The sequence below is a fragment of the Hakea prostrata genome, chromosome 1 (assembly GCF_041222555.1).
Source record: "Hakea prostrata isolate BN-2017 chromosome 1, UWA_Hpros_2, whole genome shotgun sequence".
Taxonomy (NCBI): domain Eukaryota; kingdom Viridiplantae; phylum Streptophyta; class Magnoliopsida; order Proteales; family Proteaceae; genus Hakea; species Hakea prostrata.
Window position 1 is genome coordinate 16,947,057 of NC_142600.1, and position 59,307 is coordinate 17,006,363.

The 59,307-nt window shown below is 37.8% G+C and overlaps 2 protein-coding genes across 7 annotated transcripts; both read right to left on the minus strand.

Moving 5' to 3' along the window:
* Window positions 1-11,565: 11,565 nt before the first annotated feature.
* On the minus strand, window positions 11,566-40,409 carry LOC149027922 (TRAF-like family protein). Of its 4 annotated transcripts, none has more exons than XM_089167114.1 (32): window positions 40,229-40,409; window positions 39,884-39,947; window positions 39,517-39,664; window positions 39,259-39,416; window positions 38,278-38,543; window positions 37,931-38,149; window positions 37,733-37,841; window positions 37,516-37,631; window positions 36,961-37,059; window positions 34,785-34,894; window positions 34,440-34,514; window positions 33,633-33,711; window positions 33,391-33,537; window positions 33,166-33,246; window positions 32,962-33,081; window positions 26,033-26,155; window positions 23,538-23,615; window positions 23,333-23,421; window positions 23,114-23,222; window positions 22,862-22,930; window positions 22,663-22,773; window positions 15,342-15,397; window positions 15,035-15,212; window positions 14,833-14,934; window positions 14,671-14,742; window positions 14,368-14,433; window positions 14,061-14,126; window positions 13,297-13,383; window positions 13,015-13,128; window positions 12,427-12,501; window positions 12,251-12,337; window positions 11,566-12,028 (listed from the first exon to the last, which is right to left on the minus strand). In XM_089167114.1, exons 1-32 carry the CDS (start codon window positions 40,256-40,258, stop codon window positions 11,987-11,989), a joined length of 3,345 nt encoding a protein of 1,114 aa, XP_089023240.1. In that variant the 5' UTR covers window positions 40,259-40,409; the 3' UTR covers window positions 11,566-11,986. The 4 variants fall into 4 exon arrangements, with proteins under 4 accessions (XP_089023240.1, XP_089023237.1, XP_089023232.1 ...); XM_089167111.1 differs by having other exon boundaries at window positions 13,015-13,131; window positions 40,229-40,408; XM_089167106.1 differs by having other exon boundaries at window positions 40,188-40,408.
* An 8,854-nt stretch (window positions 40,410-49,263) lies between these two features.
* On the minus strand, window positions 49,264-56,839 carry LOC149027923 (uncharacterized protein At4g14342-like). 3 transcript variants are annotated; one of them, XM_089167121.1, is made up of 5 exons: window positions 56,313-56,719; window positions 54,585-54,624; window positions 53,089-53,174; window positions 52,840-52,963; window positions 49,265-49,725 (listed from the first exon to the last, which is right to left on the minus strand). In XM_089167121.1, exons 2-5 carry the CDS (start codon window positions 54,588-54,590, stop codon window positions 49,678-49,680), a joined length of 264 nt encoding a protein of 87 aa, XP_089023247.1. In that variant the 5' UTR covers window positions 54,591-54,624; window positions 56,313-56,719; the 3' UTR covers window positions 49,265-49,677. The 3 variants fall into 3 exon arrangements, with proteins under 3 accessions (XP_089023253.1, XP_089023247.1, XP_089023244.1); XM_089167118.1 differs by lacking the exon at window positions 56,313-56,719 and adding an exon at window positions 56,736-56,839 and having other exon boundaries at window positions 49,266-49,725; XM_089167127.1 differs by lacking the exons at window positions 54,585-54,624; window positions 56,313-56,719 and having other exon boundaries at window positions 49,264-49,725; window positions 53,089-53,180.
* Between the last annotated feature and the right edge of the window lie 2,468 nt (window positions 56,840-59,307).

The following is a 59,307-nucleotide window of genomic DNA, read 5'->3' on the forward strand; positions in this document are numbered from 1 at the left end:
CGCCCGCGCGGGGGGGGAGGGCGCGCGGGGGGGGGGGGGGGGCGGCAAACACCAGCCACGGGGGGGGGGGGGCGGCGCGGGGGGGGGGGGGGGGGGGGAGAGAGGAGGGAGGTAGGAAAGGGACCGCGCCCCGGGGGGGGGAAACACTACACTTCTCCTTTTGCTCTCCCCCCCCCCCCCCCCCCCCCCCCCCCCCCCCCCCCCCGGCACACCCCCCACCCCCCCCCAAAAAGGGGAGCGCCCCCCCCCCCCCCCCCCCCGGCGGGGGGGGGGGGGGGGGGGGGGGTTTGTGGGCTTAACTAACACTAGTCCATTTATCTGGGCCCATATTCATTCGGGGTATCTGACCTTTACTATTGTGGGAGTGGTTAAAGGTTAGGGTTTTATTTTATAAATAGCTTCTTGGGTCCCCGTAGCCATCACACGCAATATTTGGGTTTGAGATTGTTTCCACAAACACTCAAACGAAGGATCCTAAAAAGGTGAAAGGCTACGGAAGATTCAAGGGAGAGCAAAGGGAGGATCTACAACAAGAACACACTACAGGTAACGCTTCCGCGATTGTATTCATAACATGCTTTAATTATTATTGAAATAATATAGATCCTGGTGGATCCAACAATTGGCATCCGAGCTATTTTTTTTCTCCTATAATAATTGAAGGTTATGAATTTTTTTTTATTTCTATTGTATAATTAGCTGGGTGTAATGTTGATTTGTTTCAGCACTACAGCACTACAGATCCAAAGGGAAAATCCATGTTTTAATTGAAACCCTAGATTTGCATGTGTTAATTGAAACCTTAATTCATGCATCTGCTGTCTCTTTTCATACGTTCCACAAATACGTTTTTGGTTTGGAGAATCACGCTTCCGTGTAGAGAGATAATGACAAAGAAATTGATTTCTTTATCTTTGTCTTGATGTTCTCACAATGGATTTTTCGTTAAAATGAGAGGCGATTGACATCTCCTCGACGGGATGGGAACGGCCTTCGGGCTTTCTGTTCATCCGATTAAGGATTCCCACTTCAGTGGATTTTTACCCATGAGATGATGCGTGACTGTTTTCACCTTTTTGTTCTGTTGCTAGTTGCTTCTGACATATATGAAAATTGGGTTGCGTGACTGTTAAATGTCGGGTCACTCAATCACCATGCTTGCAAATCTAGAGCAACAAAGCGACCATTGAAGACCCAGAGGGCAGAAAAAGAGAGATTTTAAATTTTCTAAAACCTGTGGAAACACGCACCTCTCACGGAGGAAGGGCCTAAGGCGACTCGTGGGTTGTTACCTAAAAAGGTGGAGTATATTTGACTTTAGAATTTTAAATTTTAAAAGAAACCTTTCATAGGAAATTGGGTTTACAGTTATAAAAAGCTGATGTACCTTCAACTTAGAATTTTAAAATCATAATAATAGTTTCTTTGGAAACGGGTTTATTGTTTACCCTAAAAAGGTGAGAATCATTTAACTTTTGTACAATTAACTTTTGAAATTTAACCTGAAGGGTTTATAGTTTCTTCGGAAACTTTGAAATTTAAAATTTAACTTTTGTGATCGGATAGCAATTATGTACATCAACGATCTCTAGTTGGTTTCGTGTTTTGGTTTCTCCATTAAAGTTTTATTTATTTATTCAGTGTTGATTGTGCATTTCTGCATATTGAAATAATCTCTTTTAAATTACGCAAAAAGGATTATATAATGTCATGATAGAATTATATGGAATCCACCAAAGTGGTAAAATATAATTTTTATCTTGATATTTTGTGATCCATGGTATATATAATTCTGCAGTAAATTTGATGATGTCACCCAAAGGTGTATCATCAAAGTATGATAATGCACATGTTTTAAAGGAATATGATGACTAGAAGTACCAAACCCAAAGGTGGGGCACTTCAAAGTTGAATATTTGGGTAATGCAAATTGTAAGGGGATAGTGATTCTCAACCCAAAGGTTGAAATGTAGGGATCGGTAACCTACTAGAATGATGGATTTTTTCTTTATTTGAGTGTATATTTTGTCATTATTATTAAATGCATGCCTAAGATTGATTTTTGATAATTATATGTCATTTAGTACCATCAAGATGTCTTCCAATTTCTCCGATATTCCAAAACTCAGGAGATAATTTCAAAAGGTGGGAAGAAGATTTAGAGTACTGTGTTTAAGAGAGTGGGATATATGCCTCATGAACTAAGAGTTGAAATTGAAAATCCACAAGAGAAAAAGAAGATCCTTTGGAATAAGACAAACAAAAAGGAGGAATGAAGCACATCGAAAGTACTAGGAACAGTGTAGGGCAAAGAGAAAGGCAAAAGAATACAGATGCCATCGAGGCAAGTTTGACTCTTCTAAGAAAGCGGTGGAGATTTGATTTCTACTCTTACCACTACCAAGTTCACTGGGAAGGTAATGTTAGAGACCATATACTAAGTTTGATATCTTTGGGAAATCGGATCAAAGGCTAGGTATAAATTTCGATGATGATTTTAGGTAAACATCATCTGGATTCACCAACAAGCAGAAGTACTATAATGGCACGATGAAATGGAGCTTGGATCAAGTAGTTACTATAGTAACTCAAGAGGAATAACCTTAAGAAACAAGGTAGAGGGAATCTTGTTTACAAGAAGGGTTTCTCCTGAAATCCCACAAGAAGTTCATCAACCACCAGAAAAAGGATTTCAAGAAAGGAAAGGATTTCAAGAAAGGAAAGGATTTCAACAAAGTGAAGGATTTCAAAGGAGCAAAATTCAGAAAAAGGATCGAGTACATAGGTGTAAGAAACCAGGCCATTTCAAGAAAGATTGTTACAAAAGGAAGGCTTTTCTAGAGAAAGGAAATCGGTATGAATTTTCACTAGTCGTTTTGAATCTTGTTTAATAGATGTCCCTCTAAACTCATGGTGGTTAGACGGTTCTTCAATCAGTCACCATCCTTGAGGGGTTGCTAAGAAGGGAAACCAGCAAGGATGAAGTGAACGTGTTCGTGGGAAATGGAGAACGTGTAGCGGAGAAGCCATTGGAGATATTAGGCTAGTTTTGAATTCTAAAAATTCTATCATATTGAAAAATGTAGTTTGCATTCCCACCATGAGAAGGAATCTTATTGAGCCAAATGGCCAAGACGATTTTTCCATTATTTTTAATGGCAATGGATTTTCTATTTTAAAAGATTCAGTAGTCTATGGTTCGGGTATAATCGATAATATGTATAGACTTGATTGCGAAGAGTCTTGGGTAATGAATGTTGGGATAAAAAGAAGGCTTGACAATGGGAATTCAGCAACTCTTTGGCATAGAAGGTTATGCCACATTGCAAAGAAAAGGATTGAAGACTAGTGAAACAAGGGATACTAGACATTCGACATCGATGAATTGGGAGCGATGATTGCACCAAGGGAAGATGACCATTAGTAGAAAGAAAGAAGCCACTGTAGCACATCGGTGTTAGATCGATCCATCGACATCGTGGTCCATTTCAGTACCCACTCTTAGTGGCAAGCGATACTCTTAACTTTTATAGATGATTGGTCAAGATATGGATTCATTTACCTTCTTTCGAAAAGTCTAGTGCTTTGGACTACTTCAAAATTTTCAAGGCTGAAGTAGAACTTTTTCACTGAAGCAAATAAAAGACGAGACGATAGGGGTGGAGAATATTATGGAAGAAGTGGAGACACGAACAACATCTAGGACCATTTGCCCTTTTCCTTCAAGAACATGGAATAGTTCGTCAATATTCTATGCGGGTTTTCCTCAACAAAATGGTGTTGCGAGAAAGAAGAAATAGAACTCGAAGGACATGGTCGATCTATGATGAGCAATGCTACAGAATCATTATGGGGTGAGGCACTCAAAACCGTGTATGTTTTGAATAGAGTACCAAGTAAAGCAGTATGCAAGACTCCATATGAACTCGGGCTGGAAGAAAACCAAGCTCGACACTTGCGAATTTGGGGCTGTCAAGTGAAGCCAAAATTTATAATGTTCATCGAAGGTGTGGGACCCAAAGACGATGAGCGCCATTTGTTGGGTACCCGAGAAAGATCAAAAGGTTCAGATTCTATTGCCCGGTTGGAAGAAATATTATTGAAACCATCCATGCTGAATTTTTCGAGTCTTGTGGAGATTCTTCTAATCCTCGGAACCTCGTGTTTGATGAGCAAGCCATTGCCGCCAACCCCAACGCAGGACCACCACCTCTTGAAGACATACCTAGTGAATCCCCTTCCAACATGGAAGATAATCCTCTTGATGCAGAAGTTCTTGCTGAAGAAGTGGAAGCGAATGCAGAAGTTCCTATAGCTCAACCACTTCCTGCAACTCAACCACTTAGAAGGTCCTCCAGGACTCGTAAAACTCCATTAAGTTCAGATTATCTGGTATATCTGAATGAATGCGAATATGACATAGGAGGAGAAGAAGACCCAATCAATTTTCAACAGGCAGTTAATCACTGTAAAGCAGACAAATGGTTGGAAGCAATGAAAGAGGAATTGAAATCCATTAGTCATAATGGTGTATGGGATCTTGTAGAACTACCTCAAAATTGTAAAGCTATTGCATGCAAGTGGGTGTTTAAGACCAAGACAGACTCACAGGGCAGGGTGGAGCGTTACAAGGCGAGGTTAGTTGCTAAAGGTTTTACACAGCGAGAAGGAGTTGACTACAATGAAACTTTTTCACCAGTCTCTTCAAAAGATTCATTTAGAGTCATTATGGCTATTATCACCCATTACAATTTGGAGTTGCACCAGATGGATGTGAAAACAGCTTTTTTGAATGGTGACCTTACAGAACAAGTTTTTATGAAGCAACCAGTAGGTTTTGAGGAGAAGGGTAAAGAACATCTAGTCTGCAAGTTGAGGAAGTCTCTCTATGGCTTAAAACAAGCTTCTAGACAGTGGTATCTGAAGTTTGATCAAGTAATTACATCTTTTGGTTTCATAGAGAACCCCATTGATCAATGTATCTACCTAAAAATCAATAGGGGCAAGTTTCATTATTTTGGTGCTATATGTGGATGATATCCTTTTGGCAAGTAATAGCACAAACTTACTTTATGAAACCAAGAAATTTCTCTCAGAGAATTTTGAAATGAAAGACATGGGTGAAGCAAAATATGTCCTTGGTATTGAGATCAGTAGAGACAGGAGTCAAGGACTTCTTGGATTATCTCAACGGGCTTATATTGAAAGGGCTCTTAAGAGGTTTAGTATGTCGAAGTGCTCAGGAGGTGATGCACCCATTAGCAAAGGGGACAAACTAAATAAGGATCAATGTCCAAAGAATGACTTGGAACAGACACAGATGAATGATAAACCATATGCTCGCTGAGGGAGCTTGATGTATGCACAAGTATGTACTCGTCCAGACATTGCTTTTGCAGTCAGCGTACTTGGAAGGTTTCAGTCGAATGCTGGTGTGGCTCACTGGACTGCAGCAAAAAAGGTTATGCGGTATTTGCAGAGAACAAAAGACTTCAAGCTTATTTACAGTGCTAGTGAAAATCTAGAGATAACAGGATTTTCTGACTCAGATTTTGGTGGTTGCACTGATGATCTAAAGTCCACTTCAGGATATATTTTTATGATGGGAGGTGGAGCTGTTTCATGGAGGAGTGCAAAACAAACTATACTAGCATCTTCCACCATGCAAGCAGAGTTTGTGGCACTTTATGAGGCAACCAAACAGGCTATGTGGCTTAGAAATTTGATTACTGAACTCAAGGTAGTTGATTCGATTTCAAGGCCTTTAAAAATGTGGTGTGACAACACTTCTGCTGTGTTCTTCTCAAAGAACAATAAGAGGTCTGGGAACTCCAAGCACATTGACATTAAATATCTACTTGTGAGAGAAAAAGTCATTGCTGAGGAAATTGATATTCAACATATCACTACTGATAAGATGCTGGCAGATCCACTTACTAAGGCTCTTTCAGTGGGAGTTTTTAAGAATCATGTTTCCAGTATGGGTATCTTAGAATCTTTTGATACTTTCATTTAGTGGGAGTTGTTGTTTATTTTTATTCAACATTCTTTGACTTCATTATGAAATTTATTCATTAATAAGATGGTTCTTTTGTTTTCATCTTGTGTTAATGATTAAGGTAAATAATGTAGATTTATATTTGCTACATTTGATGTTCTAATGACAATGGCGGTATTTAGCCAAGGTTCAGATTTATGGTGGTATTTAGCCTAAATCCTGGTCAGATTTTGATTTATGGCGGTATTTAGCCAAGGTTCTGATTTATGGCGGTATTTAGCCTAAATCCTGGTTAGCAATTTTGCCACAGGCGGTTTTGCCAATAGGCGGTTTTGCCACAGGCGGTTATGCCAATGGGCGGTTTTTTGCTAAAGTCAGATATTAATGTTAGATCGATCAATGGCGATTTGCCAAATTATAATATCTGAATATTCTACCTATGAGGTAATTCAAGGTAGGCTGATCATTGATCAGGAAAAGACCCACAAGAGGGAATGCTTTTGTGATCACATAAGGTTTTGCATTCTTTAACTCTTGTATGCACCCCAAGGATTCATATCATCGAGTTGTTAATGACTGTAATGGCAGATAGTTGTGTTCCGTATATTGAGGAGCATCTCCTACTGGCGTTCACATTAATTGTTTGTTGATTGAATCAGGTTTTCTGAGTGATGAAGGATTATGGGCATTATGGCCAAATACTTAGGTAAAGGTACTTGTGTTAGTGTAGCCCAAGTGGGAGATTGTTGGGTTTTGTGGGCTTAACTAACACTAGTCCATTTATCTGGGCCCATATTCATTCAGGGGTATTACCGACCTTTACTATTGTGGGAGTGGTTAAAGGTTAGGGTTTTATTTTATAAATAGCTTCTTGGGTCCCCGTAGCCATCACACGCAATATTTGGGTTTGAGATTGTTTCCACAAACACTCAAACGAAGGATCCTAAAAAGGTGAAAGGCTACGGAAGATTCAAGGGAGAGCAAAGGGAGGATCTACAACAAGAACACACTACGGTAACGCTCCGCGATTGTATTCATAACATGCTTTAATTATTATTGAAATAATATAGCGGGCCAAAAAAAAAAAAAAGGTTTTTCCCCCCAAAAAAATTTTTTTTGTGGGGTTTTTTTTTTTTCCATAAAACATGAAAAATAACTTATTTTTTTCCTCTTGGTCTATGTAGAATGTTAATGGTTCGGACTGTGTGTGCTATAGGAATTAGGAACAGAGAGGGTGTTGGTGTAGCCATGAAAGGTGATGGTGCAGGTGCCGGTGGAGGTGCTGGTGGCCCAGATGAAACCGTCGATGCCGGAGCCGGAGCCGAAGAAGCAGAAACAGGAACTGGAGTTGTTGGAGCAGCCACAGGAGCGAGTCTGGGAGCAGATCCCGGTGCCTGAGCAATTGAAGAACTCAACAACGAACCCAATACCAACACGATAGCCACGAAACTAGAGAAACCCATCTTCGTAAACTTGAAATTGCTCTCTATAAGTAGTGGAACAGAGTATGAATTGGAAGATTTTTTTTTTTTTTTTTTGGTCCTGAATTGGAAGATTGAAGAGAGGAAAATGTTGGGTTTTTTTATCTGCTCTGAATCAGAGAAGAAAAGTTGCAATTGCAGTGAGGGAAAGTGAGAAAAGAAAGGGATATATAAAAGAGATCGAAAGCGATTTTTCCTGGATATTGCCGGAAATCACCGGAAAATCGCGAACGAATCAGCGAAAAATTGCTGAAATCTCGCTTGTCACCGCCACAGTCGGCACCTACCTCTCCGTCACTGCACTCCTCCACCTGAAATCAACGCCAGTCACCATCTCCACCTCAAATCGCTAAATCTCTGCACATGAGAATAAGAGGGAGACCTCTCCACAGCGCACAACGAGAGAGAGAGAGACCGCAGGCGAGCAGAGACAACGAATCTAGTTTTGAGCTTTCTAAATCCAGCTTCTCTCTAACAAGCGACGCTGAAGAGTGAAGATGATGGATTATTTGCCATTGAGGGGAGAAACTAGAAGAACAAGAAGCCCGAACCGATCTCGTCCAAGATTTCATTCCTTGGTCAAGGGTATAATAGTATTTATAAAAATATGAATAACCAAGTAATAACCATTCTAATAGAATAGGACTTATGTATTTTTTATACATAAAGTGGGGTGTCAGTGTATTTAGGCTTTCATTTTGGGGTGCTAGTGCAATTTGCTCAAAAAAAATGACTTAATGTTTTTTTTTTTTCCGGTTGGGTTTGTAACGGGTGAGACATAAGGAAAAGAAATGAAAGAATTTTGTGGGAAAATGTTAAATGTGGGGCGCTTTATATACAAGGAAATTGGGAATGTGAATATTACATATGCTGGCTCAGTAAGAATTGAACCCACAACCTCTCTTCTAAGAGATGAGGTTCTCAACCACTCCACTAACCCTCTATTGGAGATCTTATTTTTTAATTTTTTACATTTTTTCATAAAATTATATATATTTTGTGGAATTTTAAAAAGGCGTGGGTGGAAAAATTAGTATGCCACTTCATTAGATGAGCTTTCCCATCCAAAGCAATCAAACAAATCACACTCTTTAAAAAAAATTATTTTTCCACTCCACCTTTCTTCCAACAAGCAAATGCAGCTTTAAGGGGTAGTTAATAGATAGAGTTTATCTGTGCTTTTACTTGTGCTTTTACTGCCAGCTTGACCTGAAAGGCAAGAAATTATACGGTAATAATAGGTGTCAAACTCTGGTCTTTAAAGTATCTCAAGATACCATTAGATACTAGTCGTATTCATATTTGACTCAACCGATATGATACATGATACATCGAGATACGTCTCTCCATTGAATTACACTAAAATACATTAACCAAAGTGATACAATACTGGGTAGTGCCCTTCACATGGTGGGAACAAGCAGAAAGAATATCACAAGAACAAGCACACAATGGATCAGCACCACCAAGAGGAGGAGGAGAAGAAGGAAACAGTGGGGTTGATGGAGAAATTGAAGGACAAAATCCACGTCGGAGAAGAGAAGCATGAAGGCAAGGAGGGAGAGAAGAAGAAGAAGGAAGGTCATGAGCACGACGGCCATATATAACAGCAGCAGCAGCGACAGCGACTAGATCGATCGATCGTTTCCCTACTTCCCTTATCATGATTTACTGAGGTACACGGTTAGCGTATTAGATCTCTGCCAACTTCCATTTTCTTTTCTCTTTTAATTTTGGGTTCCAAATCGATCGCCAGGTCTCATTTCTTACGGTTTTCTTCTCTTTGTTTGGATTTTCGCAGAGATGTCATCCAGTAATCCTTAAGGTGGTGTGGTGAATAAATAAATTAGAGGGTCATCGTACCGTTCGTTGTGAAGTAGCACTACAGTTTAACCTTTTCTTTTCTTTTTTCCTTTTCTGGGCAATGTATGGAAGACTAAATAAAATAGTGCTCTTTGTGCTTAATTTTCTTCATAATCTATTAATGGAAAAAAGAATTGGCCTCTTCCAAAACTGAAAGACCCCATTATCTCTCTTTCTTAAGTTCTCCAAAGATGTGAAAAGTTCTCCAAAGATGTGAAAACTCAGCGCGGCATTGGACTTGCCCGTTTCTAGAAACTGAAGGAGAAACCATTATTTTAAGTTCTTCAAAGATGTGAAAACCTGTCAGTGGGAGATTCCATCAATCAATCAGTGAAAAGAGAAAGTTATAAACCCCAAAAACAGGAAGGGAAAATTAAATGATTAACCATTTTTTAATTTTTTTTACAAAAATAATCACTCAATATTTCACTTAACAAAATTAAATTAGTTGAAGCTAACTTTAGGTTACAAAATTAGTCAAAATAGTAAATTTTCATTCCTTTGACATTTTTTTTGTTGCCAACCCCGGTTTGCAAGGCTTTGCCCTGACTAATCCGGTGTTCGACCCATGTCACACAACTGGCTGTGGTGGGTGAGTCTCCCAGCGGAGATTTTTTGCATCCACAAAGTTTCGATTCCTTTGACATTTTTAACCCCTAAAATTAACAACATTATAAAGGAAAAATCACTATTTTGTTCAAAAAGAAAAAATCATTAATCGTGGACAACAACAACACCCAACAATGGGTTAGGTGGGAGTGGCGTTGGTAAAATCGACCGTCAACAATATATCGTCGATTTCTCAACGATATATTGTCGACCTATAGCATATATCATTTCTGATGGAAGTTTCGTGTCGCCTACAGGACATGGCAATATATCGCTGACACATTAAACCTTGTTTGTAAGCAGGGCTCAACCAAACGAAACCCGATCTTTTGAAAAAGCAATTTGAAAGGAATAAACGCCAACCCCAATTTTCGATGAAGTCCACATTTGCCACTGACGTTCATCCCTTCATGGGAGCTTTTCCAATCGTTTCTAACCAAAAAGAAGAATTTTGAACTCAGTAACACCCGCGAATAGGCTGATCGGGACATCAGAAACAAACCTGTTATCATGTCGATCCAAGTATAAAGCACCATATACCTTTTGCTAGTCATCTCCTTTCTCATTCGGGTTATAGAAATACTGGTCAGGGCATGGTAAATCGACCTGAGACTTCCTTGGTCAACCTTTACGCAAGAAGCTGCCACCATTACGCCACGCCACGCCACGGTAGAATCCAACAAGATCACCATTCTCTCAGTTATCATTGGACTAAAACATATGAGAACTCCCAAACCGCATAGACTGCCAAGTCTTGACTTATATTTTGAACAAATTCCATCTCCCATTTACCTCCCCTTGCAACGGGTAAGGAGATTGAACCCAAGGAAACCACTTAAACCAACAAAAAAAATCCAAATAATCCTCTACTATAACATCCTCCCCTTTCTACCCTCTAAACCAGTCAAAAATAGACTTATCAGCCACCCAACCTACCCTCCTTTTACGGGATGGATGAAGGCTTCCGTGTTACACAATTAATGTATAGCACTGAATTGTGTACGGTAAGAATGAAATGGAATGGATGGTTGAGGGTAAAATCTCGACCACCCAATTTATTTATTTATTATATATATATATATTTTTAATAACTTTCTCATCCATACCTACCTGCAACCCACAAAAAAAAAATGCAAACTAGTGGTCCACTTCAACCAGTCAGGGAGACCGTGGCCATCTGCAGCTCAGTGCTGCGCATTAAAACTGAGCTTATACCCCTTTTACGTGTCCCACCCCGCACAGACCAATCTGGATGCGAAACACAGCTGTACTGAAATTAATAAATATCACAGACACTTTATGTTCGAGTATCGGTGCAAACCCAACTCCCCATTAATAACATTTTGTCTCCTGGTGTCGGTTCAAACCCCCAATGCCAACTGCCAAGGTCCTAAACCATTAATAACATTCTACACAAATTCATGTTCCAGTAAGCCAAGTGTGACGAATAAGAAAATCTTACATTTGGACGAGAACTGGAGGTAAAGGTACTTTCTTTTACACAAACTGAAAGGCAAGAACCAGCGGCATCAACGAACCACTGTACAACCCCTGAATCAGCTAAGACAGCGTCTATGACAGGGTCAAAGGAGACCTTTAAAAAAAATGTCAACATGATGGGAACTATAATACCCTGTATACACCCTAGTGCAAAATCTTCTTATGTACTGCTAAATTACACTGGAAATGATGATGGTCACTAACCTCGTGCATGACAAGAGAGACCCTCAGTAAAGATCAGAAGAGAAAAGTAAGCAAATGCGAACTTGAGGGGGTTGTCACCGATGCCAGAAGTAACACACCGTATTAGGGAAGTCTCTCCCCCCACCCATGCTGGAAAAAAGAATACATAAGCTACAAAATCAGCTACCAAACCCTGCAGACGCCACATCGATGGTGGCTTTCTTTCGATTTCTGTTTTCCTTTTGGACTCCTCTCTTTTCTCGTTTTACATTTCCCCATTTTCACACTAACACATGGCACAGAAGGCTATAGGGTTCAGCCAGTGCTTTGGCTGAGGTTCGTCAGCTTTTACCTAGTTGTAGATTTTAACCGGCTTCTCAAATGTATGACGGTTCTGCAAAATTGTAAACATCGTCATTCTACTATAATTACAGAATCCCTGGAGTACCTGCTTCACTCTTACACTATTTAATCACATATGCAAGAAAGAAAAAAGGAAAATGTGTACTCCATACCATCTCCCCACGTCATCAGAAATTAACCATGGTGATTGCCGCAAAGAGAATCTATAATCAATGTAGAAAATAAGATGACAGAATTTATACTTTTATCTTACCTGACTAGCTGCATAAGCCCTTTTAGGAGCACTGTCAGAGTGTTCCAGTCCAAGGTATTGCTCCCAGGCTCCATAGACATCTCTTCTCTGAAAACAGGAATTAAAAAGCCGTCAGGAAGAGAATGATGAATTAGCAAAAAGTACTATTTATATTCACAGATCTCAAATACTCCTACCTGAAAACGACTGGATACAATGTCAGAATCTTGAAGATACTCGGGACGACCCAATGACAAAAATGCAAATTTCCACTGCACCAGAGGTAAATATTTCTATAATGGACACAATTGACAGATGAAATTTATTTTTCTAATATTGCAGGCACATGCAAAGAAATTAATGATTAGACTACGGTTTCATCTCCAACCAAAAAAGTTTGGGCTGTGAGGCTTAGTTTCTCATGAGTAAGCAAACATTTAAAAAAAAAATCTCAACATATATGCCACTTGAACATCCATTCGTGACGAGAGTCTAGCGCCCAAATCAAGCAGACCAAAGGCTCTGGATCACCATCCACAGGTAGGCCTCCAACAAGAGTAAAATACATGTGATACAGCAAGGACTCTCGGTTATTACCAAGGCAGGGTTGTATCGGCACAAAAGTTTGGGCTGTTCAAATCCTCTTCAAGTGGTACTATACGAGCCCATTCTAGCATATAATCCAACAGAACTGAGCTCTATTCTAGATGATCCTGCCTAGAGCTAGGTCCTTCATGATCTCGGTCTATATTAGTATGAATAAGTAAATAAAATAAAAGAAATACCTTACTGAACTCCTCATCTGGAACCTGCAACTTTTTCTGTATACGCACTTTAACTTCAGCTAAAGTTTCTCCTTCATGAATGATTAGGAAGAAGGGCTCCCCAAAGTTCTGAACCTGCTGTTGAAACCCAAAAATTAAAATAATTCATCAGAGCAAATTGGCATATTCATTGAATGAATAGTAACAACCATCAGTCTGCATATGCTTTAAAACTTTCAACAATGGTAATTTCAACCCCAAAAAAAATGGTAATGACATAAAAATCTAATCTAAAATTTTTACCATCTGGTTTTGGGAAGTATCTTTTGTGAAATGGTAAACATGAATCAAGCGGTCATGAGGACCAAGGTTCTTCTCTTCTTCAGGCACCTGTAACAACAACCAAGCCTTAGTACAACTTTCAACAGTACCTTCAATCGCACAAAACCATCAATTTCATGTCATAATGGTAGGTTAGGATGACTCCAAACTCAGTTACCATATTAACCACCACATAGGCAAGATGAGTACATGCTAATAAAATTGCCCTTTTAAAGCTTCCAATATGTTAAAAAAAAACATCCAGAACCAATAACAACCCCCCCCCAAAAAAAAAAAAAAAAAGGATTTCATGTTTCATGATTCCTAAATAAAGAAACTATAAGAAAAAGAAAAAGAAAAAAAGAACACAACGACAACAACTACTCTCAGAATCATAGCATTTCTTTCTGTTCACCATTTCAGGACAAAATTTGAAGTTTCAGAAGTTTCCAATAACCATTAATTCGACAGTAAGTTCAAATTATCCAAGAACTCAGTTTAAGCAGGTCGCCGTAACAGGTCTTGGGAGATGAAGGGTCTAGTTCAGCATGAATCATTCCAATAAACTCTAGAGTACAGGCACAGGACTGAATTCATCATGATGTTTAAAATTGAACACAAACATAAGAACGAATATAACAGACATTAGAACGCATTTTCTTTATGAACGTACATACACACGCAACATATACTTATGCAATAATAAAGCAGCTACAACAATATGCCTCACTGGCAAATATAGTTACCTCCTCAGCCCGCAATGTCCAGTATTGATCGTTTATGTTCTCTATTTTTTCACTAGGGGGAAAGATCTGCAAGATTGTTATTTAACAATTATTCACCAGATAAGAATGAAACCTACAGCCAAATTACGACATGGCCTTGAAGTCATCTATTAACTTTAATAGCTGTTAGAAACTGACCCAAAGGAATCTACAGCAAAATTTTTCTGTCACCTTTTGCCAGATTTAAAAACGCTAATCACACCTTTCTCATTTAAAATGTAAGAGGTTGTCTCTCACTGTAATCTACTTAAATAGTTTTAACACATACCTTGTAGATCTTGTGATAAAAAACTTCAAGTAATCTGAGTTCTGCATTGGGATGAGACAGCTCGACCTGCTCCATAGTGAGTCACATAAGTAGGTTTGCTTTCTACATCTAAAAGAAAACTAAAATACAAGTAGAAAACTTGCTGACTGAATGAAAAATAGAGTTCCATAAACTAATCAATCATGAAGCAACATTTACCCCATTAGTAATGGATCAAGCAGTCAAGCAAAAAGATTATAGCATTAACAAGCTAGAAGTGAAAAAAGAAACAAAAAAATGTCAAACAGGAAGAAAGCATCTCACCTTAGTTTTTAGGTCATTAATCACATCTGCCACAGTGCTCTGTTTTGGAAGTCTTATACTGTGAATGACAACCTGAGAATGATAGGAAAATTTTAATGTAATGAGCAAAACCTCAGAAAACCAAACAAATTAGACAATTACCATGAGGAACTGTTTACTGACCTCATCCTTTACGGCTGAATGAAAAGCAACTTTCAAAGTTTTCAAACCTTGCAATTCAGGTAAAGGAATATCCAATACTTCATAATACAAGATATCAGATGTCTGGGGGAAAATCCATTGAAAGAAGGGAGTCATTAAATAGTTAGCTAAAAAGGAAACAAAACTCTCAAAAAGAATCAGGTTCCAAAGGGTGATGACCTACCTGATTGTAGTGAACCAGCATGTCTGACAAATGCTCCACCCCTCGGTACTTAATTGGCTGGGGTTTAGGCTGCTGAGAGTAACAATTATGAGAAGTAAGCCTAATTTTAGATGGATCATCCAATCCAAGTTGGTGAGCAACTCTTTCCACGACATCATCATACGTGTTGAGCTTTGATCTAACAATTTCGCAAGGAGGAAAAAAGAAAAAAGTAGATCAGAAGACAAAAAAACCATGTATTCTGGAACAAGTTCACCTGCAGTCAAAAATTGTGGTAAAAGCCAAAGAAATATTCATTAATGCTTACAGCTCGAGACAAAAATCATCCTCCTTGGGCTTCTCTAGAGAACGGAAATGAACAACCTATAAATCATCAAATTATTTAAAGGTATGTGCTTAGAGATTCATACGAACGTCATAATGATGAGAAAAAAACCAAGTCATTAAAGAATAAATCTATAACTACTCTAGAAACTATTTTAACGCATGAAAGTAAAAAGCTTTACGTTACTAATTCCATAATAATGTTACTTTGCAGTTGACAAGATCAGAAACAATGTTGCAATGCAGAACAGAAGAAATTTCTTGTAGTCCTTTATACTTCAAGAAAATTATTTTCCAGGCAACAAATAAAAATACAAGAACTTGGTAATTCTCTGAAGGCCAACATACTCAGGCCACTTATTTTTTCAAAGAACACCACATTTTAGAAAAGCAAACTGAAGCAGTTGCATCATCAAAAGAGGCTTACTTTAATAAGTAGGTCTAGCGTCCTTCCTATACATGTGCTTTTGATCCCAAAGACTTTAATTGTAACAGGTGACCTAAAAGAGACTAAAATAGGTTGAATTACGTTGCATACAAAATAAGGTTTTAATACTGTGTTTTTACTTGTGTTCCAATTGTTTTAAGATTCAATTTTATCTTAGAGATATTCATAGTTTTCTTCTAAGTGCTTGATGGGGCTGTATTAGGACTTCATTCTGAATCGATTTTAGTTTCTTTGTTTAAGTCACATAATAGCTTAAGGATGGGGTTGGACGCTTCCTTTTTAACGTATGAGTCTATGTCTTCTAGACAAGACTTAAGGAGGACAAATATTTCAGTTTCCTTGTCTCCGTTAACTAATAGGTTAAGGATCAAGTTCGGCATTTCCTTTTTAGTGGAGTCTATTTTCATGCCTTCTATATAAATTTTTTTTCGGTGGGGCAATAATTGCAATCAATTGACGAACAAGAATTTTCATCTTTGAGTATTCTTTAGCCTTGTGAGAGATGCTCAGTTTATCCGTACCCCTCCATTGGATTTCCATCTCTCCCCCAGCTGTTGGGCTCCATCTCCTTCAAAGGCATCCTTCACGTTGCTGACTTCAGGTCAAGAATATCTTTGAATATTCAACCTGCAGTCCTTCATTAAACTGCAAGTTGAATCACCTCCAAGCCCTAACCCCTCGTTTTCTTCTTCTAATCCTCTAACAGTTCAAAGCCCCGGCCTTCCACAGAGACATTCCTAGAGATTTGGTTTTCCTTTTTTTTTTTTTTTTTTTGGTGGGGGGGGGGGGGAAGAAAGTCAAGAAACAGCTTCCTTTTTTATCAAATACTCCAGTACTCCCCGTTGTCCTGTAGGAAACTTGATCCAATTTGCAGCCCCATTATCTCACTCAAACCCTAGAAAACCATATCTAGGGGAGCACTAACCCAGCCCAAATCAACCATCAGAATCCACTCCCAACTCTCACTGATAACTCTCAATACAGAACCAGTCGAACCCCAGATGCCATCATTCTTTTACTTTTCAAAAAGGCAAAACCTGAAACCCTAATCCTAATTTCCTGTTGACTTAAAATATGGGAAGTTTCAACATTCAAACCCTCACTGATGGCTTCCCCAAAGTGCTATTAACACAAATCAACCATTCACTGATGGCCTCCCCAAGGTTTAGAATAGAGTTCCAGATAAACATGAAACAACAACTACAAAATCAGAATTCACGTACCGCCTAAGAAGGAATATTCTCCTTGTACTGAATTGCATGAGATCAACGGATTTCTTTCTTAAGATACCTGTGTTGGCATCCGAAGATCAAACAGAGATCCTCGAACAAGAACCAAGGGCTGAATAAGGAAGTTGGCAAGCAAAGAATAGGTGGGATAATGAAAGAAAGAGGAGAGAGAGAGAGAGAGAGAGAGAGAGAGGAAGATTGATGAGTATACCAGAAAGGTGATTAATCATCTGAAACTACCCCATTTCAATTCACAGATGCAGTTGTCATGGTTCCACTCTCTACCTTATGGAGGAATTTGATGTCATTGAAAGATTTTCCCCAATTCGTTGAGAATTCAAGTTTCAGGTCCTCCTGAGTCATGAGACACATATACTATTTTCATATTCTTCCCAAGTCAATGGAGAATACATACGTACATCCATCTATTCCCCTGATTATAATTACATGAAACCCATATTGTGTAATATATTGCTTCTCTGTTCTCAACATTTCTGTACAGTCTCTTCCTCCTCCCCCCCCCCCCTCAGGTCAAACTTCATTCCACCCATGAATGTCAGGTTCTGACAACTCTCAAGGACAAGGAGGTCAACAGTGTTCTTGCGAGTTGGGAGAGGATTTAAAATATATAAAAAAATAAAGAACAAAAAGAAAGGTAGACGCAGTGGAGCTCTCTAGGGGAAGCCGTGGTCCTGGAGGATAGCAATGGTGAAGGGATATGGTAGGTGGTTGTTACAGAGGGACGGGTTCAGAGCCTGATGAGAAGGGGGGAGCGGGGGGAGAGGGACTTCAACTTAACTAAATTTTGAGTATCTGCTAAAAGAAATTTGAACAAATTATTCTACCTTTTCATTAAAGGATCAGTCTTTGGCGATTACCCTTCCAAAATGTTCCTCTTAACCAGAAAAGAAGAAAAAAAAGTCACCAGAATCAAAACTCACACCCAAACAAACATTCATTACAATCTCTGAACATCGTATTGTTTCCTTTGTTCCCAAATGTGATCCAAATGCTAACTAGACATTTGTAGAAACAAAGTAGACTTCCTCTCCTCCAGAGGGAACTGATAGCAAAAATGCCATATTTGCTGCAAAGAATACTGTCATACACCTTAACTCCTTAGTGGTCTGGAACTCTTGTTAAGTCTTATCATTACAATATAACAGAGACAAAGGTTCAGCAGAAATGTCAGCTGCTGAAATCTGCGAGTCAGTTTTCAATTGTCAGTCTGAGACATAACAGATGCTCAACCGTGACAGTTAAGGTCACTACACTGTCACAAGTTAACACTGAAGACTGAAGTTAACTCGAACCAGAGAAACCAGTGGGAAAATGATTTAGGCCAGTATCAAAACAGTAAGGATAAACAAACTGAATATGCATGGAACATTTATTGCTTTCTTCCTTTTTGCTTACACAGGAAATAAGGACAGCAAAAAAGCAGTAAGAAGAAGAAGAAGAAAGGGGGAATAAAAAAGAAATGGGGATAGGGATAGTAGGCTATCTGAGCCTTGGTCCTCTTCATGCTGGGGCTGTCTTGTGAAATGCTCCACTGAACCAGCAAATACTTGCCATGTCATCAGATCAGGCTGCCTTTCCCAGTAGTCACATTCCACAGCCTTGCCCGCCTAGTTTGGGGTCTTGTTCCAACTTGTATAGAAGTCCCCATTGTCTACATCACAAATGGTCACAGATCTGAGTATGGAAATAGTGTCACCAAAAAAGTAGGGGTGAGGCTGCGTACATTACCCTCCATAGAACCCTCAGTGACTGAAGCCTCATGGACTGAGTAAGCCCTTTTGTTTTGGTAAATTGGCTAAAATAAGATGGATATTGTCTAACAACCCAATTGATGTAGGTCCAACACAAAATTGGCTGATTTCCCTTTGGAATCAACTTAGGGTCGATAGATATGATCTTGGGCTTTTGTTTAGCAGGTTTACGTGGTCACAGTCCTTCTAAGTGCCCATAAATTTAGTGTTTAGGCCAAGTAGAAAATAGGTCATTCATTTTGTCTAAATTAGGTCAGGTATATCAAAAGTTCAAGACTATTGTACATTAATTAAATAGACCTTATTAGGCCCTGATACGCTTTCATTATATAATCTTTATCAAAGGCCTGATACACATGAGTGAACTCTCCTTATTATGTTGGTACTTAGTATTAAGGCTCCTATTTGAAGTTTAGTTTCTATTTTTGAGTACGACTACAAAACTAGGTGAGAGGCAATTGATACGGCTGCACAAGTAATAGAATTCAGATTTCAGATTATAAAAAGTTGTCTATTGCAGCCTAAGTATGACTAAGATTAGAGCTACTCCAACAGTGGTAAGGTACTTCCAGGTGATCCAAATAAGCAAGTCATAGGGTTTCTAAATGAAAGATCATTTGGCAGTGCATGCAACCTGCCTCACTTCTGTCCATCGTCACCTCAGTACACTACAAGACTTGATGACAGGGAAGTAGGAAGCCAGCAGCTTCTCCCATCCCTCCTCCCACTTTTAATTTCTATCTTGAAACCCTAACTGATGTAAATCCAATTCCACGGCTAGGGTTTCTTAGGAAGTTTCCCTGGAATTTAGGATTTGCCCAGAATATCCAGCAAATTAATGGAATGATCTAAAGAGCCAAGGGTGATTCTAAGAATATTATGGGTGGAAATGGTTAATCCAAAATTATATGGAAGCTCTCAAATCAGATGGGTTAGTTTTTATCAAATCCCTATGAGGTGTAGCCAAAATAAAGAGGAAGGGAAATTATTATTCCTTGTGATTGATAGAAAGAAACTAAATAAAATTTGGGAAAAGATGGATATGGGTTAAGGGAAAATTAGGGAATCGTCGATATGGGAAGAATCTTGAAAATCTTTCTTTCTTTTCTTTCTTTCTTTCTTTCTTTCTTTCTTTTTTTTTTTTCTTTTTCTTTTTCTTTTTTTCTCCCTCTCTTCAATTTGTTTCTTTTTTCTATTTTTCTTTCTTCTTTTCTTTTTTTCTTTTTTTCTCCCTCTCTTCAACTTGTTTCTTTTTTCTATTTTTTTTCTTTCTTTTCTTTTTTTCTTTTTTCTTTTTTTCTTTTTTTATCCCTCTCTTCAACTTGTTTCTTTTCTTTTTTCTTTCTTTTCTTTCTTTCTTTCTTTCTTTTTTTCTTTCTTTTTTTCTTTTTCTTTTTTTCTTTTTTTTTCCCCTCTCTTCAACTTGTTTCTTTTTTCTATTTTTCTTTCTTCTTTTCTGTTACCACAAAAAAGAGAGAGAGAGAGTCCGAGAGGTTTGGGAGGGGGGGCCAATGATGGGTTAGTCAAGTGGTTAAAGACCCACCCTCCCACAGGGAGGTCCTGGGTTCGCACCCACTCGGCGGCGTATATTAGTAATTTAGTTCCCACCCCATAGTAACAAGCTACCTTTCCAAAAAAAAAAAAAGGTTTGGGAGGGGGGTCGTAGGGCTGGGGAGGAGTCTAACAGTGTTGTTTGGAGGGGGGGTAGGGGAGGGAATGGGGTGTCGTGGGGGGCTGGGGTTGCTGCTGTTCAGATGCAACAGCGGGGCAGGGGGTAGGAGAGGTTGCGCAGAACAGGGGAGGGGCAGGAGGCACCTTGCGGGGGTAAGGGAGGGTGAGGGATTGCTGGGGCTTGCTGAGAATGAAGGAGAAGGCAGAGGGAGGATGAGATGGGGATTGGTGGGTTTTCTTGAGCTGTTCAGGAGGGGAAAGAGGCAGGGAGAGGGTGCAATGGCCTAGGGATGCAGGGGAAGGGTATGGGATTTATGTACACTTACTTGGTGTTCAGGAGGGGAAAGAGGCAGGGAGAGGGTGCAATGGCCTAGGGATGCACGGGAAGGGTATGGGATTTATGTACACTTACTTGGAGCTGCTGTGAATACTAATAGCTGCTTGCTGAAGATGATTAGCTGCTAGACATATTGAAAGATGCTGATCCTTGAACAAATTTCTTACTCAACCATGGCCTCCTAAACTAGGAAACCATGATCCTCAACTCAAACAATTTTATTCAATAATCAAACTTGATATAACAAAGGAACCATAAGTTCATTTATAGCCTACTGAGAGACTCTAATACTAGATGGGATTCCTTAACAGACAAAAATCCCACCACATAATCTGGACTCTAGAATTGGAATCTACTAGAAATATGCTGAAAATAAAAGACTAAATAATTAAGACTCGAAGTTCAAAAAAGAATTCCTTTGAACACTCAACCACCAACCACTAAAGACAACTTTTAATTTAAAAAAAAAAACTCCTAAAAGACAGGAACCCTCTTTATACAAGAATCATATCTTATCCACAACTTAACCAATTTAAGCACAACTCAAATTAAGACGTAAAACCCAAATTAAACTCTAGGAACCTGGAAATAATTTCAGCAATAAAAGAGGGCTGAAAATGCCCAAAATGCCCCTACTAGGGGGCTCAGCCAGCTCATGGGGGCTTTGTGGAGCCATCTTGGGGGCCCCACCTAGGGTTTCGGCCACAGGTCAAGCTCATGGTCACATCACTAACCCTTCAATCACTTCCCCATCTTCATAAACCATAAATTCATATCTCCTCATTCCTCCATCAGAATTTTACCTCATTGCAACCCATTATCCCACTACCTCCATTAACACTCCCAATTGCAGCCCTTTTATCCATCCAAAGACCTAATTCCTCGATGCCCTAGATCCTTAAAACCCTCACCCTAGATCCTTCCAATCCTACCCCCCCCAGGCCCCCCTACAACCTAGCCGACACCCTTGAAATGCTAACCCTAGTTCCAGCATTCGGTTACCTAATTCAGAAACAGAGGTCCTAATTTAAGAGATCAAACCTGTTTTAGAGCACTTTTTGACCCTAAACAGAAGCTTAAACCAGTTCTGGTCGAAACCTCTTGAAACCCTAATTGTTCTTACTGCTATTCATCTAAAGATCTTGGATTCCTAGCCCTCATTCACTTGAGGCTACATCACCAATAGTTTTAACTTGGCATCTACAGTCATACTTGAACAATTAAGTCAAGGTCATTGCACATTGGCACTGAAAACACAATCTTGTTAGCACTTGACAATGACTCAGCTATTTCTAACCTAAAGAGCTGTAGAATGTTGAGTTATGATTAGAACATACCACTGAAAGAAAAAAAAAAAATTTAAATCTTACTGTAGAATATCATTTGCTCATTCATAATATTTAGACCCAAAGTTCTCCATCACTTTCTTCCTCCTACAATAAGAACTGCTACAGCTACCAATTCCACATCCTACAGTCTTCTTACAATAAAATCTGCTGACATATGTTTCTTTAACAAGGGAATGCTTCCAATCGGTGGTACATGTGGTGTAGTGTTAGTGTATATCCACTATTCCATGATCCTGAAAGCCGGTTAACCATTTGGGATTGGTGCATCATTTGTGTGATTATGCTTTCATCCATTCCAAAAAAAATAAAAATAAAAAACTCCACTATGTGCACAGGGTGCATGGCTCTAGTCCCACAATGTGTGTCCACAGTCCTGAAAGCTAACTTTTTGGGACTGGTGACGTGGTTTGTGTGATTATGTAATTACACTTTCATCCAAAAATAAATATGTGAAAGAAAATTCTTGAGAAATTTCAATGGCATTCAGAAAAAACACACCTGGCGGTTATGTACATATTCCAAGAACGAAGGAACATCAGGATATCGGTATTGTTCATCACTGTCAACAGGAGCGCATTTCTGAAAACAAATAATGTCCCCATCTTCCAGCTGCAGTTGAAGGAAAGATAATTCAATTAGCAGGGAAAATGCAAACAACAAATGAGTAAACAATCAATCACCCATGTATAATAAATACCTGACTAGATCGAAAAGTGAGTTTCTTGTCAATATGTTCACACATGACACTAGGCTCAAACTTTATTTCCTGTTCAACAAAAAAGCTTGGGCATAGAACTTAGAAATTCCCGATGTACATGACTCGTTATAACCAAAGTGGAGTTACCAGAATACAATAATGCAGTCAATTCCACAACAAACACTGGATGGACTTATTACCCTCCCCTGAAGGAGAGAAGGGAAGAAAATGAAGCATATGACAGAGTCTTACCTCATAGAGTTCGATTTCCTCATTGGCGGCGAAGCCGGCCATTTCATTAAGTTTTGTTAAGATATCCACAGGCTTGCCAGTACCCTTAACAAAAATCCTTCCAACAAACCTGGAAAATAAAATAATAACAAATACCATGTTATTCACTTTACCCTCATCAACCCCTTGGGAAGAAAAAAAAAATTGTATTGGAAGAGAAAGGCATGAAACACTAAGCACCGGAGCTCTTCCTTCTCAGGATCGTATAGCTTAAAGAAAAGTAGAATGTCCTCTTTTGTCTTGTCTGGTGGAGCAATAGGACGGAAATCCTGTAGGGCAAATATGGGAAAGCATTTAAGTGCAGAAAAAAGAAAAGATATCCACCGCTCCAGCAGTCTTGAGGTCCTGACAATGTACTAAATCCAAATGAGAGAAGGATAGTTACCGGCCCAAGTTCCACTTCTAAGAATAACTTAAGCTCGGCATTATGCGCTTTATTTGAAACCTCCCTCAACTGTCCAACCTACAAGGAAAGTTGCACAAATAATAACTTGCATGTCTCTCATTTTCTCTATGACTAAAATTAAAGATCAACCATCCAGTTGATGGCAACATCTCAACCAGAACCTCATGCGTAAATTACAAACAGGCTTTCAACAATTGGCAGAGCCTTCGTAGAAACTATGAAAAGAGTAGGACAGAAAGATACAATTTGAATCCAGAACCTAGGACCACACCATAGCTCAATTCAGTTCTCAAGAGAAACCTTAACAAAAGCCTACTCCCACATACATTCTCCACCATGGAATACTATATTAACCTCCACACAACAGCAATACAATGTCAATTGGCAAATCACATAAAAACCCACATGATGATGAAGCCCAATAACATGTGAGGAATAACATCCAAGAGAAACCTCTGGATAGTCCAAGAACAATGCATATCCCATGCCTATATAGCTCGCAGAGCTCCTCAATCAAAGACCCTTTCATAGCCCCTCCCCCCCCCCCCACAAAAAAAATTTTAATGTGGGTCCTCTTAGTAGAGCGTAAAATAATGTTGGGTCCCCTTAGTCCAATAAATTACATCTGGGTCCCATAGCAATTAGCACCATCATCCACCATTTAAGTTTTTTCAAATTTCAAATCTAAAAACACCAAAATACCCTCGAATTGTTTAATGACCAAAACGACCCCCTCTGCATTATCCTATGTTCATCCTAATGCCAACTATCCAAATGCCTAACCAAAACCTCCATATTGATCCATCTCCATCTCTGTAGAGGAAGCTAGCTAATTAGAGAAAATGAAAGACGACAGGGATGTAAGAATATTGTTAATCGATGTGCGGACGGCAACAAACCATCTATCTATGACCTAGGATTAAGGAAGACACTTTTCGGATTAGAAACTGACGAAACCCTACGAACATGAGAGAACTAAAATAATAAAAACTACATTCAGAGGAGATCTAGTGGGTAAAAACAAATATTGGTAGGCCTACCACTGTAGCAAACACTAACAGATACATCTCCACTCCCCTTGGATGGATTATCCTTCACAGGGAACCCAAACCATAAAGAGACAAAAAAGAAAGAGAAGGTCAAATTCCAATGTGATCTACTGGATTAATGAAATTGCTGCTACACCATTGTGCGGCGCAACAGATTTGGAGACTGATGAGAACCCAAAAACCCACGAGCCCAACCATACTTAGATATATCATGGACCTAGAAGATCCCATGGTCTAGTCTCAATCGATATGGATAACACAATTTACAGTTCTACACGTCAAGATTCAGCAGTTTTAAGTGCAATTCCACTTACATCCATGGCGATTTTGCATTCTCTCTTCTTTCCATCCAAAGTTCGACTAACCTCTTCTGTTCCTCTGTGGTTTAAAAGGGGAAAAGTGGGGGGGGGTTTCTTTAATTATTTTTTTAATCTGTATTGGATGATTTTTGGGAGGGTGGTTTTCACCGAGGGCTAGCAGTGGGTGATTTTCATCAAGGTGAAAGGTAGAAGATGGGTGGAGGAGGAATCTCTTCACCCACCTAATGAAAAGTATATGAGGCTATTGTAAAATTACCTTTATTAAACAACCTGAGGGGTATTTTAGTCCTTTTAGATTTGATATTTTAGTCCTTTTAGATTTGATATTTGAAAAACCTTAACAATGTGAAATGGCGTTAGTTGCTATGGGACTCCAACAGAATTTATTGCATTAAGGGGACCCAACTTTAGTTTATACTCTATTAAGAGGATCCACATGTAAAAAACTCAAAAAAAAAAAGTGCAAACAGTAGACAGATACCAAAACAACAATATGCAAGGGATTAATCTTCCCTCAGCGACATTTGCAATGGGTAACTTTAATTATGTGTTTTCTTATTGCATTCATTGGGAGAGGAAAAGTGAAGAATAATCCTTGCTGGACAGTATGGAAATGAAACAGTGATAAGAAAAAATATAGCCCCCACTGTCACTAATCCAGTACAATGTTCAGTCAGAACCCTCTACTGAAAGTTTTCCCTTCATCCAGTAAAGGAGCCCTAACCATAGAAACAAATCTAAACCATTCAAAACCTACAGAATTTCAGATTTCAAACAACCATATCCTCACAAGGTTTACATTCATATGGCAAAGACATGCGTAGAGGCCTCATCAGCAAAGATCAGAATGATGATTGATGATCATGCAAATTGCAGAGATGGGTTCCCAGCCTTTTGTGGTAGGTGGATTGAGAAAAAAAAACATGCCAAGAAGTAAATTAATGCATCTATGCCAAGTTCATAGTATCTTATTAAACATTGATAGGTAAACCAATCTACTTTAAGAAACAAATAACGCATCGCATGCAACTAATTGACGAAAACTTCCAAATATGGGTGAGTGAATCCCAAAGAACAAACAATAACCACAGTGGAAATCACTTACAGATTGTTGCTCTTCCTGGTAAGTCAATGGCCGATTTGGACGATATGTATGGTTTTGACGCTTTGCCCACAACCAAAACCGCTGGTATTGCACTGGTATGCCAAATTCTTTAGCAACCTCGTCCTGTGAACCACTTCTACAGTTAGACAATAACAAAACAGATCTATAAATGCCATAAACTTGAGGGACACCAAGAAAAGACATTTGATTACTGTGACTTATTTGAATGCATGAAACAGCGCAAGTACCGCCAAGATAAAATGATCATTCTTTCTTGAAGCCCCCACACCCCAAAAGAGAAAAAGGAAAAAGAACAAAAATCCCCAACTGCCAATTAGAGGCAACAATATGTATGACCAAAATAAATTGGACCACGGTTACACTATAATGTACAAGTAACAGAAAGATCTGAAGCAAAATTGTACCACATGCAACAAGCTAGTTCTGAACTCTCATGACCTAGGAACTTAACAGAATAACAACAACCTTGGAAAAAAGTAATTACCATCCTCAGAGATTCCTACAGTCGCAATCATAATATGTAAACCACCTTGAGGAATCAAAAGAGTATAAACTTGCTGAATACCAACAAAAAGTGCACCAGCACTTCAAGAAGCAATTACAGAAGAATCAGATAATACCATATCTGCTCGGTAGATATACATCAAGGGGAAGCAGTTCCAAACCGCACCTATGTATAAGAGACTGGAGGATTTACATCCAGCAAATGATTGGCAGGATGTTCATGAATCAGATGACATCTTCGATAGCAAGAAAATAAGGGTTAGGTTAGTCCCACTACCCCTGAAACGAATTAATTTTCAGCAATTACATTATCACTTCATGAAAAGAATTTGTTCTCTCCAAATGCAAGAATCTGACATGTGGCCATAATTGTCAAGGCGTCACCTAGGCACCAAGGCCTCAAGGGTGTGAGGCGACCTTCGCCTTATACGACATGCATGAGGCGGGTGCCTTGACCCTCAGTTTTTTTTTTTTTTCAAACGAAGATACTAAATCAAAAGCTATTAATTTAGGTGCATATTTAACTACATTAACTGGATGATGAATCAAAACTGAACTTTATAGTAGATACATTGGGATCACTTACAAAAAACTAAAACCACTTTATATTCTTCCTCACTTCGCACACAATACAAAAGACACTCAAAATCCCGAACCTAAAAACCCTTCTCAACGCTCGCCTTCTTCCCAATTCCTCTCCGGAAGAAAGTATAGCTCCAGTGACCCTCTGGTTACTTGCAAAGTCCTATTCCAGCAGGTTCTTGATTATGAATTTAATAGTTGATGATAGTATAATACTTTATAGAAAATTATCAATTACTGATTTTATAAAATAATTTACGTAGCACTTAATTAATCGCAATTTATTTAGGTCCTGGTTAATTACTATATGTGGTTTTCTGGTATGTTCGATGACTTAAGGTAGCCTTATTTTATTTTTTATTTTTATTTATTATATAAGATATGATATATTTATGATGCACAAGAATGTATAAGATAATAAGATGTACACTAAAAATGTCATTTCAAACACCTTGACTGCCTCCTTAGCACCTCGGCAGGCATCTCACTGCCCCAATTGGCCTAAATTGCCTCTCATTGCCTCATCGATGTGACAACTATGCATGTGGCCGACAAAGAGGATTAGCATGTAAAATCATTTTGTAACTGGTTTGTGATGCAAGATTAATACATAAAGTCACTAGACCACTTATGTTAGAGTTCCTATTACAAAATACTACGCCCAATCTCTCTGTTCTGAAGAATGTAACAAAGACACCCAAATTCAAGGTCAGATCTACGCAAATCTAACCATTAGACCAGTGCCACACTTTAGCACATCATCCTCCCAACCCTAGTGACCTTAGATCCCAATTTGACCCCATTTTGGCCATCCAAATTCAAGATATGGATATTTCTTGATTTTCATACTCCCTAAAACCCTGAACCCTTTTATCTTCCAATTTAGCCATCCAAAGCTAACAAACAAGGGGGATCATATCTTTATATTATTGCCTTCATTTCTCCCAAGTTTTGCCCCAAATTCCCACTTTTCATCCCATATCTCAAGAACCTGGCACATCACACCATACCACCCACATCCATCCTTGCAGTTCATATCACGAAGACCCGCCATATCCATAACCAAATTTTCAAAAAACGGATAGTGGTCTCATATGAGTTGGTTCTGTTAAAAAGACCTTGGAAGAAGTAGCCCTCATTCAATAGGTGCTGCATAACAGCATAAATAGGGGGTCTACAGAAGAGAGTTATCAACACTTGGTGACTGGTAATCTGGAGTAAACTGTATCCCATTTATTCACCAAGTGTATTTTTGTACATGACCTATGGAGGAGATTGTGCAATGCTTCAATGAGCCTTAAGGTCCTAACAGCTGCTGCAGATGGTAACCATAAATACCAAAGGACCTCTCAATGTGGCGTTGAGGACTACATTCTCTGTTCCTGAAATATATGATGGGTTGAACATAAGAACTAATGTAGAATCTAGGCAGAATGGAACCAGCCTCCCTTGGACCAACTGGCCCAAGCCAAATCATACCAACAGGTTTTCTAGATGGACCACGAAGTGGCCAAAACACTGTTCACGTGAACAATGTCACAGCCACTTCTTCAGGTCTTGATAAGAATATCACAAATTTCTATTTAGGTACTCATGCATGTGCCCAACTAATAATGAAAAATAGTTTCTACTTCTCCTAGTTTCTAATTTCAAAATTAGGAAGTTTCTATTATTGTTGTCACTAAGAATTAGGGTTGCAATTGGGCCGGGTTGGACCGGGCTTTTGCAAAATCCCAAGCCCAGCCCTATATGTTCGCCCTAACCCTAGTTCAGGGTCAAGGATTATTGTCCCTAGCCCTAATCCCTATAGGGCCAAGCCAAGCCCATTCCCGCCCTAATTGGCCCTACTTGGGCTGGGTCGGTATGGGTGCCACCTGATTGGCCCTGATTAGCCCTAATTGGCTCTGATTGGCCCTGTCCCTGGCCCTAACCCTAATTAGCCTTGTCCCTAACCCTGATTGACCCTATCTTGGCCCTAGCCTTAATTGGTCCTATCCTTGGACCTAAAATATCAAATGTAAATTTATAAAAAAGAAAAAAATACATAAAAGTATCCCAAGTAAACTAAAAATAAAATTTATAGAAATATAAAATGATTCAAGCTCCTACAAAATAAAAAAATAGTCAATAAGTTGATAGTGTTGTTTTAAACATAAATAAATTCACACTCCATAATTATATATTGAGCTCTGAAAGTCTCCCATTGTTTTGATAATGGAAATTGAAAACATTTCCCATTGATATCCTTATTCAACAAAAAAAATCATATCCAAAACTTTGTTAAAAAGTAAATCAACGATAATTTAGTATTGATATTTTTTTCATAGTTAAAGAAAAATGATATTTTAATTACAAACATAGCTAACTGTCCTTCATAAGTTTAGTGTTCTTTTTTTTTCTTTTTTTTTTTTTGATATATCACATTGAAAGCAAAAGAAAGATGTCAATATTCATGATGAGAAGTTGGGGTGTAGATTTGATAGATATTAATTCTCTATATACTAGCTTTTATTATTTATAATATATTATCTTGCCTTAGTCCCAAAAAAAAATCAATGATTTTTGGGAGCTAAAAATGACTTAGTTCGAAAAATAATATAAAAGGTGAACTCATAGTCTAATATGATCAAAATGACTAAAGGTCAAAGTCGAGACTTATAGTTATATTAATGTTAATATGAAGATTAGTGTAAAAATCTAGTACATGATAAAGGTCAAATTTACATTAAGACTATAGCAAAAATTAGGGTCAGGATCTGGCCAAAATCAGATTGATGCTTGCTACATTGGTAATGAGGATATAATTTATTTTTATTAATTTTTTATAAAACATGATCATGTTTTTAAAATTTGACACATCTCAAGTATTCACCCATGTGGATTAGAATTAATTCATCTCCATATAGGTGGAGGGTCCAAACTCAAATCAGGGCCATAATTAGGGCCAAAATCATGGGCCTAGATCAAGGCCAAGATTAGGGCCAATATCAAGACCAGAATTAGGGCCAGGACCAAGGCCAAGATCAGGGTCAAAATCATGGCCAAAATCAAGGCCAAGATCAAGGTCGAATTAGGGCCAAAATCAAGGCCAAAATCAAGGCCAGAATCAGGGCCAAAATTAGGGATGGGTCAGGATGGGCTAGGCGGGCTAGAGAGTAATCCCAAACCCGCCCTTGGCCCTAGTTCAGGGCCAGAATATTTTGGCCCTAACCCGCCCTTAGGGCCAAAATCTTTAGCCCAAGCCCTATTTGGGCTCAGGGCGGGCTTAGGGCAGGTTAGGGCCACCAGAGCCAAACTTGCACCCCTACTGAGAATCTTAGCTAAAGAACTCAGCAACATAATGCATTATTAAGTAGACGTATATTTTGCCTTTTGAGCAAGCATTAGGAGTGACAAGAAGGGTAATGATCGTGCTGTGAGCATGGTGGGAAATCTCGCGAGATATCTCGTTTTTTCACATTGGCGAGACGAGATGGAGGTCGAGATCTGCGAGTTGGGATATCTCGCTCGAGATCTCGCCATATCTCGCCCTGGATCTCGCTGGAACTCTTAATTTTTGCCTTTTTTTGTGGATTTTGGCTGAATTTTCACTTGCAACTACTCTTAGCACATGTACAACAAGGAAGATCAATCATTCTCTACTTGTCATATGAATTTATGATTTAATGACTTATATAGAACTTCTAATGGTTGTATAATTATTTTATTCTTGAAATTTGAGATTGTGATACTCATATGGATGGAATTTTGATAACATTTAAGTTAGTTGATGCATTTGATATACTTGCTTTTCATTTATATGCTTTAAAGGTTCTATATTACATGTTGTATAACATTGCATTCCCTAATCCTACTACATTTCGGTTTCACACTATGGGTAGACTTAGAAATCATACATAGGGTTGTTTCTGACAAATCCAATGCCACCAACGTATTCAAAAGGCCTTAAATAAGCTAAATACCAAGTTTCAACCCAATTGGGACCCTAAAACCCACCGAGATGGGCCACCGAGTTGACGCCAAAAAATTGTATATCTCGACCGAGATCTCACCAAGATGGTCGAGATCTCTCTTTTTCAAGGTGGCGAGATCTCTCTCGAGAGCGAGATCTTCTACCATGGCTGTGAGAGCCAAATATGTAGGGATAAAGGAGCCTCATCGAAAAATAAATCCGCCTATCCACTAGATTTAGATTAAAGATGAACCTGCAACCACATTTGACCACCCATCTGATCACTAGATTTGGATTCCCTTCCATCAAACACCCCACACCTTCCTCTCCATTCCCTTCCCATTTCAGGCCCTAACCCAATGACCTCCTCCCCTAAGAAACCCTCAACTACCTTACATTTTAGGATTCAATCCTAAGCAGCAGAATTACAGTATTAATTTTACTTAGTCCCGCCCTAAAGTCCGGAGTTTATTGAACAACCTTGGTCTCCCTAAAAATCCACAATCGATGAGGTTCAATCCTACCTTTGCTGACCCTATTTAGGTCAGAATTTAATGCTTTGGCCCTTGACTGGATTCCCAATTTCAATGCTACACTAACCTATCTTAGCCTTTGTCTTTCATATTATTGCTTTGCTAAAAAAAACAAAGATAGCATATGCTACAATTACAAATCTTCAAGCTCAGGGAACAGTTACAAGAACTATATTTTTCATCTTTCTAGTCCCCCCCTCCTTTTTTTTCCAAAGTCTCATAAGCAGCATTTATCCCAAGTCACTTGAAGTTAACAGATCTAACACTTGGATGCTAACTCAAACACAGCCACAGCAATCCAAACCATCTGATCACTGGCATACAAAGCACGTCAAAATCTTGCAACCAGAGGAGAAACGGATAGGCCACACCACCTGCATGCAGTAAGCTAGTAGGAGGAGCAAATGGGGCTTGATACAGCACATAATCAAAAAGGGGTACCGGAGTTAGGGTGTAAATGGATAACCGAAATCCGCATTCGAATTCGAATTCGCATCCGCATCCGTTTAGAAGTATCCGAATCCGTCCGATTATTAATAGGATGCGGATATGGTATACCCTTTTCTTACCGATTATTATCCGTCCGATAAAATTATCCGATTAAGTTACTTATTTAGATTTATTATTCTTATTTTTATAAATTTTACCTATGATATGTGACATTTTTTTTATATTTTCTACTAAAATAGCTACCAAAGTTGCTAAATTCTTAAACTTCAAATCTAGATCTCACAAATAAAAAGGTAATGATGTAATCAGGTAGTCGAAAACTTGTATTCAATCTATATTCATGCCCATTTAGAAGAATCTACTTAAGAAAATAATTATCCGATTATCATCCGAATCCAACAGAATCCATCCGAGAACCGATAGGGATATTATCCGAATCCGTCCGAATATTATAGGATGCAGATATGGATATACCACTATCCAATCCGAATCCGGTCCGTTTACACCCCTATACGAGAGTCATTTCACAAGGGGCAAAGATAAAGAAACTACATCTGACCTAATGTACAACATACTTTGCTGTTGACATCCTCTACTCTTAAGGAAAGACATCCACAGAGAGATTTTGCTGCACACTCAGCTTTCATTTCCATTCTCTCTCTAAAATAATATGCTAACCGAGTAAATCATACCACAGAGAGATTCATTGGCACTGTGCTATCCATTAATTCTAAAATAATATGCTGCATAGATCATGAACCTCTCTATGCAATAATAACTAGATGATTAGCACCCCCAAAATTATTTCAACAAGGAGCACCAAATCAAACATTGTCCCAAGCTGCCAAACTTCCTGAACTGCAATGTAACCAATCACTTAGGCATACCTTGAAAAGGGTAAAAGGCATTTGTTTCTGAATACGGAAGCTTCGGACTTTGTCATGATCCACAAGATCAAAATAAATATCCCTCCCAATCTGCTCAACAAGATCCTCATTTCGTGCAACCTAATGGTACGAAACAACTGCTTCAGTAAGAAAAGCAAGCACTTCAACTATTCTGACTCTCTTTACATGTTGCATTTCATTTACCTTTATGATGGTATAAAGGTGTGCCTCTGCTTTTTCCTTCTTCTTGTGCTCCTTTTCTTCTTGTTCTTTCTTCAACCTTATCTGAAATACAAATTAAGATGCTCTCAGGACTTCTCAGAAAAAGGAAAAGACAAAGTGAAATGAGAGATAAAGAAGTTTGTTTTCTATTTTCTGTTTTGCAGAGGGGGTGATTCAAATCAATTATACATACAAGAATAGTCTTACCCTAAGGTGTTCAGCAATGTCCTTCTCATCCACATTACAAATTATTTTCTCTTTGTCACTTTCACGAATATATACAAGCATGTATGCATTGGAGTACTTTGTAAACTTAAACGGGGTGTTGTTGAAGCCAGGATTTGTCTGTGGCAACTGGTTCAGAAAGTCTAAACATGTTAAAATAAAATTCCAGCTGATCTCTAAAAAAAAAAGTGCATTTAGAAGCATATAGACAGAAATAACATCACCTCTTCCTCTCCACCATACTGCTCCTCCAAGGCCCTCTTCACATCTTCTTTTGTTACCCGTTCATCATCAAACTTGAACCTAGATACAACAATCAACCACTTAAAGTTACTATTAAGAACTAATCACAATTCTGCTGTGCCATCTAAAAATCAGATTAATAGAAATCTTTAATATAATATAATTAATAAATAAAAGAATTACAAAACCACAAAAGCATTAGCTCATCACAAAACCAAAAGTCACACTGCACATGTTCAAGCCAATGCTCAACCAAGAGAGTCGCCCAAAATGAAAAGGGAAAAAAAATACAGAGAAACAACTGGTAAATCAGTGTAATCAAGTGAATTTTCAATAAGAGCCACCAAACTAACATATGACTATATGAGTATATGAAGGCTGAATGAGTACAGAAAACCTACAACACCTTGTATGCCAATATCAGAGTCATGCTTTTGAGGATCAGTACAGGCCAGCCAGTCTGAATTGTTACCTGGCCAACCTAACTGCAATACACCGTGGATTAGCAATTCCCCTATCTATGTCAGACTTCGCTCAATTGGTTGGAGCATATTTCTTATTTGACTGTTTCATCCAACTGACTAGATCCACCTGTCACTATAGCATAGATTTTGTCATACAATTGCCCTAACCTTGGCAAAAAACACATCGGTTCAACTTGGGAATAACTTGCCATTTGGCAGACTCAAATAAATTATGAGAGCCATATTTGTGTCCTGCAGTATTCTGAATGTAACATAAAAATGAAACATTTCAATGAGTATCATCTCAAAGCTACAAGTACCCACCATTGGTCAGAGAGGGTTGGTCTGATAAAAGCATAATAATGTCCACCATGCACCCCACCGCTGTGAACCAAGACACTGCAAATCCAAGAATGTGTTAGATAGCTGAGGAAATACCAACACTACCCAGCAAACACCAATCAACAAAAAATTTGATTGCTAAGGAATTTTTTCAATAACTAGATAGCTCAAGATTAACTACGCATCACTATCCCAACTAACTGGGCTGTCTAGATGCTTGTCCCCCAAGGCTCCAATCAGTTAAGTGAAATTATACAATTATATATCACTTACGCATTGACCTCAGTAGTTGAATCCACACAGTTTAATTCCTGAAATGACTGATACCTGTGAAGGGTGTAGAGGTTACGAACTCTCCGATCAGCATCAGGCGACAAATATTTTCCATTCTCTCTATCAAGGTCTAATTGCAGAGGGAACTCATAACGGTCATTTATCTACATCAATGAAAGTCAAATAATAAATTAAAATTTTTTAGAACAGAACCTCAAAAAGTAAAGAGGAGGAAATATATTCTTCCACACAAAAGACATTTAGGTTTTTTTATGATTAACAACAGAAATTCAGGTCATTGTACAACAAACACAACCATCATAACAAATAATGACCAATAAAAAGAAGCTCAGCTGCTTAATAAATAAAAAATCACTATATAGAACAGCCAAACACAACCACTATACCAAATAATGAGCAGTAGAAGGAAGCTCAGCTGCTTAATTAAAAAGATTCAGTATACAACCATTTGAAATTAAACTTCAGCGACAGTCCTTTGGTTGATCCAGCAATGGCTCCAAAAAGGCACTTATTGTTATTAAGCAAGGAGGAACACCAAGGGGGCAGTGCTATGGTAGCATTAATGTCTACCTACAGCGAGGAAGCAATTCCCCCACAAAGCTTGAGTCTGAGACTTCTACCAAAAGACAGCAACCCAACCCAACAAATGGTAACTGCAATACTGGACATTGGAGAAGTTAATAATATAGTTATAAGCCTTCAATACAGTATTGAAAGGAAACAAAACTTGTGGCTGGGGCTTCAAGAGCCAGGTATGTATCTTATCTCTGCTGCTCCTCTCTTTCTCCATTCTGGATTGTGTGTCTAGCCTTCTTCTTCATTTCACATTTCTCAAAACAAAAAATTCAGAGGGATCAATGGTTTATCCTATAAGAATCAATTGTAGAGGGGGAAAAAGAGTTCTGGTTTTTGGAATTTTTTTTTTTGGGCCCCCTTTTTGTGGGATACCAGATCCCCTGCAGTTGGGTTTTCTGCTAGAATCAAAGGAAAGGACTCGATCGATGGTTCACAGAAGAGAAGGAAAGAAGGCGGTAGGTGGGATTTGCAGATTGTGTTCAGTGCTGCTGGTCGCAGAAGAGCAATCGGGAAGATGAAGAAGATGAAGAGTTATGGGTTGAAAGAGATTGACAGAGACAAGTGATGGATTCTTCCGCTTTGATACCAAGTTGATGGCAGACCATTTAGGATAGGGAAAACCTAAAGGAAATCCAGAGTTGCAGGGGAGGAGAAAATATATAAGAGAAGAAGCAGAGTGCTCTGCAAGTGCGCGCGCACACACACACAGAAAGCCACGCGGGCTCTCTTGAACCATAATTCATTCTAAAATCCATTCTATTCAATCACCTTTATAATTGGAGATTATATCATATATAAAGAAAATTAAAAGACTGAAAATAAAACTAGCTACCTAACTGGGACTCTAATTCAAGTAAGGGAACCAAAAGGCATTAGGAACCAGATTGGTCTGCCGACACATTCAGGTTTGATAGAACCCAAGATCCTGTAACCAGCTTAAGGCCTGAGAGAAGCAATCGAAGAATTGACGAGGAGGAGGAGAACAAGGTGTCGTAGGCCAAGAAGAGGACCCATGATTAGATATAAAAATTCTCTAATTGCAGGGCCTGATTTAATAATAACTTTTAACATAAAAGAGAAGTCTTTTCTGCCCCTAATTAATGACGGTAGAATTACAAGGAAAAAGAAAACAAAATAGCCCTGAGCTACTAAAAAAAACAAGACCAAAAGGCCCTTTTCTGTCACCACTAGAACAAGAAATTTCTGGTATTGCAGGACTTCAACAGGTCAGTTCAAGTCAGTGCATCTGCATTACTGGTTAACAACCTATCATTTTATTCACAAATTCAACCAATTAGTTGTACATTCTTCTACAAAACATCTCAAAACAGTCCCAATTAAAATGCATCTCCTATTTTTAACATAGAAAATGAACTTCTACAACCCTGTGAAAGGAACCGACATAATCCACACCAGCTGTTATGGCCCCATGAATCTGGCTAACTACCATCCTTCACAGCAGTAAATAAAATAATCCTAAATAATCTATATCCCTGATTTTATTATTCTTTTCTTACTCAATTCACCAAGAAAGCCAACACAAATCAAGCAAAGCTATAAACAGGATAACTGGCAATCATATAAAACAAATTACAAATCATGATCCAGAATGAGCAGCAGCAGAAAAGCCAACCTTAACCATAGTGTCCCGCATGAAATCATACTCGAACCGTTTAAGCTGAAGTTGAAGGACAGGGGGGAAGTCAATGAAGAGGACACCCTTCTTTGCATCCTGAACAAATCATAAGTACAACATTTAATCTAAGAGTCATCGTCAAAAAGTCATCAAACAAGAGAGAATTTTTACATCATTGTACCTTACAATTAAATATAAAACAAGATGTAGACTATATCCTAATAATGTTGAAAGAAGCGGACTGTACTGAACATGAATATACTAAAAATGACAATATCTGAAGACTACAATAGATGAATTTGGCAGCCCCAAGGAGTATAGACTAATTAAATAAGCCTTTCTTGAATTTACATTCTTATCCAAACTGGATCATCATAAATGCCTTCCAAAATTCATTCACTGTGTGATGCAGGCCATGTGTGAGATTCTACAACCTGTGAGTTTAAGCTGAGATGGTTCACTCATTACTAATTCTTATCATCCATTCAAAACAGAGATGGCTCCCTCATAACTATATTGCAAGCCGTTCATCCTAAACAAATTGGCTCTTACCTGTAGACCATGTTGCTCAGCATGATACTTGTTATCACCCTCCAGGCGTTCAACTTCCACGTACTTATCAAATGAAGCATAAACATCTCGACAGCCTTTGACATCAAGCTGAAGATCTTTCACATGCATATATTGAATTGAATACCATGTAAGAATAATGATTAAGACCATGTAATACTAGTGTAAACAACTGAATGCTGAAACTAAAAAAGTATACCATAAAATGACTCCTTTCTTGTGGACTTGTAGTCTACATTGATGCACTCAATATAATTCATATGGTGTCCTTCAAACAACTGTTGTATTGTACCCTCCACAACAGTGCCCTGAGCCAGTAGATGAAAAAGCTAAGTTCAGATTGTCTTAATAAATCAAATGAAAGTGGAGGGGGGGGGGGGAGTAACACCAAAACCACCTTCATTTTATCTTCCAGCTTTTCGGAAAGAACTCTGTTGAGTTCTTGGACGTCATGTTGCATGAATGAATCATATGTGTCCCATCCAAAAGATTTGGTCAGCTCTTTTGTTGCAACACTGTTGTCACTGTACTGAAGCTTATAGAATAAGCTCTGCAGAGCCAGAGGTATGCTCCCTGATGGCATATCGTTCTCAGTTGTAGGCATATGGTACACCGCCTAAATTTCACAATTGAATTTAGCAGTTATTCGTTTAAAAAATGATACATTGAAAAAGGGCAACAGCAGCAAGGGATGATATTATAAACTAGATACTATATAGCGGGAAAACAAGTGCAAGTCTTGACCTTTCTAAAGTAGGGGATATGATACAGTGTTTGGAGAAGAGAATTCATATAGCAGGTTGCCCCTTGGTTCTTAAGTCCAACATAACCCGTTTCCTTTTTCGAGTCATAGGTCCAATAATCTACAACCCTACGGACAGCAACCTCAGCTTCAACTATGACTGTATCATTCACAAGATATCCTCTACCAGGGTCATAGAGTTCACTGAGAGGCATGAACGACGTAAAACCCCAGTCACTCTCTCGAGCATTGAATTGATGCTGTGTGTCTACAAAGAGGAAAAAATCGAGTTAATAACAAATCCAGAGGAATACCAACATTTCCAGAGCTCTTTCATCAATGTGAAACAAACTAAACACCAATATCAATATACACTGCAAGTAATATCATCAAACCCTGATGGAGTCATTTTAATTTGAACAAAGGGAAAAGAAACACTGAACAGAGACTACTTGCAGAAAAATAACAAATTCAAATCATCTTACATAGTGGAATGTATCTAGCATATGAAAAAAGGGGACTTGACTACTTCTTGTAAGAATCTACACAACAAATACACCTGAAGGCCATGACACAGCCACCAAAAGAACCTTTTTTAAGGCTAAGTTATTCTAAGAATGAAACCAGGAGTGAAATGGTACAAGCCTAACATTCAAGATGGTGACAAATACAACACAGTATTATATAAGTGATCGCTAAAGAAGTTTGACTACAATTATATATACGAAGTTCGAAACCATAGTCTAAGAAACCCTTTCAGAAAAGTTCTTGTCAGTTGTGCAGTAGGAGTGCAGATGGGACAACACAGTGACAATATATAAGTACACATGGGGAAAAAAGGGTTAGTTTGGCAGTAATGCATTAGCGTCGGACACAAATTTCGTCTAGCACAGCACACTACACAATTCCATAAGCAAACCAGGTGATTTTACAAAGACATTTACCCAGCACAATACAACCAAAAGCAATGGTGAAGATAATACCTTTTCTAACAGTGTATTTGTTATGGATTTGATTAATCACAGCCAAGCTGAATTGGGCGTATCTACTCCATCCGTAAGGCAAATTCACTGAATCAGCAACATCGAGATACATGGACAAATGGTCCACGTTGTTTCCCTTGGGAAAAATGAGCACCCGCCTGCCCAAAGCAATGCAAGGGTCATTGAATCATCAGAGAAAATAGATAAGAATCCCCATTATTGTAGAAGTAATGAGAAAGGGAGCAGAGATCAACCTACCATTTATAACCCCCGACAAAGAAAACTTCAGAGTAGTGCTTCTTGGCGTTCAACCTAGTAAAGTTCTCAATAGTCCACGTGAATCTCGAGGAGGGAGGGTCCTCAACTGGTTGATTCTCAACCGTGCTTTGAGTCTCGGCTTGCGCAACTACTCATGAGTAACAGAATAATCAGGAAAAAGAAAATACAAAAACCCTAAGAACAGTCATCGTTAACAAACTATGAGGCTCACTGCAATTCATGAATCACTAAAAGACAAATTTTGAGACATGTTCGAAGAATCAGGCTAACCAGACGTAAGATACTTATAAACCTTACGTCGCAAAATTCACAGTACATGCTCATTAATTAACAATAAAAGCATCACCTTCCATTGGCTGGGGACCGTCTGCGAACTCCGAATGAGGTACCAGCATCTCTTCGTCTTCCTGCTGCGAAAAAGAAGTGCGAATCAGAGCTTGGATCCAGCCAAACAAAACCCAGTCAATTGAATCAAAACCCTAGACATCCAATAAAACTGCAGGATAATTGGAGAAATTCAGGTTGATTCAGAACCTCCGAATCAAGAGCAAAACCCTAGGGATGGCCAAATCGATGAAACGTAACTACGATAGAGAAAGAGAACCAACAAGAGGCTGATTGAAGACAAAAGCAAACACGGAATGAAATACCGATATTAGGTTGAGACTTTGAGAGAGAGATGATTTTATACATCTAACGGTGGAGGAGTCATCATAGTCATTGATGGTGATAAATGGTTAGTCCGATCAACAAATCTGCGACGGCGAACAACGGTGAACTGCAACGACGCAGAGACAAACAGAGAGAGAGGAAGAAGGAGAGAGAGAGAGAGGTGAGGAGACTCTACAAAGAGACAACCGAAAAAAAAAAATTTGGAAAATGACGGAGGAGTTTTGTTTGGGGGAGGGGTATATCTGGAATTTGATGCAACAAATCGGAGACGGAGGACTAGAAGTAAGATGAAACGAAATACCATCTTACTGCCATGTTATATGCTCTCAGGGTTGAAGACGTTACCGGGAAAACCTTATTATTTTTTTATTATTTTTTTATTTTTCTATTATGATATGATTGATATCCATATCACTTTCTTGCAGTACTAGGAATGTTACGCCTCGGATCCATATCTACTAGACGCAATCTACCGTCTATCAGCTTTTGAATCTCTTGATTCTCTTTATCATTTCTCCCCTTAAAATGCCTTCTCCACGTTTATAATATGATGATGATGCATGACACGTATATGTTATGTGTATGCAGCATATCATAGACTATATGGGCCTTTTTATTTTTATAATATTTTTTTATATATAAGAAAATTAGGGATGGAGATATTACATATGCCGCCAGGAACGGTTGAACCTACAACCTCTCTATTGAAAAAGGAGGTTATTAACCATTTCAAGAACCCTCCGTTTACCACTACTTTTTTTGATCTTGACCATAACAAAGACTTTTTGTCGATGATTGATTACCTAAATCTGTATTAATACAGATGAAGTTTTTACATGAAATGTAATTGACTATTCACATACATAAAGAATTCTAGGGGTGGGGTTTGCAGCCAAGACACTTACTTGCATTTTTATTTTTTTTTAGAGAAGCATCCCAAGCAAAGCTCGGGGACATCCGATTATAAAGATCAAGTATTCAAGGGTTTGAAGATAGCCATATAGTCTTGCGTGTCAAGGGACATAGCTTTCCTAACTAGAGAGTCTGCAACAAGGTTGACCTCTCTAAGAACACTACTAAGGGATACAAAGTTAAAACTACATGATATGGCTCGGATATCTTCAATAACACTAAGTACCTCGAGAGGCGGAGTTTGATGTAGGTTCTTTCAAATATGAAATTAATTCTACCAACATGTGATGGATTTCCTTCTTCTATTTATGAAATCTCCAAGGAAGATCGTATTAATGGCTATGAAGTTAATAAGCGAACATTACATGTGTATGTCGAAGGTGGGGCAAGTCGTTTCATAAGTTTTGCTCTTAAAATGTCTCTTTGGGTGGGTGTGACGATGGTATACGCTATACCCACCTACCTAAGTGTCTGCAAAAGGAGTTCTCATCGTCGCCGATCTCACTCACTAGTCGTGTCACATTTAACTCATATCCTAACCAAACATTTTAAGAAATTGAAGTTTTCGATAAGATTATTGTAACCTAAGGTGTGACTATGCTTTTAGATACGATCTTCTTTCACACGGAAAAGTTTTATAACCATCTAAATTTATGACAGATTCTTACTTCTAATCCTAAAAGGAACTGAATCCTCGACTTCATTCTTCATATCATGAGACATCAGTATTACTTAGCTAATTATTAAAATTAACATTTTATTGATCATAAACATAATTTGGAGAACACTTCATCGTCAAGTTAAATAATTAAGTTTGAAAAAAAAAATAAATTTAGAATATGACAAACCACAAGTAGAATTTTGCATCCATCTATGGTAAGGGATTGCGAATTGTGAACAATGTTTTAACAACCCTCAATAAAGAAAGCAAAATTTACCAAGAAAAAAATGAAGCAAAAATTTCTTCTTAAAGTATTTGTGGAGGTAAAGTGTGGCCCCACTCTAAATTCAGCCACAAACCCTACCTTCTATGACAACAATAAGGTAATTGTATGAGAATATTGCTTTGCCCATTGGGTAGTTGTTAATTACTTTTTGTGGTACTACATTGTTAAGCATGAAAAGATTGGGAGACATGTTCCCCCAAATTGATTGGTTTTAATGAGTAATTCGTAGTAATTAACCTTCTTTGCTTTCTACCATGAAAACAAATCCTCTTTGTTGGGTCTATTTTTTTCATACAAAATTATGTAATATGTGATTTTAATTGACTAATTTTTTTGGGCATATTTGGTTACATGAATCAAGAGATTTCAAATATCTGGATTCATGAATATGAGAATTATACCCGTTTGGTTGTAAAAATCTCTAGATTCATGAAATCTAGAGATTGACCTTTTTACACTAAAAACGTGAATTTGTAGACAGGGGTGGACCCACTAAGGGGCCGGGGGCCATGGCCCCCCGGATTTTTAAAATTTGTTATTATTTGCTTATGTTTTTCATTTTTTATATTAATTTCTTTATTTTTCCAGCTTTTTTCTCTTCTCACATGTAAAATATCACTATTCCCCCCCCCCCCACAAATTTGAAACCAAAATTTTCTATTTATTCTCCTTCTATAAACGTGGGTTAAGGGGAATTAAGAATTAATTCTCCATCTCTTCTCTCTCACATTTTTTTTTTTTTTTGTACATAGGCGGGTCAAAAGACAAAAAAAAAACAGAAATAAGATTAGCTAGCTTGAAAATCAACACGGAGAATCTCCATCAAATCCGGAGGAGGCTCCTGAATAAAAGATCGTGAATTTTCTGGATCCATAGAGAACCTAGACAACCAATCTGCAGCTTGATTATCATCTCTTCCCACATGACTGCAACGAACATGCCCTCTAGAGACGAATAGATGGTGAATTCCTTCAATTATCTTGACATACTTTCCTCTCTCTTTATGACCTGGATCGAGCAAAGAGACTGTTTGCTGGGAATCAGACTCAACTTGGACTGGCCAAGCTCCCATATTTAATGCTAGTGACAAACCTTATTGGATTGCCAATAAGCCTGCTTCGAGAACTTCACAAAGGGAAATCCTTTTAGTGAACCTGCCTCTAAAATTACCATCCTTGTCTCTAATGAGTCCACCTAGTTGGGCAAATTGTTGTCGACTATTAATAGCAGCATCGGTATTACATTTAAACCAGCCCTTTTGGGGGGCTTCCATCCTATAGTGTATTTCATCTGCATGGGTATTTTAACTGAAGAACAACAACTTCTCCATGCATTTTGTATTCCATCAAAGTATTCTTCAATAAGAACTCGACCATTCCCAGGCCTCACAAAAGATTCATCATGAACATCTTGATTTTGTTGTAATATTAGTCCCACATCGACTGATGTGGCAATATGTGGAGAGGAAGAGGCTATAAAAGAATGCCTATTCCTTCTTCTTTAATGATCCCAAATATCTTCTCTCTTGAATATTTCTTTATTTATAGTGGAGTTTTATCTCTTGCCCATATATTATTGTGTATTTCTTTTCTCTTAGTTGTTATTATTGTGTTCTTCTTTTCTCTTATTTGCTGATTGTTCTATTCGGTGGGTTCTTCATAACCCGACAGATTTCTCCACCCCCATAGGAAGTTAAGAACACAAGCAAATTTTGCTGCCCAGTCGTGCTTCCATTTAGCTGCTTTCCCACATATATTCTCTGCGAACCATTCTTCTCTTTTGCACCCATAGAACCATGCATAGTGTCTTTGTGGCACCAACTGATTCCAAATACCTTGAGCAAACATGCAGTTACGAAAGACATGGATATTATCTTCCTCATCCCTAGGGCAAATACCGCATCTACTACTGTCCATCAGCTGCATTTTCCTCATACGATCATTAGTAAGAAGTCTATCCTTCGAAGTTAGCCACTTGAATGAACAAATTCAATTGGGAACTTTTAATTTCCATAAAGTCTCCCAATAGGTAGTATCCATCCAAATACTCAATCTACTCAAACCTTTCGCTGCTAGTGCCTCGTAGGCAGAGCTAACAGAGAATTGACCAGTTTTAGACAAGGACCACAACACCCTATCATTGCCTGCTGCTGAACTGGGGAATGTACAAACTTCAATTTGCCCCCTAATGTTACTTGGAAGGTATTCTTCAATTATATTTGACCAAGTAGCTTCATTCTCTCACATCTTTTATTCCTATATATTCTCTTTCTATAAACGTGGGTTAAGGAAAAGTTTTGAAAAAAAATATGATTAAATATTCAAAACGTCATTTCTAATGGAAATTAACTCCTCAATCCCTATTTATTCTCTCATTTTCCTATTTTCTTCTTATTTATTCTCTTCAGTTTCTTTCTTTTTATTTATTCTATAAGTGCGGATTAAGGAAAACTTGGGAAAAAATCTTTTGCACAATTAAGTTCTCTTTCTCTTTTTCAAATTTTTTTTTTCTTTTACTTATTTTTATGTTATTATTTATTTGATTTTATATTATTTATTTTTGTATTTCTTTTGCAGGTTTTATTATTTGATTTTATATTTTAAATAAAATGTCTATAATTGTAATGTAACTAACTACCATTGGTTTGCATCTCTTACTTAAATTTTTTTTTTTCAAATTTTTTAGGGTTAAAGTCACGTGTTTTTTTTTTTTGGTTGCCAACCCCGGTTTCCAAGGCTTTGCCCTGACTAATCCGGTGTTCGACCGGGGTCGCACACCTGGCTGTGGTGGGTGAGTCTCCCAGAGGGGATTTTTTGCATCCACAAGGTTTCAATACCGGAACCTTGCTTAAGCGGACCAAGCTGCTTACCACTTGGACAACCCCAGGTTGGTTTTTTTTTTTAAACTTATGCTTTAATTTACCTATATATTGTTGAAAAAAGATACCATTATTAATAATTTATCTATTTTTGTCAAATATATGTGGGCCCCACAAAATATATGTAGGCGTGCTTCCCCAATTTGAACTTTTATTATTCGCCCCCCCCCCTATTGAATCCTGGTTCCGCCTCTGTCTGTAGATTTATGGGTAAGAGGTAAAATCCGGAGATTTAAAAAAAGCTATACATTTGCACATTCACAAAAATCACGCTTGATCAAATAGTTTTTTAGGATGAATCCACAGATTTCATTACACAACCAAACATTTAATTTTATAAATTATGACTCCATAGATTTGAAGTCTCCAGACTCATGTAAAGAATATTGATTACTATGAACAACCATTTATTGTAATTGTGAAGCCACATTAGCAAACATATTGAAGGATTTGCTGTCTAATCCTATAGTTTCATTACCAACTTTAGGACAAAATAATATATGTGGGGTAGATTGGTCAATTTATTAACTGTGTATGCCAATTTGGGGGAACTTGATCGGACAATATCTTTCTTCTCCACTATATATTTATTACTAATTATTTTTTTCTATGAAAAAGATTCATTACTAGTAAGTATTTCCCAAGATAGTCTTAGAATCTATTTACATTCAGTCAATTGTTCAAACTTTCCATGTCACCTTCTAGGGAGACTGTAATCTGTAGGTGAAATTCTTACCCTTTTACAAAAGAAGAAAAAGAAGGTAGAATTGCTACCCCATAAAAGAATTTTTAAAATATTTTTAACCAGAAAAAAAATATCCAAGAGCAGTTTTAGCATTAAACTCAAATAAGAAGAAAGAAAGCAGAAGGAAGGAAGGAAAGGGGGAAAATAAAGATTCACCTTGTAAGAAGGGTTTGGGTGACTTGAGTTGTACATGTTGGAGAGGTTGTGGGTTGGTCGGTTGGTAAAACCAACACCTCTCGGTGGTGAGGCTATATGTGCAATCCTGCCTAATGTCATATTATGTAGTACCGCCATACTCAATATATAAAAAACCTTCAATACATATAATTTTTCCCGCAAGAGAACAAAATAATTTCAACAATTCCATATGCAAATTTATCTTACCAATTAAATTCTACAGGTTAACAGACCCCATTTATTGGATCTTGATTGGCTAGTGTGTTTGAGGTGATGGTGTTTGTAGTGCCCATTGTTGAATGCACACCACGTGGATTTCATTAAATTTTAACCGCTCAAAACACCATGTGCACATATAATCAACTAAGTGGAAAAAAAGGAGCCAATTTTTTTCTTTATACGAACTAAACCATGTTTTGAGTGGCTATGATTTAAATAGAATTCACGTGACGTGCATCCAACAAGGGGCACCATAAGCACCACCACTTCAGATGCACTACCGAAGTAAGATCCCCATTTATCAGACAGTGGTGACATAATCTATAGAAAATTCGGAAAGCTAAAGCTTTGCTTGGTTGCAAAGTGAAGTAAATGGAAGAAAAATAACCTTGAAGGGCTCAGTTGGTCAAAAACCAACATCTCTAAGTAGGAGCAAGAAAGAACTTATCGCCGAAATTTGGCAAAATATCACCGAATTTTGGTGATTTTGCCCACTGGCAAACTAAATCCCCACCCCAAAACAATATTTGCGATATATCGCCGAGGCTAATTATCATTTTTTATTCAAAATATCACGATTTTTAACGATTTTTGGCCCAAAAAAATTCGTCCGAATCGAGGTTTGATTGTGACTCATCAGTCATCACTCACGTCAGTGCACAATGCACTCATCCACCCCTCTGGCCCTCTCTTGTTCTCTCTCTAATCTCGGGTTGGCTACCATTGATTTAAAAAATAAATAAAAATAAATGTGTGGTGTAAGATTTCCTGGTTCAAACTTTTGGTCATTGTAATTAGTGTTCATAGTAAACTGTAAACTTCACTTTACCTTCCCAAGTTTCCTTTTAAGTTTTTTAAGTTTTCTTATCATTCACGTTAGCCAACAGATTGAGGAGCAACTTTTCCGGTGATGGTGAGTTGAAGAGTGGAATCCGATCGTTTTCTTTCTCACCGTTTTAACCTCACTCTTCAGAAGCTCATGTGTTTTCGACCACCATGGAAATTTTCAGCGAAATCTTGGCGAGGTTTCGCCGTTTCGTTGGTTTCAGCAAACTGTGAACCGGCGAGGTTCGCTGAGATTTCATTCCTTCAGTAGGAGGCTAGAGTTCAAATCCCTTCAAGGCCAGTGACAAAGTCCCGCCTTATATTATATAATACCACATCCTTAATATATAAAATCGTCTGTTACAAAAATAAATAAATAAATAAATGGAAGAAAAGTCCTTTTTTTTAGTAAATTAGCCTTCATTCAAAGGGAGAAATCGATGCAACATGGGTACATAACTCAAGGAGCCTAAGAGAGGAAATAGGCCAAACAGTACTGCCTTCAAGGGACACAATCTTCGTGACTAAAAAATGAACAATATAGTTCAACTCTCTAGGAACATACATGAAAGAACAAGCTTGAAGCTGATGAGAGACATAAGAGATATGAGATATCACTAATAATAGACTGAACCACCTAGGAACCAACTCCATGACCTGATTTCAACCATTTCACAAGCGTGGAATTATCAGATTTGAACTCCACCCAGCTCAATCCTTCAGCTATAACCCATTGGACTGCTGCTAACATGGCTAAGCTTTCTCCTTCCAAACTCTCCTACATAAAGGCTGGTTCAGAAACCACAAATTGGATGCTTTCCCCCTAATCAAAGACAACAAAGGCAATTCCACCTCTATGGTCTTCTAAAGGAGCTGCTACATCTCTCCAAATCTTGGCATGTACCTGCTCTTCTTCATTGCTAATAGAGTGGGCTACGATTTGGGTTTGAGGAGGACTAGAGGAAGGTTTAGCAGAGATACTCCAAAACTCATGATGAGCTCTTTGGCCTTTGCAACAACATCTTCGGGATCTGGGCCATTACTTCTAAAGTTACTTTGTTGCAAGTTAGCCATAAATTACAGCACCCAAAGGCAAAATGGCTTAAACACTTTCGAGCCGTATCCTTCGAAGGAAATTTAATTCTCTCCCAACCTTTCAACATTCCAGCTAAGGACAATGATGAACCTTGATTGATCATAAAATGGAGTCCCCTTCCAAACCACATTGCTTTCTGCAAAAGGGCATTGGGATAATAAATGGGTTGATGTTTCTCTCTCTCTATTCCACATCTCTTGCACAAGGGGTCCACATTAACACCACGCTGACCACAAGCTGTAGCTACCCCCTCAGCACAAATCCGCCATAAGAAATTTTTAATCTTCAGGAGGGGTCCCCTTGTCTAATGCCACGCGTGGGTGTAAAAGAGCTCCTCTCTGTAACATTCACCAATAGAGTATAAGAAACTGAGCAGATACATTCTATCATCAAAGATACCCATCTATTTGAGAACTCCATTTTTAACAGCAATGCTTTAATGAAAGGCCATTCTAGCCTGTCATAAGCTTTTTTTATGTTCAACTTCAAAGCCATAAACCTAGCCTTCCTTTTCTTTCTGTGCTTGATATAATGAAACAATTAATGTGCCATAAAAACATTATCAAAGATCAATCTGTCTGGTACAAAAGCCGACTGAGCAGGTGTGATAATACCAGCTAATGATTCCTTTAGTCTCTCAGCCATAATCTTATAGATAATTTTGACAATAACGCCACAGAGACTGATGGGCCTAAAATTCTCCGCTTTCTGAAGAGTTGCAACCTTGGGGATAAGGCAAATAATGGTCCTATTAAGGTTTTGATGTAAAGTACCATTATCAAAAAGAATTCCACAATGAATCTATGTATATCATCTTTCGTGATTGACCAAAAGGCAGAACATGGGGGAAATGCATCGGGCACAAGGCTTTTCAAAGGTCCAATATCAGCAAGGGCATTATGTGTTTCATCATAAGAAGAGAACATGCACACTTAAAAAAATTAAGATCCCCAGAGACCGAACACTCTACTTGTTGCAATACTAGCTCTAGGGCCTCACTGTCAATACCTTCAGATGTCACTACAGCTTCAAAGTGATGATTGAGGTCTATATAAACTTCACCAATCGTTTCCGTCCATTCACTATTATTCAGCTTTAATTAAAGAATTATTTTCCTTTGGCACCTTTGAAGAATTGAAGACAATCCCCTCTTTGATCCAGGTAATACTAGAGTTATGTCTCCATAAGGTGTCTAATGGAAGAATGGCCTAGCAATTAAAAAATTGGCATAGTCTGACCTACTTCCCTGAGAAGCCCTCCCGATAATGAATGTTGTTGAAGTATAATAATTGGATTTTACACGAGTTTATGCATTTATAAATTTGAATTCTAAATATAGAGCAAGAGTTTAATACAGAACCAGTAGGTTACATTAGGATAAGGATTACCCAACCCAAATCAACATCGGAAATCGTACTTTGAATTTTGTAAATTAGAGATGGAGTTGGTAAGCTGGAATTGATTAGGAGTTCATCGATAACTGCTTAAAGATGCATAAGACTATTAGACGAGCAAAGAATATTATGGATCCAATGTTGCCACTAAACAAGAGATTTGGTGGTGCTATGGTGTTCATTTATCCAAGCCATGGCTCGTTCATAAAAGTAACACCGCAGTACAATCCCTCGACAAGAAAGCACAATCAGGAATGCTTGACTTGACAAACATGCTAATCGTCTTCTCTTTCAGGGGGGAGACCGCATGGTAGCAGCATTTTCTGCACAAAAATATCATTTGCATGAGAATTAGCATAAGTGTATACAAAAAGTTAATTTCAACAACCAGTCCTTTGAGAAGAAACAACTACTTACTAAAAGTAGAATTCATATCAATGAGAACGCATACCACCCAACATAAACTACTTCTGCAAGGAACAAGAAGAAACTATGACGAGAAAGACAAGAAAAACTACTGTCAAAGAATAAATTCCAAAACCGAACGGGGTAGAGAAAACGTCCCAAACTAAAGAAACTACTTAGAACAACACACCTAGAATGTGATAGTGGATAAATTCTGGTAGCAGGCTTATCCCTATTTGTCCAAAACACTCACCAAAAGCAACAAACTGAAGCCTTTAATTCAACTAACCGGTAACATGGGTCATTTCAGAACAAAATAAGAAAACTTCTATCCAAACAAAGGTAAATGCGAGAAAGAAGGGGAAGGAAAAAACTCATCATCTGTGCAATTTTCTGATCACTGAATGTTCTCAAGATTATTGATTTCCTTCCAACGAATAAAATACCAACCTGACAACAGTTTCTGCCCTACTAATTGGTATAAGAGTATTGTTAAATCCACTTTGTTTCCAAAATAAAGAAAATGCCTTCACACTAGCAAAACCCAACAGCATGTCCAAATGGAGTAGTGATCTATCCAGAACTGAGACAGGCAGATAAATGTTCGCAAACCAGATTTGACTTCCTACAGTTTCACTCCTGGGTGCGAATATCAATGAAGAAAACCAAATACAAATAGTATCACAAGAACTGATCCCCACATAAGTACTCTAAGGGAATTTTGTTCCCTTTCATCTACTCTCAAGTAATCAACTCAGGATGCAAATAAAAATAATTTGATACCAACAAGCAAAATTATAGGAATGGGAAGAACCCATTTCAAACTGCATGCAGGACAAATTACACCCCATCACCCCACCTGCCGGAAAAAATAAAATAAATAAAAAACCCAAGATGGACAGCTCCTCCACCTCCATGCATAAGCAAACCATTCATGTAGGTTTTAGGATTTTAGGAATGATTTTTTTCACATTAGGGTCCCTTTAACGAAGGCTAAAATCAGGTTGGGTTCCCTTTAGTGGCTTAAATTACATTTGGGTCTAGAGCCAATTAACACCGTTTGAGACATGTTAAGTTCATTTGACAAAATTGCCTTTGTATTAGATTAATGGAATGAAATTACTAATATACCCCCATACCCTATTCTCAAAAACTATATAGGTGGGGGAAGGAATTCTCCCTTCACCCTGCTGGGTAACACCAGCAACCCCCCCCCCCCCCCCAAAAAAAAAAAAAAAAAACCACCAATTTCCAGAAAGATAACGAAAGGCGCATAAGGCATTTGAATCAAAGCAAAGAAGCACCCCTAAGATGATAAGCAAACGATTGTGGTGCTGCACTGCAATGCGTTGCACGATCACGATTTTTATCCCCAAACGGCCCCATGTGCATTCCGGGCAAGCCAAGAAGGCACCACCACCACCGCCCCAACACAACTCATCATTGTCACCAATGAGTAGTAGTCATGCAACTTGCATGTATTATTGATATTAAATAGATAAATTCAGTCTAACACTGTCTCCCTATACATTTTTTTTCCTTTTTTAACTCTCTTATAATTCAAAATGTATGTTGTGAGAATAATGTGAAAAAAAAATTTAATGATAAGTTTTCCATTACAAAGATTGAGCCATTGGAGAAAACTAATTTCGTAAGTATATGTTGAACATAAAACCTTTAGATTATTTTTATTTTAAATTATAAAATTATGTTGATCATGAGCATTCAGATATTTTCATGTTTAAGATCATTTTTTTACAAATAAAAAAACAGAAATCTCCTTCAAGTATCTCAATCGTTTTATTCATTAGTTGTTACAATCGTAATTGTTCAATCGAGTTGTAAATTTAGTCTTTATGTTCCACCTAAATTCCCTTCACCCGCAAAATCAAACTCTCGCATTCTCAAGATTCCAATTAATATTTATTTAATTGTACAGTAATGGGTTTCTGGTGACTTGCGGGTGCCAGTGTTGCTTTCTAGTTCTTGACTTCCATTTGATGGGGAACTGCTGGTTTAGGTGGAAACCGTCAATTTACAGAGCACCTTCTAATGCAAAGTCAGGTGCATTATGCTGTCCATTTGCTGTTTATAGTTTGTGGAAAATAGGCATTAGTGGTTTGCAATCTCAGAGATGCATTTAAGTGTCAACGGTTTGTTTCACTAAAATTAATGGGAAAACTGGTATGATGTTTGTTTTTCGAATTATCTTTTTCCCCACATTTTTTGTGGTTTCGAGTTCATGATTTGAATACCCTTTGCTACTTCCCTCTATTTGGTTTCAGCTAGTTTATGAACTTTGCAATAAAATTTTCATTTGCGAGTATAACTAAGGCTTAGATACCTCGTTCATTATCTGTTTTCCATTCTGTTTTCATATTTTAAGGTCATGTAGGTTTTACGATCCTGAATTCTAGATTCTCATGTGCCTCCATGCTGAATTAAACACTAAGGAAAACCCAGAAAAAAGGGAAGAGAATGACGGAACATGCAGAGAGTTGCTTCTTAATCGGCGGTGTTCTTCTTCCTTCACCTTGCCGGAAATTCCTTCCCACTTTTTTCTTGGTGGTGGATGGTTCATGGCGGTGGGTAGTTTTTGGCAAGGCGAAGGGGGAATCCCTTTGCCCACCTATATTGGTTTTTAGGAATAGGGTAAGGGGGTATGTTAGTAATTCTTCCATTAATTTAATACAAGGGTAATTTGGTCATTTCATGAATGAACAAACACCTCTCGAACGGTGTTAGTTGGCTCTAGACCTAGACATAATTTAAGCAACTAAAGGAACCCAATCCGATTATAAACTTCACTAAGGAACCTAGGTATACAATTTTCTTTATGAAATCAAGAAAAACACTTGCAACAAATTATTCTTACAATAAGATTTTATATAGCAATGAAAAGAGAGTATGCAAAGGCCATTATAGCCATTCACATATAGTGTGCAAGAGTAATATGATATAAACAAAACACCCATAAGCCCATCAAGTCACTATAAAATTAAATGGCAAAAAGATTCAAGCGTAATGTCTACCTGCATAAAATTGTAACGTTCTCTTCCTATTGATTCATTTTCTGCAATAGCAAAGTACGCAAGTATGGGGTAGTGGCCAATGTACGAAGCATAGCTGTCTCGCTGGATATTTACCGCCCACTCACTACAAAATAATATATATAAATGAATGAACAAGGCTTTGACCCCCCAAAAAAAAAGAAGAAGGAATAAGACCACCCATTATAAAGAATATAACAGAAATAGATGCATAAGGAATTAAGGACTAACAATCGATTCAAGTCAGCATGCCCAGTGCCAACATATTTAGCTTGGAGATGCTCAAGCTGGGAATTGATGTTAAACCTATCACTTGCCTGCATTAAAATCAAAAGATAAATTACTCTATGGGGAAGAGCAAACACAAATGAAAAGAATATAAGAAGGATGAAATACGTCAAAGTAAAATAATACACCAAACTACTCTTATTACAATTAAAAAAAAATGGCTGTACACCAAACCATTAGATGAGATGAAGGTCTAACTGCTGTACAAGGATGTGTGCCCATCCAACAGCTCAAAGTCCAATGCACCATATACGGCCATGCATGAAACCTCTTACTGGAATATCTTTACACAGTAATACCAAACAAAACACAGGCAAAGAAAGCAGAAAAGGGAACGGATACATCTAAATATTGAAAAGAGATTTCAAGTTACGGCTTTAGGATAAGCCTTTGTCAAGAAGCATGCAGTAAGGGAAAAGAATATCATGGTCTGAGCTAAACAGCTATGGTGAATTCTGCAGACCCCTTAAGGCCATATGATATGCGCTGAAAGTATCAGGACCCACTTTTTGGATGGCCAATTCCCCTTGCTGTTGGTGATCATCTCCAGAAGAAAGAAAAGGAAGAAAATATCTTTCCAGTAGTTTGGTTTGATTTTTTCACTAGGTTCAAATAAACTCATGTGGTGCTAGGACTGGTTCTCAAACAAACCAGAAGTTAAGGGAAGCAACAATTATGGTTCTTCTACACAGTTTTGCAGTTCCAGATATTCAGGAATCGTACTTTTGTGTAGGTTGTGGGCTTATAACAAGGTTACTCTCTCCTTTATTTTATTGTAGTTTATTAAGGCTAGGATATGTCAAGATCCTTTTGAATCAGTTTCCTTATTGAGTTAGGTTTGTTCAGACCGCAGATAGGAAAACTTCCAACAAGGAACTGTGAATGAAGGAAGCTGGCAAGTGCCATCGTGTTTGGGTGATCCTATTTCAAGAGTTCAACATAGAAAATCCTCAATATGGGCTGGTATTGGCCAAGACTGAGTCATGCTTTCTTTTGGATTTATTTTTTATTATTTTAAAAAGAACCACCTCCAAACATTTTGAATAATGAGAACAGCTTTTTTTACAAATTGACAACACAAACACCCCCCCCCCCCAACCCCCAAAAAATAAAAAGGTCATCAGGCATTTTCCTAGTGGTCAAACTCTTGTTGAGCAAGTTGGTTAGCCACGATAACCCACAAAAACCCAAATTCATCCACACCTGATGTGATATCCACCAAGTTAACACATCTAACTTTTTTCACAAGATGTGACATCTCATTCTATCATTGAAGACATTTACAGAAATCATTAACACTAGACAAAGTAATGAACCATTAATAATCAGTAACAAATTCATACTTGGCTATGATCTTATGTCCAAGTGTCAGATTATCCTACTTGAGAAAGCAATAAACCGTCAAAAGAGATAATGATCCATCATAACCCAAAACTTACCTGCATGTTCACCAATTATACAAGATTCTGCTACCTGATTCTGATTTTAAAAAAAAATCACAGAATTAGGAATGAACATCATATTAGTTAAGAACAGAAAGTAAGCCAGTAAAAAAGGAGGCAATGGTTTGCTGAAATATTAAAATTTCTCCGCTTGAAGGGCAAGGGGTCAGAGGTGGGGTTTTCTTTTTCTCAGAGGTGAATACCATATTCATTAACAAAAGAAGGGGGAGGGGGAGAGGAGGGAAGTCCCTGTGAATTGCAACAAAATTCAGAAAATATTGCATCTTCCTTGGTAACTGAAAAACATTTGCTAGAGAATTCAGAAAATGCTTTAGTATGAAACATAAGAACCCAAAATCTACATCCACACACTGCATCCGTTGCACATTTAATTAATATTTGCAAGAAGTTTCCTTCAATGGCATTGAAACCTGGCATACCTGTTATAACAGTCACCTTTCCTATTTACTCTACAACAGCAGTTTTTTTTCTTCTTTTTCATGGGCATATTTTTCCTTTTTAGTATGAACAGCAATTTATGACCAAGACAAGACAAAAAGTCATCTACATTAAAAAGATACAGGAAACTATAGCCAACTACTCCAACCTCAAGTCATAGAAAGAGAAGGAAAAATCAAGGATCCCCAACTCAAAAGGAATCAAAACCTAATATCCTAATCGATCACATAGAATTCAATGGAAGACTAGAGTTCCAAAACCAGATTCAGCAGGACCTGAAACTGTTTGGTTTCACTCCTAATGTAAAAGTTAAAGCTAAATATTAAGGAAAATTAAAACCAAATATTTTGGAAGGGGGGGGTCCAAGGTAGTATGAATCCCCCAAAAACAATAAACTAAGGCCACGACTAAATAACAAATCTATGAAAATACTTAACCTAGCAGGTTAAACCCTAGTCTACCAAAAGTAGCTATAGAGAGATGAATTTTGTTCAGATTTAATCATTTGATCGTTTAGGTTCATTATGCTTTCAATTATCCCAAATATCATCACTTGGTGTTTGGATCCTTATCTGGATAAAACTTAGAACTGATTTCAAAACTGTCTGCCATAGATTTTAGACATCAAATGATTTGAAGAAGCATGCCTATGATTTTTTTTTTCTTTTTCCGGTTACTAAAATAACAAGAACCTCATGGGAAACAAACAAAACCTTAGTGCTAGACATGGTAACCCCCAAAAAGGAAGGGGGAAAAAGATGGTAACCCTAAACTTATGAAGTGCCAAAGATCTATTTCGTTGGGATTTCACCAAAACAATGATACACAATATTTATTTCAACATTTGTGTGAGAGATTCCTTAGGCTGACTTTGTGATATGGATTGGAAAATTTTGTGAACTGGGTCCCATTAGTGATCTCTACATGAGATATCAGCTCAGCAGCTTTGCACCCCATATCTTATATAGGGCCATGTAAACATTTAAGTCACTCTAGTTTAAGTTTTCACTTAACAGTTTATAGTTAAGATTTTCTATGACGCCTAGAAGAAAAGGTAAGAGAGACACATAACTCTATCTCGTCTGCAGACTACTGACAGAAACAATACATACTAGCCATACGAGTTCGGTTCACCACTTCACCTGCACTTACAGCCGCTTACTGTTATGGTTCCTAAACACAACAAGAAGAAAATAAACTTCCCGTGTCCTGAAAATTGCTAAAACCGCACAGAAAATTAAGCCAGCAAAATAACTGCGCCCTCACCGCTTAGTTGGTCCGATCTGATGGACGAATAAAAGCTCACTTTGGCAACAAATCCTGTTGCCCAAGACTAAGAACAGGAATTACCTCCGCAAGCTTAAACATCTAAATGTACAGCCTCTATATGTACTTTTGACAAATACTAAAATTAGATAGTTTATATTCATCCAAAAAAGAAAAAACTACATAGTTTCAATACAGCCGGAGCAAAATAATGGTGAAGAAACAAAAATCTTGAACTTGTTTAAAACACAAGGAAAAAGCAGGTAGATCGAAAATGCTAGTTAGGTCACAATTATGTAACGATAGCAAAAGGGAAACAAGTGAACCGTGAAATTCAGAAAACAATCCAAATCAATCCAACCCTAGTTCTCTATTATAGAAATCAAGAGCCAGGAAGATGAAACGAATAGAGGATGAACTTACCTGTAAAATTCCAAATTCACCGTCGCTGCTCTCCTGCCAGAGCCAAATACCTGCGCCTTCTCCATTCCTTGGCGCGGTGGAGGCCAATGAGCTACTGAATTCTGCCACGTGTAATATACTTATCTAACGACTACGATAAAAACCTTTCTTTAAGACAACTAAAACTATGTAGTCACTGCCAATGGAAGGATAGTGCAGTGATTGAGAACTCACCTCTCCGTGGAGAGATTGTGGGTTCAATCCTTACCGGCACTATATGTAATTATTCTAACCCCAATTTCCCTATATATAAAAAGCGCATTTGTTACAAAAAAAACTATGTAGTCTAGTCCGGACTTGTTTACCAAAAACATAAAAAACAACAGGTCTCGATCAGAATCTCTCGTCAAATCATCAAGGTAATAGATTACATTCGAGGAGGCATTAATCATTTTAAACTTAAAAGCAATTAGTTCGGTGCTCTTGTGATGTCTCGCATTTTTTTAATATTATTATTTTATATTATGCGAAAATGTTTCAATCCTCAAAATTATTAAAGGATCATGGTGGTTGACTCATGTCTCAATGGTTTAACCAAATAGTTTAAGTGTAATTAAATTATAGTTCAAATGGAATTAGATTCTAATAAGTATTTTTGTCGAGATCCGACATCGTTTGTGGGTCCCACAAAGATGGAATTAGACTGAATCGAAATGAAGGAAATGATAAGCATAATTCTCTTAACCTGGAGGTATTAACATTCGTATCTCATAGTGGACCTTGCGTGAGAAAATAGAGCAAATCCTCAAAATTATTAAAGAATCATGGTGGTTGACTCATGTCTCAATGGTTTAACCAAATAGTTTAAGTGTAATTAAATTATAGTTCAAATGGAATTAGATTCTAATAAGTATTTTTGTTGAGATCCGACATCGCTTGTGGGTCCCACAAAGATGGAATTAGACTGAATCGAAAGGAAGGAAATGATAAGCATAATTCTCTTAACCTGGAGGTATTAACATTCGTATCTCATAGTGGACCCTGCGTGAGAAAATAGAGCAGGCTCGCATGCCTATAAACTATACTCATTAATGTTGGGTTATGAAAAAACCACATAATAAAATAATCAGTAAATAAGAGAAAAGAAAAATACAATAATTTACGTGGAAAACACTTAAGGGCCAGTTTGGTTACATGAAATTCATGAATCTGAGAATTATATCCGTTTGGTTGTAAAAATCTCTAGATTCATGAAATCTAGAGATTCACCTTTTTACACTAAAAACGTGAATCTGTAGATTTATGGGTAAGAGGTGAAATCTAGAGATTTCAAAAAAACTATACATTTGCACATTCACAAAAATCACGTCGATCAAATAATTTTTTAGAATGAATCCACATATCTCATTTCACAACCAAACATCTAATTTTATAAATTATAACTCCATAGATTTGAAATCTACAGATTTGAAATTTCTAAATATTTGAAATCTCTAGACTCATGTAACCAAACAGGCCCTAAAGGAAAAAACCACGAGCAAGAGATAAAACTATATTATAGATAAAGAAAATATACAAGAGGAAATATTTTAGGATGAATTACATGTGGACGTGGAGACATCCTTTTATAGCCTCTTACATCCTACATTTTCCCACATCTACTTGAACTGGAACTAAAACTCTCAACAAACTCCCACTTCTTTTTAATGTGGGATAATAACTCCCACTTCTAGATGCAGGACTAAAATTATACAAGAATTAATGTATATATATATATAATATAATTTGAAAGTTGATGAGAGAGGGAGGATGTGACGCCTCCCTTTCCCCCCACCTAACATGGAGATGAAATATAGTTTAGGTGTCATTTTAATAAGAGAGGAGAGAGAGAGTAAAGAGGTGTGATGTGCCACTTTAATGAGGATGGAGAGAGAAAATAAAGAGTTGAGGTAGTTTTGTGCATGAAAGCAGAAAAGAAGAGAGAGCAAAAGCAAAGAAGAGAGGTGAGAGAAAGAAAAGAAAAAAGCGAAAATACAGATAGAGAGTGAGAGACGAAGGAAAGAGAGAAATTAAGAGGAGAAAGAGGGACTTGAAAGAGACAGGAAGACAGAGATAGTTGAAAGGGACAAGAGGAGAGAGAGAATGCAAAGAGAAAAATACAAAGATGAGAGAAAAGAGAAAGTAAAGAGAGATAAAGAGAGGGAAAGCCTCTTTGGTTCCCGCGTACTCGAAAGTAATTGATAATCATCCTAAATACAAGAGAAAGAGCAGGCTCTAACTAAGTCAAGATCAATAGATGTACATGGAACAAAAACAGAAGGAAGACAACCATGATATTATAAGTGGGTGATTCCACTTAGTAAACAAATAGCATTTATATGTTAATATAAATTTTACATTATTTATTTACTTGTGCAATTTATAGAAGTCAATGATATATTGCTTTGTGAATATAACAGAAGTGGATGAAATTGAATGCCAGCTTAAGAACTTGATGGAAATGTTTGAATTGAAATGCTAATAATATGCTTGAACTGTTAAATTATTAATTTAAAATGATAATTATGTTTGTTAAACTTATAATTATCATGTT

Excerpts from the sequence above, each read along its gene's own strand:
- LOC149027923 (XM_089167127.1), bottom strand. The coding sequence starts at position 53,180 with ATGCAGGCAAGTGATAGGTTTAACATCAATTCCCAGCTTGAGCATCTC. Across the intron at positions 52,964-53,088 it reads CATGCTGACTTGAATCGATT|TGAGTGGGCGGTAAATATCC; the intron begins GTTAGTCCTTAA and ends ATTATTTTGTAG. Across the intron at positions 49,726-52,839 it reads AACGTTACAATTTTATGCAG|AAAATGCTGCTACCATGCGG; the intron begins GTAGACATTACG and ends ATTTTTGTGCAG.
- LOC149027922 (XM_089167111.1), bottom strand. The coding sequence starts at position 40,258 with ATGACTATGATGACTCCTCCACCGTTAGAT. Across the intron at positions 39,948-40,228 it reads TGACTCCTCCACCGTTAGAT|CAGGAAGACGAAGAGATGCT; the intron begins GTATAAAATCAT and ends TCTTTTTCGCAG. Across the intron at positions 22,931-23,113 it reads AGGAAATCGAACTCTATGAG|GAAATAAAGTTTGAGCCTAG; the intron begins GTAAGACTCTGT and ends TTTGTTGAACAG.